This window comes from Camellia sinensis, chromosome 11 (genome assembly GCF_055761805.1).
Source record: "Camellia sinensis isolate YWXY chromosome 11, ASM5576180v1, whole genome shotgun sequence".
Lineage (NCBI taxonomy): Eukaryota > Viridiplantae > Streptophyta > Magnoliopsida > Ericales > Theaceae > Camellia > Camellia sinensis.
The window spans coordinates 177,093,812-177,162,405 of record NC_138971.1 but is presented as its reverse complement, the minus strand read 5'-3'; the positions used below and the strand labels follow the sequence as shown (position 1 = coordinate 177,162,405).

The following is a 68,594-nucleotide window of genomic DNA, read 5'->3' as shown; positions in this document are numbered from 1 at the left end:
GCTTTGAATGCCTTTAAGTGTTGTGCATTATTGCCTAGTTTATGGCTTAGCTTGTATGCTTACATGCCTAGGTATTTGAGCCATCATCTCAGCATGTTTGGGTCCTTATTTTGACCTACTTGAGCTCTGTCTATGCTTAGTTCATGCATTTGTGCCCTGCATAGCATGCCTCCTTTGCAGTCTTCTTTGCTAGCTTTCATGCCTTAGGGTCCTAACATGTCATACTTATGTTGTTTGAATGATTTAGCATCATTTCTTACTTCATTTCAGTGCACTTAGCATTGTTACACTTCCACTTTTATCACTCCTTGAGCACTCTTGAGAGTTGTGCTCTTTGGCTTACTTGATTGGCCAATGCATTGTGCATGCATGCTTTGCATTTCGGTGCTTTTATCTTGGTGTTATGGCCACTGATTTGGACATGGCTGGGGCCTATCCATTTTGGTTTAAGTCCATTGTGCATTGTTGTCACGACCCAAACCCGCCCCTATGGGTTTAGCACCGTAACCGGCCAGTAATCCGTGGATTACCAAAGGTCTCTGAACAGATTAACAAATAATAAGGGGCTGCGGAAGCAATAATACAAAATAAACAAGGTCCAATGAGCTGTGATAACGTACATGGGACAGAACATCTCAAAACTTATTTATATATATAAACATGCCAGTCCAGGTACACAATATTTACAAAGTATTACATCCCAAGACCTGTCTGTATAGAACAAACACAAGGACTAGCATGAAAACAAAAACAGCCATGGCTTTAGGCTTCGTTCGGAACCTCGTCGGGAGGCACAACAGTTGGCTGACAAAACAAAACAAAAGGCCGTCAACTCTGGCCTTGGTCATGTGCCGGCTCACCTACATACATAATATAAACTGTGAGCGAAAGCCCAGTGAATAATAATAGAGTAAAGGGTTTCAATGAATGAGTTCGTATAGATTTAGAAATCATAACTCAGTTCATATCAAAATCATAGTTTATCCAGATCATATACAGACAGAAATCATAAGTCATGAGTTTACATGATACATCCATTAGCATTAACAGAACAGAACGTATACACGTGGGGTTACGAATAACCAGTTCCATAAAGGAACCTCCGGATCCGGGTAACATAACAGAACAGAAGCTGAGCCCCCGTGACAGGGCCTCCGGTACGGGTAACAGAGTGCAGACAGAAATAAGTTCCATAAAGGAACCTCCGATACCGGGTAACAGCTAACAGATATCACATGATGCTAAGGATGTCACGAATACATATCAGAAATTGAACAATCATTCATTGTACAGAACATATCATTTCGGAAAACAGATCTTGTTTTATCGCATAGAAAGTAGATATAGTTTGAACATAACTTTACTAAATTATTACTCACAGTTGGCCTTGAAACAGACAGACGGAGCAGATTGATCACACGATACGCGACACGTGACCTACATAACACATAACGGACACACACTTGAAACACATATTCTAATTGCACAAAACTTACGTCGTTGGTTCTTAGTGTGCTTCTAACCTTAAATCCTCACTATAGAGTCTTAAACATGGCCTAGGAATACCTAGGATGGAATGAGAATGCAAAGATGTCTTGGAAAACATTTTTCAAAACTTGCTAAAAGCAGGGGTCTCGCTCGAGCGTAGCTTCTTTCGCTCAAGCGAGCTTGTCAAAACAGAGGGGTCGCTTGAGCGTAGACTCCTTCGCTCGAGCGGTCTGTAAAAATGCAAAAGTACTGGTTGTTGAAATTTTACGCTCGATACCCGCTCGATGCTCGCTCGAGGGTGAGACACAGCCCTTCGCTCGAGCGTAGGTCTCGTCGCTCGAACGTGCGTCTCCGTGCACCAAAAACCTGAGAGCTTGCAATTTACGCTCGAGCCACCATTCCTTCGCTCGAGCGGAGCTCCTCGAACGAGGAAGCCAAATTCTGGAATTTCCAGATTTGTCTCCCAAGCTCAAACCAAGCATTCAACACCTCAAAACTCGACCTCTTGGGACCATTTTCTGGAAAACACTTGTAAACTCATAGTATAAGATGTTTCAAAGATCAATTTGTAAAATCAAAGCCCAAAGGTGAGTCAATTAAACACAATTTCAAATAAAATTTCAAGAACAAAACAAGAGCTTACATGCAAGTGTTTATTTTAAATCCAATGCTCTAAAACATGACCAAATGTAAGATTGAGCCCAAAATCATGATAAATTCATGGACTAAGGCTAGAATATGGGCTTGCATGCAAGAACTACCACGAAAACACTTCAAAATGCTAAGATATGAACATGCATGCATGATTTCACTCTCAAATCCAACTCTTAAAACCAATTCTAGACTTTAAACTCTAATCTTTCAAGAACCATGCAAAAGCCAACTTAATTCACAATTGGAAGGATGAATTCCTTACCTAGGTTCCCCAATTACAAGAATGGAAGCTCAAATACGAAATCAACCTTCAATTTCTCCAAGTCTCCAAGTTAAGCTTGATGAACTCAAGTCTATCCTCCTACTCTCTCTCTCTCAATCGGTTTTGCCTTCAAAATGGCTAAGGAAATGTTGTATGATCAAGTGTAATAAGGCTTCAACATAGTCTTAGGTAGTGGCCCACTAAGTGGCAAAATGGTAGATATGCCCAACTAATATAATTTAACTTTAATTAATCATACCCAATCAAATTTAAATTAAATCTACCATAAAGTCACATAAATTCTAATTATCACATAGCACTAATCAATTTCGAAATCGGGCGCCGATAAGGCTTTCAATTTGCAGTTCAAAACATAAAACATAAACAGATCGTTTTATGGCAAATAGATAAAAACACTAAGATAATGCAATACATATGCAATTTAATTCCGGATTCCTTCTAAATTACTGTTAGGCATAACTAATCATGGTTTAGCATTAATCGGAGGTCGGGGTTATTACAATTGTGTATGCCATGTAGTTCATAGCATTGAGTATGCCATGTTGTCGCATGATTGATCATTGCATTGTGCATGCCTTGTTCATCTCATTGTGTATGTTAGTTTCTATGTGCATTGTGTATGCTAAGTGTCATGTGCATTGAGTATGCCATTTTTAGTTCATAGCACTGTGTATGCTAGTTGCATGTTTGCATGTTATCCTTTGCATGTTTGCATGACTTAGTTGCATTGCATTGAGATTACATGTTAGAGTCGCATTGGTGCATGTCATGTTATGTGTTGTATTGTGTTTGGAATAGGAGTTAGTCCGAACACGGTAAGCGAGGGACGTTTCATACTTGAAGTGATGAAACGCGCCTCAATTCCCAGTCGCCGACACTCTTGACTACCCATGACGGAGTTGTTGGCTTTAGGTGCTTGTGTGTGCATTCATTTCACATTGAGTCGTGCAATTTGGCTCCTCGGCCATCATGCATCAAAATGCGTGATTGGTGGCCCGAGGGTCGAGGACTACACTCCTTTGAGCTTATGCAATGATGAGGAGAGTGGTCGTGCACACATGTGTTGCAAATACTTTGCCGTGCATCTCTCTTTCCCTTTGTTGCAAAAAACCAGAAACCAGGAGAGGAAACTGGTCGGCCGACCAGATTTACTGGCAGGCCGACCACTTTTTTGGTTTCCACAACAAAAGGTGGTCGGTAGGTGGTCTTCCATGCCCATAAGCTGGTCGGCAGCCTTCCTACATATTCCTAGGGTGGAGTTTCATCTCTCTAGAGCTTTGTGAAAGTTTCTGAGATCAATTGCAAACAAAGGCGAGTTGGGGCGTCGCGAAGGATTTCCGAACGAGGCAACTCGAGCATGCATGCATCCTTTGTCATCCAAAGCAGAGCTGAGGCAGCCTATTTCATTTGGTTTACATGCTTATTTAAATTGCTTACTTAGTTAATTAGTTGATTAATTAGAGTTGTGTAATAATTAGCTGTAGCTTGTTACTCATTTCGTGTGTAATAACTAGTTTAATTAGATTAGCTTAGGTTAGCTAGTTGGTTTTGTGTTATTTATTCGAACCCTCCATCGAGAGGGCGAATTTTGTAATAAGTGTGCGTGTGTGTGCTGCATGTCTTCCAACCCCACGTCTTTCTCCATTTTATTTACCAGCTTAAGATGGTTAGTTTTAGGGCATGTTTCAATTAGCATCCTTATGTTTCGCATGTTTGCATTCATTCATCTGTCTTGCATGCACCGGGCTCGGCGCATCATACTAACTGCATTGTATTTCAATTCCTGTTTGAATACATGTATCAAATTGTATTTCACATTACATTTTAGAATAGCCGAGCCTATCTTAGTTGCATTTTGCATGTGTTGCATTAGGCATTCTCGACATAGCTAGGATCATGCATTGATTTCTAACATAGCTTTTGTTTTGGCTCGGAGTACTCGGTAAGTGTTTATGCTTTAGCATCCTGGCATGTGTGTGAGTGACTGTCATGATAGCATGCTTGCCATGAGGCTAACTGCTTATGTGATATACCTGCCTGAATGCCTGTGGGTGAAGGTTGGATTATTTAAATTGTAACAATTCATCGATTGCGAGTTTTAAGCCCACTTGAGAGTGGCAAATCACCATGTTTTCTAAGCCCACTTGAGGGTGGCAAAATCGACATTTTAGCTTACTTGCGAGTAGCAAACCGCTTTAAAAAACAAACATGAGATGATTTGTTCCAACTTAGGCGATCTAGTCTATACTTGTGTGTTGTGCGCATCATATAGTAATTCTAGGCTAATAACCGGAATAAGAACGCATGTGTTTTCAAAAACAATATATCATATTTAGTAGTGGCCGATCTTTGATTGGGCAAGCGGGGGTGCTCATTAAATGACCTTCCCCAATCGTACCCAAGTTCCCGAGCCAAGGCAACTTTGGTGATGACGAACACGTGGCCTTAGGCACGAGTTAGGGTTTCTTCAATTCCCCAAAATAAAATATTTAGGCGGCGACTCTGTATCTGGTAAAGCAGTCCATGTTTGGCACTTCTTTCTAAAAATCAGTTTTTCGAAATGATTTGTCGGATTTGGACTCTTTGGTGATTTATCAATCTCGTATTGCACTTTGCAAGATCAGATTAAGAACCGTGACATTGAGTCTAAACTGTAGTGAGCCCAATGAACAAAATGGGATTTTCCCGGGACGTTCGGGGACGTCTACAGTTTCTGGCGACTCTGCTGGGGATTTAGAAAACTTGACTCGAACTCATGATATCTTGTTTTGACTATACTTATGTGTTTCTTTGCATTGCATGTGCATTGGTGCGCCTAGGACACCGTGTTTGCCATCTACTATTCCTGAACGGTCTGCCGGAGGCTCATTTTGGGAAGCGTGCCATAAGGCTGACCGGTTACAGGCTTTGCCACAATGGGAATACAAACCCCAGTTTTTACTAGGGCACCCTTTTTGACCATTCGACGTAGTGCATATTCAGATTCCATAGTGACCATCCCAAATTAGGACAGGTTGCTTACCCGATTACATGTTGTTTGAAACCGCTGCGTGCGTAGTGAAACCCTAGCTCCTGACAAAATAGGATAGGGAAACCCTACCCCTCCATAGGGGTGTTTTTGGTTCTCACTTGCTTGCTATGTGCTGTTAGAGTGTGTTTCTACAAGTTGCACATATCAGTTTGCAAGTCTGGGTATCAGGCCTACGGGCATCGATATTTGAGAATCAGTTATATCTGCGAGTATCAGATTCAGTTTTGGGACAGTAATTTGGGGAGCAGTGATCAGTGATCGAATACAGTTATTCAGTTATGCTTATATCTGTTCTGGTGAAATTGGGTTGAGATGCTACATGTTTTCTCTTTCAGTTCAGAGATTCAATTAAGGGCAGCCAGTATTTTCCTTCGCTGAGGCAAGTTAAAGAAAGGCCAATCAAGGCTTACTGGTTCATCTGATCCGTCAGTCACCAGTCGCATCACCTTCATCCAAACTTAGCAGACCGTGATGGCACAGAGTTCGGAAGAAGTTGTGGCCATGATAGCAGCGTTAAACTAGGGAATCGCCATGCAGGGTGAGACTGATGTCGAAATGCAACACCCATTTGGGGCACCTACCACACATCCAGTCTCGGAATCCCAATCATCTCAAACCCGTGAACCCACCACTTCTGAGCTGATGAGGATGATTGAAGATCTTCAGAGAATAGTGGCGGATTTAGCCTGTGGAGTTTTGGCTCCATCATCAACCACATCGCCTACCAGGGATTTCACACCAAAGGGCTCCCCAATCTTGGGACTAGCTGCATTGGAAGAAGGCCAGTCTCCTGGCAAAGTGGAGGCTAGTGGTAAGAACAAGGTTGGGGCGGACATTGGTCCCCATGAACACCTTCGGCGGGCTATTGAGGCTTTGAAAGCCGAGGGGATGAACAAACAGCAAGCGATCGCAGTTATTGCACAGATTGTGGATGGCACTTTTGCCACTCAGAATGAAAGCAGTCTGAGTCAAGGGAAAAACTGGGAGAAGGGCCGTCGTACCAGAAACGATCTTGTTAGCTCTAATCCTGCACCCGAAAAAGATCAGAAAACCAAGTCAGCACCCGTCGACTCCTTTGCTAGTTCGCCCAGCAAAAATCCACAAACCTCGAAGTATCAACCCCAAGGTCGCAGGGTCTTCCATGCCCTCTATATGCCTTTGTCCAAGGCTCTTCAAATCCTTGCTGAAAAGGGGAATCTTATACCCCTCGAGCCTCAACCTCTCCATGCTCGTCTTCCACCCAGCGATGATACTACCCAGTACTGTGCGTACCATCAACAAACCGGTCATAGCGCCGACAATTGCTTCCGTCTTCGCCACGAAGTACAGGATTTGTTTGACAACGGGGTCGTCCTCCCACCAAGCTTAGCGAAGTCTATCGTCACTGGATCAGTGAACTTGGAGGATAGTATGAGTATGTGATCGGGGGATGAACCACCTGCGGGCGGCGCTCAGTTTACTCCAGATGTGGTGTATGGCACGCACTGTTTTGAGCATTTGTGAATGCTAGTTTTGTACTTTCTGACTCAGGTATTAGGGACAGTCTTGTTGTGTTATCTGTAGTTAGTCTTTTTGTGCTAAGTCCGTTGGGTCCGTCTTGTTATATCGAGTCAGTCTTGTTGTATAGGAGTCGAGTGATTCCGGGGGTGTTATCTCGGATATCACTATTTTGTTTTGTGTTTGTCTTTTCACTTTCTTTTGAGTCTGTTTCTGTCGTGGAGCCAGTTACACCAGAAGATCTGAATGAAATAGCAGTAATTTTCACACTCTTATGTTTGCTTCTGCCTTGCGCCAGTTGTGCCAACAGATTCTGAATGAAACGGCAGTGCTTTTCACCTGCTCTTCTGTGCCTTGAAATCATTGCATTGACCTAAGTTTTTCAAAACTTTTTAAACATTGTGAGGAAAACAAAGAGGAAGGAATTCCTCGGGTTTTGTAAAAATTTGATCAATTGAGAGAAAGAGAGGCATGCTAAGCCCTTAATGAATGAGATCATGTTTGTTAATGTGAGTACTGAGAAGGATCCTAGCTTGATCCAGATTGGTTCTACATTGTCTTCAGCGTGAGCGACTAGTCGTTTTCTTAAAAGATTTCAAAAAAATGCTTTGCGCCGTCCTGCGAAGACCTGTGTAGATTCGCTCTTGAGATTATGCAGCCTAGGATCGCTCTCAGCCTCGAGGCTCGACCTCTTACTTTCAAACCTTGAATTTAAATTCAGAGTGTTCAATGGTCAACCATCAAAGGAGGCCTGTGTGGCCTGATTTGAAGCAACCCATGAATTAGCGGCAAGAAAGTCAGATCAAGAAGGTCAGATATGATCAAAAGGAAGCTTGCGAAGATAGATCGGAAGCACCCCTCGAACTAGGGGCAAAAATGTCAGATGTGCTCGAAGAATGAAAGATGAGTCATTTCTCAAGATAACGAAGATCGGCAAGAATGCCAAATCCCTGAATGGAGGAAAGAAGAAAGTATTCTTGAAAGACGATCGAGTTCCTATCCACAACACTAGAGGAAAATTCAGCCCCCCATTGGATGAACTTCTACATCATCAGCGAACAACAGCCACTCTCCTGGATTCAGATGGCTTCGAGACCTCAAAACCATTTGACATAGAAAAAGCTACACTTTTACCCTTAAGAGGCTCGCTGGGCCGAAAACCCGGAAGGGCGACCCAGACAAAAGTTAGAGCAAGAAAAAGAAAAAAAAAAAAAAAAAGAAAAAAAAAAAAAGAAGAGAATGAAGAAAAGATGAAAAGATGAAAAGAAAATGAAAAAAATGAAAGATGAAAAAAAATAAGAAAAGAAATGGAAAGAAAAGAAAAACAGAGCTCACAAGGTTGAAAACCCAGGAAGGGCGGCCTTGGCAAAAGTTAGAGCGCAAAAGGAGAGGTTAAATACCCAAGTGTGCCTTACCCCGAACTACGTAAGGCTTGATTCCCATGTTTCGGATACGTAGGCAACTTCATTCTGAAGTCTAGCCATAAAACACTTCAAATTCAACTGTCCTGTCTATGAGATTGAACGGGTCATCTTTGTCATTTAGGTATCCAAGAGTTCGGTTGTGACCTTCACCATGAGAATTGGTCACAGTGCGCTGCAGTACAATTCAAACAAGGGGCAACTTTCCATTACCATACAGTGTGCTGCGGTGTTATTCAAACAAGGGGTCGCAAACAAGGGGCAACTTTCCGTTGCCATATAGTGTGCTGCGGTGCTATTCAAACAAGGGGCAACTTTCTATTGCCGTGCAATGTCCTTCAGACAAGGGGCAATTTTCCATTGTTTTTGGATCTGAGGTTGTGTATCTCAAGATTCAATTCTATCTTGGTCAAGTAGTGGCCATATTTGCAAAAATATTTTTTGAGAATTTTTACTGAGGTTGAATAATTCTCTCGAAAATTATTCTATTTTTCTAAAACTGGACCATTTTCTTGGACCCAAAAAGGAAAATTTTCAGTGCTCATAACCTAACTTGCATGATTTTAAATCAGAAAATCGAACAAGCATGTTAATCTAACTCTCATGTCAGTCAAAATTGTTTTAGTAGAAAACCAAAACAAAAAAAATGGTCAAAATAATGAACTAGGGGCATAATTGAGTCAGGTGTTCTGTCTTTTTCTTGTTGTCAACATACTTGCCAGAAAAGGGCACTTTACCTGCCAGAAAAGGGCATAACTGAAGCTAACAACAAAGGGCTGAAAGCTCTCAACATCCTTCAAGCAACAAGGTATCAAGCCAAGTGCGAAGCATGAACTGGAATGGATCAAGATATTCTACTCCCTCGTCTAGACACATTTGATCATGTCCAAACTCCCTAGCAGAACATCGTCAATCGATGTCAACTGTAGATTTGCTACACACCCAGTTGTAGCACAACCCCTTTGCGGGAAAGTTCACTGTTGTGAGCAGAAGAAGAGAATCTAGCAGAGTGCTAGGGGCAAGAGCCCGTAACTTCCTGTTTATTAATCAACCACCCTGGGGAGGGATGAAAAATGAGAGATTAAATAATAGAGAGATGTGCGCTGAGAGGAAAAGCGAGCAAAGGGTTTTGAGAGAAAAACTGAGCTTGAGGGTCGAGTGATGTGAGAATCACAAATAAGAAAGGGTAAGGAATAATACCCGAAGAAACTGGCTCCTCGCGAACTTAGAGGTCTCTCGCCTTTGTAACACGTCTGAGTGTTGTGTCTTTTGTTTTGTTTGTCTCGATTCTCGTTTTTGGGTCTTTTCAAGTGTGTCTCGATGTGTTTAGGTTGTTTGCCCTTTTCTTTTCCTTTATTGAGTCATGGTGCACTGTGTTCAGTCATTGGCTCAATACCCGGTTGAGAATCCTTTTCTCATTACAATTTCAAAAAAAAAAAATCGTTTTATACTCAGAGTGCCGTGCCGTTCTCCACATTTGTGCGAAACAAGATTTTGTTCTTTCAAAAACCGCAAGGTTCAACCCGGGTCATATGGGAACAGTAAAACCAGGACCTATCTGAAGCTATATAGGTTCCAGACTTCGAAGCAAAAGAAAAAAGGGAAAATGTCGGGCATCTGAGTTTGTTTCAACTTCTGCAAGTTCTGTCATCGCATCCTGTATGTTCAGAATGAGCTGTGTGTTCAAAATTAAAAGAATACTGTGTTAAGAGTCGTGTGTTCAGATCGAGCAGTGTTGTGTTATGAGCTGCGTGTTCAAAATTGAAATGTGTGAGCTGCGTGTTCAAAGTGGAATGAGTGAGTTTCGTGTTCAAAATGAAGTGAATGAGCTGTGTGTTCAGAAATGAAAATTTATAAGCTGCGTGTTCAGAATTAAAAATGAGCTACGTGCAAATGAAAATGTATGAGTTGCGTGTTCAGAATTGAAATGTGTGAGCTGCGTGTTCAAAATGAAGTGAATGAGCTGTGTGTTCAGAAATGAAAATTTATGAGCTGCGCGTTCAGAATTAAGAATGAGTTGCGTGCAAATGAAAATGTATGAGCTGCGTGTTCAGAATTGAAATGTGTGAGCTGCGTGTTCAAAATGAAGTGAATGAGCTGTGTGTTCAGAAATGAAAATTTATGAGCTGCGTGTTCAGAATTAAGAATGAGCTGCATGTAAATGAAAATGTATGAGTTACGTGTTCAAAATTGAAATGTGTGAGCTGTGTGTTCAAAGTGAAGTGAATGAGCTGTGTGTTCAGAATGAAAAAAAAAAAAAAAAAAACGCTGAGCTGGGTGTTCAAAATTGAAAAATGAGTTGTGTGCCCCAAAAATGAGTTGTGGGCCTGAAGAATGAGCTGCGTGCCCAAAAATGAGCTGTGTGCCCGAAGAATGAGCTGTGTGCCCCCGAAAAAATGAGCTGTGTGCCCCCAAGATAAGCTGTGTGCCCAAGATTTGCTGTGTGCCCCAAATGAGTTGTGTGCCCGAGATTTGCTGTGTGCCTGAAATGTGCTGCGTGCCCGAAATGTGCTGTGTGCTCGAAATAAGCTGTGTGCCCAAAATGAGCTGCTTGCCCGAAATGAGCTGTGTGGCCGAATAAGCTGTGTGCCCAGATAAATAGAGTGTTGTGTTTCGAGCTGCGTGTCGAATGAACAGAATATTATTTTGTGAGCCGCGTGCCAAACAAACAAATTGTTGTATTGTGAATTGTGTGCCAAATGAATGGAATGCTATGTCGTAAGCTGTGTGCCAAGTCTTGCATGGTGCATGCATTTTCTCACGCTTTCTTGTGTATCGCACTATTTTGTGTAGTTGACACTCGCGCTCTCTTGCGCATCGCACTGTTTTGTGCAGTTTACACTTACGCTCTCTTGCGCATCGCACTGTTTTGTGCAGTTTACATTCGCGCTTTCTTACGCATCGCACTGTTTTGTGCAGCTCTACACTCGCGCCTTCTTATGCATCGCACTGTTTTGTGCAGCTTTACACTCGCGCTTTCTTGCGCATTGCACTGTTTTGTGCAGTTTACACTCGCGCTTTCTTGCGCATCGCACTATCTTGTGCATTTCATTACATGCTCTCATCTTGCATAGAAAATGTTTGTATCTTTTGCATTGAACTTGCATCGTGCTATCTTGCACACCTTACCTGCACTTATTAGTGCATTGCATTGTTCGCGCTTTCGTGCGCATCTTACCTGCACTTGTTAGTGCATTGCTCGCACTTTCTTGCGCACTTTACCTGTACTTGTTAGTGCATTGCATCGCACTGTTCTGTGCATTTAATCCACATCGCACTGTCTTGTGCACCTATACAGCACTGTTTTGTGCATTCACTCTTGCTCACGCTGTCTTGCGCATCCTTTGTCTTAGCGCTGTCTTGTGCACACACTTAGATCGCACTGTCTTGTGCATTCACCCTGCATCGCACTGTCTTGTGCACCTATATAGCACTATTTTGCACATTCCTTCTACATCTGTCTTGTGCACTCTCTGGTCTAGGAGACCTTAAATCCTCTAAAGGTGCAATTCCTTTGGTGTTTGTCGTGCCCGAACGAGTTCCGGTGGTCTGATATAGCCACCTGCCTGTGTTTGCGGTGAGTTCCTAGGAGACCAACTGAGACGGTGGAAACTAGAGTTCGAATGGCTCATGCCTAGAACGCAAAGTTTTAGAATTTTCAAGACTAAAGTCTGGTTTAAATACCCAGGGGTATATCCTCAGCTTGAAATCTGTATGGCAGCCCCATAGATTGAGATAACATGTGTATGCACCTCAATTTTGGATACTGAACCAACCTAGTCTGTCACCCTGTTGGAGAATAGGGAAAGCTGCGACCATAGTCAAGGAGAAAAGTAGTACCTGTGGTTCAACCGAGAAGAAGGGAAAGGTCCCCAGTAGCATGAGGTAGGTCATTGCCAATTGCCCCTGTAAGGTACCTTCGCTTCTTAACTACTACATCATCTAGTATGTCTATTGCATTGCATATAGAATATGTTGCATGCCTGTACTGCATATCCATTGTATCGCCTGCATCCTTTCCATGTTAAACTTAGTCTGGCATGTGCCCATACTTTTCTCGTTAAAGCATGGTTCTGTGATTATGTGTACGAGCCTATTCCACTAAGAGAATTGTGGTTTGAGGGTGTCGGCACCTTTTCTGTGTTAGACGTAGTCTGTTTTGTGTCTATTCCTTTTCTAGGCAAAATGTGGTTTGGCCGCGCGCCTTATTCACTCCATCCATTGCATCCATTGCATTGTAGTTTGTCGCATTTAGCATGTAGGATCACAATCTTTCCTTAGTAGATCATTCCTCACTTATATCATGCCACCCAATTACCTGTATTCTTTCTACGAAATGCATAGTTCTGTTTGTGCATGTACCTATTCCACTAAGAGAGTTGTGGTTAGAGCGCTCTGGCACCTTTTCTATGTTACACGTAGTTTGATTTTGCATCTCCATCCCTTTATGATATTTGTGTGGTTTTGCACTGCTTGTGGTTTGATTATTTCGATACATTACATATCATTTGCATTGTTTCATTACAATGCATTGCATAAATCCTGAATTTTCAAATTGGCTTCGCGTAGCGTATAAGTCCAATTATCAAACCGGCTTCGCATCGCGTATAAGTCCAATTTTCAAACCGGCTTCGCGTAGCGTGTAAGTCCAATTTTCAAATCGGCTTCGCGTAGCGTATAAGTCCAATTATCAAAATCTTCCTGCATAACATTTTGCATCCTGCCCTTAAACTACGCTGGTTTGATTCATTCTAAAGGGATACGTAGGCAGCCTGCGGGCGTAACCATTTATTTATCTATACTTTTTTTGTTTGTCCAAGTCTTTGGCCTTGTCAAAAATGGGTCGTCTCTGGGCTTTGACATTCACTCCCGTCACTTCTTGACTTCTGAGTTCTGCCAAAGAGGGGCAACTGTAGACACCCCATTATGACCGACCTTAAGACTCAGACGTCATCGATTGAGCGCTCGGGGATTGCGCATGTTGTGCTCGTTTCGAGGTTTCGGAGTTCTTGGCTGAGAGCCTCACCTCCGAACCTCGGGACCCTTTGTGCTTTGACTCGGTCTGCGGACTAAGTCTTGTTTTCTCTTTCCGGAGGGAGGGAGAGGTCTTGTAGACCATCTCTCAGTGGTCATAGACTACTTTTCGTGGTCGTACGCCACTGTTCCCGTTTGGAGACTGGTTTTTGGTTTTTAGAGCCGTCGGTCGTGCGCCTCGGCTCGGGACCGCTTAACATTCTCCGTTTGGCACGATTTTTGGAACACACCTTATTTTCTCTGTCTAGAGGGACACTGTGGTCCGGGAGGCCACTTTTGTGGTCATACGCCACCTTTTGTACTCAACAGCTAGTTTTCGAGGCCCCCGGCTGCGCGCTTTGCCTCCCGAACTCTTGTTTTGCATCCGTGTTGGTTCATTTTTGGCATGAACCTTGTTTTCCTTGCTTGGGAGGTGGTACAAGGGTGAGAGACCACCTTTTCTCCTTGGAGACCACTTTTTCCCGCCAGCCGATTTTCTTGTCGGGAAACTGGTTTTCTTAATCTTTGGGCCACATTTTCCGGTTTTCCACCCCACCACTGGCTTGCTTTCAGTGTGGAGGCCACCAATTTCCCCTGCAAACTAGCTTTTATCCTTGGGGACCACTTCTCTTCCCGCCAGCCAGTTTTCTGGTCGAGAAACTGGTTTTCTTGGTCTTTGGGCCACATTTGCTGGTTTCCCACCACACCACTGGCTTGCTTTCAGTGTGGAGGCCACCAATTTCCCTTACAAACCAGCTTTTATCCTTGGGGACCACTTCTCTCCCCGCCAGCCGATTTTCTGGTCGGGAAACTGGTTTTCTTGGTCTTTGAGCCACATTTGTTGGTTTCCCACCACACCACTGGCTTTCTTTCAGTGTGGAGACCACCAATTACCCTGGCCGACCACTTTTTTTTTTGGAAAATCAGAAAAAGTGGTCGGCCGACCAGAAAAAGTAGCAGGCCGACCACTTTATCTGATCGGCGATCTTCCTGCAGATTTTGCAAAGTCTGTGGATGCCAGTTGTGCCAGCTGGAAGGCACAGACTGTATCCTCCATACGTGTATGGAGGGATTTAAACAAGCTTTTAGCTTGTCCAAGAAGCTTGAGAGTTGTTTCTCTACAAGAGGGGAGGCCTCTCTCCCTTCTTAGGGTTCCGAATTTTGGGCTTTAGCTATACATATCATCTATATCTATAATCCTTCATTTCCCTCTTGTTTTGTACCTTAATGTGACCATTCTTCACACTTTTGTGCACACAACCTCCTATCCAAACATCATCATTTTGTTGCTGAGGCACCTAGGAGTTGTTTCTGGAGTTTTTGGACTGGTTTGGGTTCAAAGAGGTTGCTGGAGTTACAACTTTTAAGAGGGTCGTCAAGGGTGAGTTTTCAACCCTTAAATCCCCGTTTTTGCTTAAGCTTTTAGCCTTATTTTCATATTGTTTTAAGCTTAGCTCTTAACTGGAAAAAGTTCTATTTTTGCATCCTTAAAAAGTTTGTTTAAGGTCACTTTTCGTTTGGGGTTGTTTACCCCCTTTTGGGCCTTGTTTGGCCTTGTTTTTGTGCCTCTTTTGTGAGCTTCGGGACCACCTTGTATTGGCCTTCTCACCACTGGTGGGGATGGTGTTTTAAGGTCCTAAGAAAGAGAGGGCCATCCCCTCTCCTTTGTGTCTTCAATACATGCTTTATTTGCCTCATGTTTGAGCACCTTTGGTAAGTATGTGTTGGCCATGTCTTAGCTTGTATTTATGGTTATTTTGCTGAGGCATGCCACTGTTTTTGCTTAATTTGGTCACCCCTTGCATGGTTAATACACTTGTAGTGTAAATCACACAATCTAGTCTTGTATGCCTCATGTTTGAGCATGTGTTTCTAGCTTGTTTTTGGGCCATCTTAGTAGATTTTTGGTGTAGTTTTAACATGCCTTAGATCTTTTTTTGCTTGGTTTGTTTGGCTTTTGCATGCCTTATACACTTGTAGTGTAAATCACACACACTAGCCTTGTATGCTCCTTGAAGTGGCATGTCATTTTAGCCTATGTTATGTCCATTTCAGTATGTTCTTGGGCTTATTTTATCATGTCATACCTCTTTTTAGGTTTGGTTTGGTTAGCCTTTGCATGCCCCATACACTTGCCATGCAATCCCATAAAATAGCCTAACATGCGTCATGTTGTGACATGTCTTTTTAGCATGATTTTGGCTTGACTTCAAGAAGCTTTTATCCATGTTTTGGTATGCTTGAGGTCTAATTTTAGTTGTCTTGGCCATCCATGACTTGTTTTGCATAACTTTGGTTCAATCTTGCTTGTAAGCTTTGTGTATTGAGTCATCTAGCATCCTCTACTTGGCTTATTTCAATGATTTGGCATCATTCATAATGTGATTTCAGTCCGTTTTTCATGGCCATACATTCACATTTGTCACTCAATCAATGTGTTGGAGGGTTGGTCCTTTATGCCTTAACGTGAGCCATTGTGTATGCATTCATGCCATAGCTTGCGAGCCATCATTTCAGTGATTATTTGGGGTTATTTTTCCATAATATAACTCTGATTTTTGGTGCTTAAGTCATATCATGTTTGGTCCTAATAGGTGTAGTGTAATTCACCTTATTTGCCTTACATGCACAATGCCTTATTCCCTTCATGCTAGCACATTTTGGCTTCCATCCATACATGTTTTAGACTCATTTTAACATGTTCTAGGACTGTTTTAGGTTGCCTTTGTCATATGCCTCATGCTTTGTATGGCTATAGTGCAATTGGCCTTGCTAGCCTTGTGTTTCGATGCTTCACGCATGCTATCTTTGAGCTTTTTAGATGATTTGGCATCATTTAATACTTGATTTCAGAGCATATAGACTTGCCATGTCCTCACTTCATTCATGCTTTGAATGCCTTTAAGTGTTGTGCATTATTGCCTAGTTTATGGCTTAGCTTGTATGCTTGCATGCCTAAGTATTTAAGCCATCATCTCAGCATGTTTGGGTCCTTATTTTGACCTACTTGAGCTCTGTCCATGCTTAGTTCATGCATTTGTGCCCTGCATTGCATGCCTCCTTTACAGTCCTTTTTGCTAGCTTCCACGCCTTAGGGTCCTAACATGTCATACTTGTGTTGTTTGAATGATTTAGCATCATTTCTTACTTTATTTCAATGCACTTAGTGTTGTTACACTTCCACTTTATCACTCATTGAGCACTCTTGAGAGTTGTGCTCTTTGGCTTACTTGATTGGCCAATGCATTGTGCACGCATGCTTTGCATTTCGGTGCTTTTATCTTGGTGTTATGGCCACTAATTTGGACATGGCTGGGGCCTATCCATTTTGGTTTAAGTCCATTGTGCATTGTGTATGCCATGTAGTTCATAGCATTGAGTATGCCATGTTGTCGCATGATTGATCATTGCATTGTGCATGCCTTGTTCATCTCATTGTGTATGTTAGTTTCTATGTGCATTGTGTATGCTAAGTGTCATGTGCATTGAGTATGTCATTTTTAGTTCATAGCACTGTGTATGCTAGTTGCATGTTTGCATGTTATCCCTTGCATGTTTGCATGACTTAGTTGCATTGCATTGAGATTACATGCTAGAGTCACATTGGTGCATGCCATGTTATGTGTTGCATTGTGTTTGGAATAGGAGTTAGTCCGAACACGGGAAGCGAGGGATGTTTCATACTTGAAGTGATGAAACGTGCCTCAATTCCCAGTCGCCGACACTCTTGACTACCCATAACGGAGTTATTGGCTTTAGGTGCTTGTGTGTGCATTCATTTCACATTGAGTCGTGCAATTTGGCTCCTCGGCCATCATGCATCAAAATGCGTGATTGGTGGCCCGAGGGTCGAGGACTACACTCCCTTCAACTTATGCAATAATGAGGAGAGTGGTCGTGCACACATGTGTTGCAAATACTTTGCCGTGCATCTCTCTTTCCCTTTGTTGTAGAAAACCAGAAACCAGGAGAGGAAACTGGTCGGCCGACCAGATTTATTGGCAGGCCGACCACTTTTTTGGTTTCCACAACAAAAGGTGGTCGGTAGGTGGTCTCCCATGCCCATAAGCTGATCGGCAGCCTTCCTACATATTCCTAGGGTGGAGTTTCATCTCTCTGGAGCTTTGTGAAAGTTTCTGAGATCAATTGCAAACAAAGGCGAGTTGGGGCGTCGCGAAGGATTTCCGAACGAGGCAACTCGAGCATGCATGCATCCTTTGCCATCCAAAGCAGAGCTGAGGCAGCCTATTTCATTTGGTTTACATGCTTATTTAAATTGTTTACTTAGTTAATTGGTTGATTAATTAGAGTTGTATAATAATTAGTTGTAGCTTGTTACTCATTTCCTGTGTAATAACTAGTTTAATTAAATTAGCTTAGGTTAGCTAGTTGGTTTTGTGTTATTTATTCGGACCCTCCGTCGAGAGGGTGAATTTTGTAATAAGTGTACGTGTGTGTGCTGCATGTCTTCCAACCCCACGTCTTTCTTCCTTTTATTTACCAACTTACAATAATTAGTTTTAGGGCATGTTTCAATTAGCATCCTTATGCTTCGCACGTTTGCATTCATTCATCTGTCTTGCATGCACCGGACTCGGCGCATCATACTAACTGCATTGTATTTCAATTCCTGTTTGAATACATGTATCAAATTGCACATGACATTTTAGAATAGCCGAACCTATCTTAGTTGCATTTTGCATGTGTTGCATTAGGCATTCTCGACATAGCTAGGATCATGCATTGATTTCTAACATAGCTTTTGTTTTGGCTCGGAGTACTCGGTAAGTGTTTATGCTTTAGCATCCTTGCATGTGTGTGAGTGACTGCCATGATAGCATACTTGCCATGAGGCTAACTGCTTATGTGATATACCTGCCTGAATGCCTGTGGTGAAGGTTGGATTATTTAAATTGGAACAATTCATCGATTGCAAGTTTTAAGCCCACTTGAGAGTGGCAAATCACCATGTTTTCTAAGCCCACTTGAGGGTGGCAGCATCCGCATTTTAGCCTACTTGCGAGTAGCAAACCGCTTTAAAAAACAAACATGAGATGATTTGTTCCAACTTAAGCGATCTAGTCTATACTTGTGTGTTGTGCGCATCACATAGTAATTCTAGGCTAATAACCGGAATAAGAACGCATGTGTTTTCAAAAACAAGATATCATGTTTAGTAGTGGCCGATCTTTGATCGGGCGAGCGGGGGTGCTCATTAAATGACCTTTCCCAATCGTACCAAAGTTCCCGAGCCGAGGCAACTTTGGTGATGACGGACACGTGGCCTTAGGCACGAGTCAGGGTTTCCTAAATTTCCCAAAATAAAATATTTAGATGGTGACTCTGTATCTGGCAAAGTAGTCCATGTTTGGCACTTCTTTCTAAAAATTAGTTTTTTGAAACGATTTGCCGGATTTGGACTCTTTGGTGATTTATTAATCTCGTATTGCACTTTGCAAGATCAGATTAAGAACCGTGACATTGAGTCCGAACTATAGTGAGCCCAATGAACAAAACGAGATTTTTCCAGGATGTTCGAGGATGTCTACAGTAGTACATATCATCCTCAGACCGATGGCCAGTCAGAAAGAACAATCCAAACACTAGAAGACATGTTACGTATGTGTGTGCTGGATTTTCAAGGGAATTGGGAAACTCACTTGCCACTAGCTGAATTTGCCTACAATAATAGCTTTCATTCGAGCATTGATATAGCGCCTTTTGAGGCATTATATGGTAGGAAATGTCGGTCACCTATTTGCTGGGCAGAAGTTGGAGACGGGTCTTTACTTGGGCCTGAGATTGTGCATGAAACAACAGAAAAGGTGAAATCAATTCAACAAAGATTGAAAACTGCACAAAATCGACAGAAAAGCTATGCAGATGTACGAAGACGAGACAGAGAATATGAAGTGGGTGATCATGTTTTCATTAAAGTGACACCAATGAAAGGACAGACTCGTTTTGGAACCAAGGGCAAGCTAGCACCGAGGTATGTTGGGCCGTATGAAATCATTGAAAAGATTAACCGAGTGGCATATCAAGTAGCACTCCTTCCTGAGATGGAACATATACATAATGTCTTTCATGTTTTGATGTTGCGGGACTATCTCCGGGATCCTTTTCATGTTATTGAGCCTATCTATGTGGTATTGAGTGACGACTACACTTATGAAGAACGGCCTATTCAGATTGTAAACCGACGAATCAAGAAGTTGAGAAATAAAGAAATCCCGTTAGTGAAGGTGGATTGGCAAAATCATGGTAGTGTTTACGTAACTTGGGAAATGGAAGAAGACATGATGAAAAGATATCCTGAGTTGTTCCCTTTGAATCCTTTGTTCTTCCAAAATGAAGGTAATTCGAGTTTGGAGGACCAAACTCTTTTAAGGGGGGGAGACTGTGACAACCCCGACCCATGATTAATGCTAATTCCTGATTAAGCATGTTAAGTAAATGATTAAGATGAAATTCTAAATTAATTACATGAGTGTGTTGCTTTAAATGCATTTTTATCTGTTTGATGTAGAAAGACCTGTTCATGTTTTAGTTTCGATTTGCAAATTGAAGGCTTTATCGCCATCCGATTCAGAAATTGACTTGATTTATATGTTAATTAGGATTTATAGAATTTTATGATAAGTTTGATTAAAATTCGATTCGGAACGAATAAATTAGAATAATTAGTGCCAATGTGATTAACACAAGTCAATTTAATTAAGTCACCCTAATTAAGCCTATATAAGGCTACTTTGACTCCTTTACTTGGCTTTACACTCTCATTTCCTACTCTTTAATGCTCAAAAATGTGAGAAAGGGAGAGAGTAGGGATATTTAGTCTTAGGCATTTGAATTGAATTCAATTGAAAGGAATTTCTAGAATAAAATAAGAGACCTTGGAGATTGATCATCTAGCTCAAGAATTTGGCATCTAGGACCCAATTGAACATCTAAGGTAAGAAGTCAAGTCTCTAGTCTTGAAATTAAGTTGATTCATCTATAAATCCAAGTGAATTGAGCTATGAGATGTAAGAATTAAGCTGCTTAAGAAGTAGGAAGGAAGATCAATCCGTGCATGCATGTTCATTCATTACATTTGGAGCATGTTCGCTAAGAATCCTCTCATGCATATCATAGATTGAACTTAATTGTAGAAAATCATCATGTTTTCTATCAATTTGCCAAGTTTGATTATGTTTTGAAGTGGTGGAGTTCAAGAGAACTCATGCATGTTATATTCTTGAAACATTCATAAAGTTTAAGTTGAATTTGTGTACAATTGGCATGCTTTTGGGCTTTGCTTTTATGAAATGAACTTTAAATCATGATGTGTTGTGAATTTCTAAGTTTTTTCCAGAATTTTGGCCGAAAAGGATGAGTTTTGGAGTGTTGAATTCATGTTTTGAACTTTGGGAGCAAATCTGGAAAATCCAGAATTTTACTTCCATGCTCGAGCGAAGGGTTCCACGCTCGAGCGACCACCTTTATTTTCACACTTCCGCTCGAGTGACGAAAGGTTGGCTCGAGCGTAAATTGCATGCTCTCAGAAGTTTGCGTGTTTGGAAGCACGCTCGAGCGACAAGGATTGTGCTCGAGCGAGGACCTGTGTCTCAGGCTCGAGCGAGCGTCGAGCGAAAATTGCACGCAATTAGAACTTTTTCACATTTTGCAGACCGCTTGAGCGAGGGAGTGTGCGCTCGAGCGACCGCTTACATTCGGTATGTCCACTCGAGCGAAGAAAGCTATGCTCGAGCGAGACCCCTATTTTCAGCAAGTCTTGAAAAACATATTCAAGTACATTTTTACATCTTCATTCTATCCTAGGCATTCCTAGGCCATGATTAAGACATCATAACAAGGATAATGAAGTAGAACCATACCAAAACAAGCAGAAAAGACTAGGTTATCTATTTTGGGTGTGTAATTTAGTATATGTTAGTTCTGTAACTATGTAGGTTACGCACCTCAAGGAAGCTGAATAGCCTGCTTACAGCCCTATTATTTGTGAGTAACAATGTTGTAAAGATATGTTCAATTATAATTATTTTCTGAACGATTGACTGTATTGTTTTCTGAAATGACATTGTTTACTGAATGAATGTTTGTCCTATTTTATGAACTGTACTCGTGGCATCCATAGCAACTGACTGTTACTATTACTGCTACTGTTACTGTTACTGCTACTGTTACAGAGATCTCTGTCAGTTCCTATCCATGGAACTACTATTACTATATTGATGGCCATCAACTGACTGTTTGGTCTATTAAGACCTACTGTACTGTTCTACTATTGGATGTACCACGTATGACTGCTATGATTTCTAAATGAATGATATGACTTGAAATATGAAACATTGAATGAATAATTGATCTAAAGATACAAATGACTGTTTTAGGCTCTGAAAGAACATTCATTCTTAACCCTTTTACACATTCGTTATTCACTGGGCTTTCGCTCAAAGTTTATTGTATATATGTAGATGGCCAGGCACCGGATCAAAACTAGAGGTGTCAACTCGAGCTAACGTTTTGTCAAGCCAGCCGTTGTACCTCATAACGAGGTTCCAAACTTGCACGAGTCAAGGCTTTTTAGGTGACTCAAATTCGCCCTTTTGTCTTTGCTAATGTAAAGAATGTTTAAGACTCCTGGTTATACAGCTTTTGATGATGGGATCACGTCCCTAAGTGACATAATGTCTTACATATGTATTTTTGGTATAAGTGGTTCTGAATACGGCAGTGTGCATGAAAGTTTACTTCTATTCAGGTCCCCATAGCTCATTGGACATCATTTTATTATTGATTGGCTTCCACCAGCCCCCTTTATACTGTATTATTGTCATTACTGGTAAGCAGGCCTTTAGTAATCACGGATTACTGGCCGGTCACGATGCTAAACCCTTAGGGGCTAGTTTGGGTCGTGACACCACAGCTAGTAACTCTTTCTCGGTGGTAGTGTAATTTAATTGTGCATCTGAGAGAGTGCGACTAGCATAGTATATAGCATATGATGCCCTATTGATCCTTTGGCCCAACACAGCCCCGACAGCATAATCTGAGGCATCACACATGATTTCAAAAGGAAGCGACCAATCTGATGATTTCATGATGGGAAAGGTGGTAAAGGCCACTCTCAGTGTTTCAAAGGCTTTCAAATATGCCTCATCAAAGGTAAAAGGTGCGTCCTTAGCAAGTAAACTACACAAAGGACGGGATATTTTAACTAAAGTCTTTGATAAACCTACGGTAAAAACCTGCATGCCCTAAAAAAGAATGGACTTGACGCACAGAAGTGGATGGAGGAAGGCCTGCAAAGAGATCAACCTTAGCTTTGTCAACCTCTATGCCTCGAGGGAATACAATGTATCCCAACACTATACCCTCACGAACCATAAAATGGCTCTTTTTCCAACTCAAAATCAAGTTTGTCTCCACACAACGAATAAGGACTTTGGTTAAGTTTTGGAGACATTTCTCAAAAGACGGCCCAAACATGGAGAAGTCATCCATGAAAGCCTCCAAAAATTTCTCCACCATGTTAGAGAAAATGGCCATCATAAACTGTTGAAAAGTCGCCGGTGCATTACATAGCACAAAGGGCATGCCCCTGTAAGCAAAAGTGCCAAAAGGGCAAGTGAACGTGGTCTTTTCTTGGTCAGCGGGGTACATCGGGACTTGATTATACCCCGAATAGCCATCAAGAAAATAATAAAAACCCTATCTCGCTAACCTCTCAAGAATTTGATCAATAAACGGCAAACGAAAATGATCCTTTCTAGTCATGGAATTCAATCTCCTATAATCAATACACACTCGCCACCCAATAGTGGTTCGTGTGGGAACTGACTCTCCTTGCTCATTCTCTACAACAGTGATGCCCGATTTCTTGAGCACCACTTGCGCGGGACTCACCTACTTGCTATCCGAGATGGGGTATATAATACCCGTATCCAACAATTTTAACACATCATTTTTCACAACCTCCTTCATGTTGGGATTAAGTCTCCGTTGTATTTCACAAGAAGGTTTGACATCCTCCTTTAAATGTATATGATGCATGCACATGGAGGGATCTATTCCTTTCAAATCGGCCACCGACCACCCTATAGCACTCCAATGTACCACAAGAACACTCATTAATTAACTTTCCTACTCTACAGTTAAGTCAGATGCAATGATGACAGGTAAAGTATCCTGAGGCCCTAAAAATACATACTTAAGTGTGATCGGGAGTGGTTCTAACTTAAGTGTAGGTGGTGTGACTAACGATGGTATGGCAGGCTCTTTAGACAGAGGAGGAAAGGGCTCAAATCGGGCTTTCCCAGGAGGAAAATCCAGTGTAGAAGAAGAATTAAGTAAGGTATTCACCTCCTCAACCGACCTGTCAATATCAAAATTTTCAAACCCAAAATGAGCTAGAAAAGCTTTTAGAGGGTCCTCTACAAGAATGGAGGGTAAAGCTTCCTCCACAATCCTATCCACAACATCCATAAATAAGCACTCCTCTCTCTCACGGGGTTGTTGGGATGCTTGGAAAACATTAAGTTTCACTTGCATATTCCCAAATGAAACTTTCATAACCCCTGTACGACAATTTATGCACGCATTGGCTGTAGCCAAGAAAGGTCGACCTAAGATCACCAGGATTTGTTTTCTAGAACTGGCTATCGGTTCCATAACTAAAACCAAAAAGTCAACATGAGAGTAAAACCTATCGACCTTCACTAGCACATCCTCAATCATGCCATGTGGCACTTTGAGGGACCGATTAGCCAACTGGAGAGTAATAGTAGTGGGCTTCAACTCACTAAGCCCAAATTCTTCGTACACAGAGTACGACAACAAATTAACACTAGCCCCTAAATCTAACAAGGCCCTATCAATGAAATGGTCCCCTATAATGTATGCAATGGTTGGGGCACCCGAGTCTTTAAGCTTAGGGGGTGTGTCATTCAACAAGATGGAGCTTACTTGCTCCGTGAGTACAACCTTTTAGGACACGTGTGTCCTACATTTACGTTTTTGCGTACAAAGGTCCTTTAAAAATCTAGCATAAGAAGGTACTTGCTTAATCGCCACCAACACAGGGAGGTTGATTTTAACTTGTTTAAAAACCTCTATCATTGTTTCCATGGATGCCATCTTCTTATTAATAGAGGACGGTGTATCAAGGCATTGGAGAAAGGGTACCTTAGGCTCATGTGAAGTGCTAGGGACTAAGTCATCCCTCTTTGGTGTTTCTCCCTCACCCTTTCTCTCATTGGGTGTACCACCGTGGTCACTATTCTTAGCCCTAGTTACATCAGACACAACTGGCTGAGGCTCTAACTCCCTCTCACTTCTCAAGGTAATTACCGCTTGCACCTGCTCATGGTGCTTTCCATCCCCACCCGACCCCTCTGCCTCGTATTGACCCTTATAGTTGGCCACAGTCTGACTCGGTAATTTTCCCTCATCTCTCTTATTCATGTTGTTAGCCATTTGACTCAATTGGGCCTCTAGCTTGGCAATAGAGTGAGTATGGAAGTGAACTACTGGTGCTAACCCCTTAAGTTCTGAGAGAACTTCTAACACCTGAGTCTCAAAGGCCGAGTTGCCTTGAGGAACAGGCAGGGGTTGTGGTTGTCGGTAAGGTTGTGGGGGTCGGTAGGAAGATTGGTTGGCAAAATTATTAAAATTCTGCCTTGGTGGTGGAGGGTTGTAAAAAGTACCTTGTGAAAGAGATCTCCATGAAAAATTAGGGTGATTTCTTCATCCCGGATTATATGTGTTGGAATATGGGTCATTACCCCGGTTAGAGAATCCTTAAGCCGCATTCACATGCTCTTGGACTAATTCCGAAAATTGTGATGCCGAAAGGCACTCACTCAAGTCATGAGTAGGGCTCGCACAAATAGCACATGCCTCGTGAAATTGAGGCTAATCTTGCTGTGTAGGGGCATGTCCCGCAGCTAATAATTAGTCCATTTTGTGGGACAATGCCTCTACTTGTTGGGCTAACTCTAGGTTTTGCCTGACCTCATAAATGCCCCCTCTTTTCGGGGCTCCAACTACTGGTTGCCAAACTTGCTGGGCTGCGGAGGCACGGTCAAGGGAATTATCACTTAAGTTCGCAAATAATCGCCATGCCTCAGCATCATTTTTGGACATGAATGTCCCACCACAAGAATAATCCACCATTTGGTGGTGAGGCTCAGTTAAGCCATAGTAAAAGGTCTGCACAAGTTGTTAATCAGGCACTTGGTGGTGGGGACACTGTTGGAGAAGGTCACGAAGTCTCTTCCATATCTTATGAAATTGCTCGCCATCAATTTGAGCAAAATTAGTGATGGCTCGCTTGAGTTGGTTGGTCTTACCAATGGGAAAGTACTTCTCCAAAAACCTCTGTTGTAATTGGTCCCAAGTTATGATTGAATTAGCAGGTAAGGAGTTTAGCCAGTGTCTGGCTTTGTCCTTTAATGAAAATGGAAACAAACGCAACATAAGGATCTCATTGGTGAAATTCTGGATCCTCATTGTAGAGAAAATTTCCAGAAATTCATTCAAATGTTTGTAAGGGTCATTATGAGCTAGTCCATGGAATGATGGAAGCATTTGGATGGTGTTAGACTTAATCTCATAATAAGCAGCAGTGGTGTCGGTAACCGAATGTATAATGGTGATTATGTATATGCAGTGGGTGTGAAGTAATCCTTAAGGGTCCGGTTAGGCCCATTTAGGCCTTCTGGGTTTTCCATCTCTATTGGTTCAAAGTATGGATATGAATATTCAAGCCTAAAAACACAGGGCAGAGCCTCTAAGTTTCCTAAGATTCCTTTCTAGTTCAAGGTCCAAACTCCACAATTCAGGGCCACAAGAACGGCACCTATGCATACACTACTCATACACATACTCACTAAGTTCCGACTCTGTGTACTAAGTTATGAAAGCAAAAATACCAAAGAAGAGAATACTCACAGCGATTTAACGAAAACGCGTTACTCGTCTTACAGGTGCTTGATGTGTAGACGTTGTCTCCAACCTCTAACTGGGCTTTGTCTTTCTTTTTAACAATTTGGTGCTTTGCTTCCTAGTGTTTGCCCTTTTTTTTAGCACTTTAGTGCTATGGTTTTTTTTTTTTTTTTTTTAAAGCTCAGTTGCGCTCCACTTGCACTTCGGTGATAGCTCCACTTTCAAACGCACTGCACACTTAGTAATAGGAAAACATAAAATTCTAAATTAAAAATTAAAATAAGAATGTAATTTTAAATTAACTAATTTTGCCAAAAGTCCCCGTCAACGGCGCCAAAATTTGATGGGTTGTTACACACACCAAATATAAATACTAAACTATACCAAATTCTTTTAGAATAATGGCAAGTTCAGGTATCGATCCACAGAGACAATTGTGAAATTAAACTAATTTAATTACAAAATTCCTGTATTAATTTTGATTAAAAAGATTGATGGATAATATGACTAAACAAGAATTAAATGAAATTGAATAATTAAATTGAAAATTAAAATTAGGGTTTGAGATATAAATTTTTGGAAAAAATCCTAGGGCAAAGAATTCACTACTAACCACATGAATGAGATTTAACATCGGCCAATAATTGCAATCCGGTTTGAAATATCCAATATTTTACAACTACAAGTTTGAAATATTGATCAAAAGGGTTGTTGCATTCAACGTACATGCACGAATCATCCCGAGTAGCACGAGGCGTTTGCTCTAAACTATGGTAACAACACGACCCGTCTCTCGTAGCATGACTCGTCTCGTACTTTGAACACAAACACAAAGAAAATTAATGTATGGAAAACATTAGACAATCACAGATAATAAAATACTTGAAGAGATGAAAGGAACAATTATTAAAAACTTTTGAATCATCCATACTTTGATTCAAACAGATTCACAATCAAAACTTATGAAAAATCTTATTACATGGCTAGGGCTTTATCAAAATCTTAGAAAGGAAAAACCTAACCACTCATAGAGGAGTGAGGAGAGATGGAAGACCTCATGGAAGTTGGATTGAAAGCTTGAGAAACCTTTCCTCCAAACCCTAGCCTCTCTCTTTAAAAAAATATCAGAACCCTAATCCAGCCTCTTTCTTGCCTTTTTATATCTCTGCTATCTTTTAAAGAGGTTTAAAACGTCATGCCCGTTTTTCGAGGTACGGCCACACGTGTTGAAAAAGTCAACGCACGTACGGGAAAACCCTCCTCACGTGCAGGAAGCTCTTTTCTTTCCAAATTCTGTATTTTTGCCCATTTAATACTCTGACTATGTATAACTTAATTGACATTAAACAGACATAAAATATATAATTTGACAAGCAAGTAAAGTTAAGAAATTCTAATTAACAGCCTCAATGTTGCACATTTCAACCTTAATTAGTAACCTCACTCTATCGTCGCTTCTCTCTATCACCGTGGTCACTCTTTGTTTCCAGTAGGTCATCCCCTTCTTGTTGGTCAGAGTTAACGTCTCATGTCCAATAGTTTAACATAAACAACCGTGATCCATACACCCAGCGGGGGTCGCGCCCCCAGTGACGTGGCGCGCCCCCACTGGCTGAAAACTTAAAAAAAAAAAAAAAATAATAGTTTTTTTTTTTGGACCAATCCGGAGCCGACACCTCACTGGGGGTTGACCCCCAGTGGGGGTATGAAGCTTTTTTCTTAACATAAAATATGAAGCCCAACGCACCTATATTATTCATTTATTCAAGCATAATTCTTGCGAGAACCAACTTTCAATATGATGAAAGAAAAGCAACTCATATAAACACCATAATTTGAGGAAGAGTTCATCAATGAAAGGGAAAAATAAAAGGCATTACCAGAGACGATTTTTGTAAAATTGTATAATTTAACGGCTCAATCTTACTCGTCAAGAAACGGAACCAAAAAAAAAAAATTTTGAAATCAAATTATTTACAAAATTTTCTGAGAAATACCTAATTTGAAATTACACAATTTACCCACGAAGCGCAGAGACAATGTTTACCTTCTGGTGGAATACCCATTATCATATCAGCAAAATGCTCATCAACAAAGGAATAGACCCCAGGACTGCACGGCACACCAATGAAAACCTTGATCCTAATCTAAGGAAAAAATTAATAAAGGCCCTCTTGGGTTTTAGTTTTTTTTTTTTTTTAATTAAAATTTACAAAATATATGATAGACTAAAATAATCAATAAAATAAAATATATCATCAAATCCATAATCATTATATATTTTTTTTTACAAATATCACATCTAATTATAAAAAAAAATCTAACTATATTTTTAAACATAAAAATTTTAACTTACTAAAATAACCAAAAATTAAAATACTTTACTGAAATAGTCAATTTCTAAAACGAATTCAAAATCTAAAATTTTAATTTTTTTGTTTTATTTACAGACATGCATCACATTTATTGTGGGCCCACCTACATCACGTGTCAAGCCACGTCTACTTCGGTGGATGAATCTGTTTGTGAAGCTTGGTGCCTGTAGCATTATCAAGAAAAAAATTGGCCCGTGCTAAAATAATACATGTAATTTTAACTTATTATTATATTTGGTCATAATTATTTTATTTGAATCATATTAATTGTCTATTATATTATTTTAAACTCAATTCATATTTTATGCTTATTATTATATTTCGTCATAATTATTTTATTTGAATCATATCAACTGTCTATTATATTATTTTAAACTCAATTCATATTTTATGTTTTAGATTATTCCAACCACTCTCTAACTACTTTAAATTCAGGTGAAATGACAACAAAAAAAATGGATGTGTTGGGCTCACTGAAAATCCAATCAGTTGGGGGAATGATATAGGTGCGTGCTTTTCATGAAATGCACTTTTTTTGGGTAGGTTAAACTATCTTAAAGTGGTCCAATAAGGCCCAGTTTCGGAATTATTTTTTGGCCTTTTTGTTCAGTTTGTTTTGGGTCTATTTCTACGGATTTTGTATAACATTTCCCAAAGAAATTTGGGCCTTCTGTTCAGTTTTTTGGGCTCCCTTCTTGAAAACAATCACCCTGATGGGTTTTGATTTCCAAAATTTACTTTTCAGATAATTCTAATTTTCTGTTTTTTCGTATTTTTTTTTATTTTTAATAAATTTTTTTAAACACACCTAACATAAATATACTAAAAAAATATAATTTTCGATTTTTTAAAAAAAAATTCACTAAATACCATAATTATAAAAAAATATAAAAATTCAATATATTTTTGGTATTTTTATATATTTATTATTTTTTTAAATATTTTTTCACAAATATTTTACTTTTTAAATACATCTAAGTAAGGTATATCTAAAAAAGTAAAAAAATTATTTAAAATTTTAAAAATACTTACTAAAAACAAAAAAATACAAAAAATAAAAAACTTAATTTCTAAAAAATTAAATTTAGAAAATTAAAACCAAACATACTGATTAATATGTTTTTTGGAAATTATTAAAAAAGTAAATGAATATATGATCCTACAATTAAAATATTAGTGTAGACAAACTATAAAATATCATTAGACTGGTATACGAACAGGTAATCTTTTGAATTTATTAGATAATTCGACAATGCTACGTAGCTCAAATTTTGTGGCTCAAAAGTGGCTCAAATGGCCAAAACGACGTCGTTTTGAGTACAGAACAACATAAAAATGGCCAAAACGACGTCGTTTTGGCCATTTGAGCCACTTTTGAGCCACAAAATTTGAGCTACGAGACATTTTCCTAGATAATTTAAGCTCTTTCTTTACATTTTGTAGAAGATTAATTATTAAATGTTTGTATAAATTATTAAAATGAACTCATGATCTTTTGAATTCACTAGATAATCTATGCTGTTTCTTTACATTTTGTAGAAGATTAATTTTTAAATGTTTATACTATAAATTATCAAAATGAACTCGTAGTACGGTAGTACATTACTTTTCGAAAACAAAAGTAAAGCCACACACAAGAAAAGCCAACAGAGCAGAGTTGGAGCAGGCACTGTAGTGTTGTTCCGGACTCATTTTAAAAATTATTTTAATAATTTAAACAATTTATATTTTAAAATGAATAATGCTTGGGACCCCCTTTTGGGAGTCACCCCCTCACCCCCCTTTGCCATGTGGCAGGTGGTAATTGGAGGAGCAGGAAAAAAAAGAAAAAGAAAAAGAAAAGGTGACCAATGAGAGAGAGAGGGGGTCAAAGGGGGTGGAAGAAAAAGGGGGATGAATCATTGTTGTTTTAAAATATATGAAATAGAATACATCTTAAAAAAAAGAGAGCTTTTTTGATAAATCCATTTTCTAAGAGGTTTATTCCATCCAACCCATATTCTTTTTGAGTATTCCATTAGGTCCAATTTGAGATAAGAAGACCAAAATACCCTTTTCATCTACTTATGTTCCATTTAGTTCACATTATTTTCTTATGTTTCAATAAGTTCTATGGGTGACATAATTACCAAAATATCCTTAATGTGAATGTTCACACCGTCAATATAAATGTTTATATCGTCAATGTGTAGGGGCTCGGCTCATGTCGATCATCGTGGGTGCCGGGAAAAATTTGAGTCGGGCCGGACCGGCCCACAAGCCAAAAAAATAGGCCCGACCCGGCCCGTTGATAGTATGAATATTTACATTGATAAGTTAATATTCACATTGATAGGAGTGTAAAATTGGCCTGCGGCCCGTGGGCGGCCCGAAACCAGCCCGTCGCCCGGGGCGGGCCCAGGCCGGCCCGTTCACAATATGAATATTCACATTGACATATTAACATTAACATTAACATTGACAAGAGTATAAAATTGGCCCATGACCCGTGGGCAGCCCGAAGCCCGGGCCCGGGCCCGGGTCGGGGCGGGCCTGGCCCGGCCCGTTGACAATGTGAATATTCACATTGACATGTTAACATTTACATTGATAGGAGTGTAAAATTAGCCCGCGGCCTGTGGCCGGTCCGAAACCCGCCTACGGCTCGTGGGCTGCCCTGGGCGGGCCCGGCTAGCCCACGGCATGTGGGCGGCCCGGGGCGGGCCCGACCCGGCCTGTTGACAATGTGAATATTCACATTGACATATTAACATTCACATTGATAAGAGTGTAAAATTGACTCGCGTCCCATGGGCGGCCCGGGGCGAGCCCGGTCCGGCCCGTTGACAATGTGAATATTCACATTGACATATTAACATTCACATTTATAGGAATATAAAATTGGCCCGTTGCCCGTGGGCGACCTGAAGCCCGCACGCTGCCCAGGGCGGGCGCAGCCCGGCTCGTTGACAATGTAAATATTTACATTGACATATTAACATTAACATTGATAAGAGTGTAAAATTAGCCCGTGACCCGTGGGCAGCCTGAAGCCCGGCCCCGAGCCAACGCGGGCCCGGCCCGTTGACAACGTGAATATTCACATTGACATGTTAACATTCACATTGATAAGAGTGTAACATTAGCCCGTCTCCCGTGGCTGCCCGAAACACGCCCACGGCCCGTGGGCGGCCCGAGGAGGGCCCGGCCCGGCCTGTTGACAATGTGAATATTCACATTGACATGTTAACATTCACATTGATAAGAGTTTAAAATTGACTCGCGTCCCATGGGCGGCCTAGGGTGGCTCGGGTTTGGGTCCGGGCCTACCCCGAGCTGCTGGCGAGCTTTGGGCAGCGGACAAGTTTTACACTCCTATCAATGTTAATGTTAACATGTCAATGTGAATATTCACATTGTCACGGGTCGGGCCAAGCCCGCCTCGGGCTGCGATCGGGTTTCGGGCTGCCCATGGGCTGCGGGCTAATTTTACACTCCTATCAATGTGAATGTCGACATGTCAATGTGAATATTCACATTGCCAACGGGCCGGGCCCGCCCTGGCCCGAGGTCGGACTTCGGGCTGCCCACGGGTCACGGGCCAATTGTACACTCTTATTATTGTGAATGTTAACATGTCAATGTGAATATTCACATTGTCAATAGGCCGGGCCGGGCCCGCCCCGGGCCGTCCACGGGCCGTGGACGGGTTTCGGGCAGCCACGGGGCGCGGGCTAATTTTACACTCCTATCAATGTGCATGTTAACATGTTAATGTGAATATTCACATTGTCACGGGTCGGGCCAAGCCCGCCTCGGGCTGCGGTCGGGCTTCGGGCCGCCCACGGGCTGCGGGCCAATTTTACACTCTTATCAATGTTAATGTTAACATGTCAATGTGAATATTCACATTGTTAACGGGCCGGGCCGGGCCCACCCCGGGCAGCGGGCGGGCTTTTGAACGTCCATGGGCCGCGGGTCAATTTTATACTCTTATCAATGTGAATGTTAACATGCCAATGTGAATATTCACATTGTCAACGGGTCGGACTGGGACCGCCCCGGGCCGCCCATGGGCCGCGGGCGGGTTTCGCGCCGCCACGGGACGGGGGCCAATTTTACACTCCTATTAATGTGAATGTTAACATGTCAATGTGAATATTCACATTGTCAACGGGCTGGGCCGGGCTGAGTCGGGCCCGCCCTGGGCTGCTGTCTAGTTTTATACTCTTATCAATGTGAATGTTAACATGTCAATGTGAACATTCACATTGTCAACAGGCCGGGCCGGGCCCGCCCACGGGCCGTGGGTGGGTTTCGGGCAGCTACGAGGCGCGGACTAATTTTACACTCCTATCAATGTGAATGTTAACATGTCAATGTGAATATTCACATTGTCAACGGGCCGGGCCGGGATTTTGGCCGCCCATGGGCCGCGGCCCAATTTTATACTCTTATCAATGTGAATGTTAACATGTCAATGTGAATATTCACATTGTCAACGGGCCAGACCGGGCCCGCCCCGGGCTGCCCATGGACCGCGGGCGGGTTTCGCGCTGCCACGGGACGGGGGCCAATTTTACACTCCTATTAATGTGAATTTTAACATGTCAATGTGAATATTCACATTGTCAACGGGCCGGGCCCGCCTTGGCTCGCGGGCGGGTTTCGGGCCGCCCACGGGCCAATTTATATTTCTACAAATGTGAAATTTAAAAAATGAATTTTCACATCATTAAATTGCTAATCGTTGAAAAAATATTTATAAGGGTATCAAAATTAAATATAAGGGCATAAGTGTCCAAGAAAATAGTGTAAATCAAGAAAATGGACTTTATGGAATAAAACTATACATACATGGGACTAAATGGGTTAAAAAATTCCTTCATGGACTTCTTGGGTTAAAACACTTCTAAATTGGACTTATCAATAAAAATCCCTAAAAAGAATATCAAATTAAACTCAAAAGAAAATATAAGAAAATAGAAGAGAGAGGGCATTTCGTAATTTAAGGTGAAAAGCGGTCCCCAATTTTGCCGACGGGGTTCTTAAAATGCGACTTGTCATCTTTCTAAGGAGAGGGAGGGAGAGAGAGAGAGAGAGAGAGAGAAGCCACCAAACCAAACTTCGACTCAAACTCAACTGAACCATAATCATAAAATAAGCAAATCGTAAACCCTACCCTACCCCATCTCTCTCACTGAATTCACCTTCAACACAACCATGAAACAATGCCCAGGTTCGTGCTCAGAGATCCCATAATTCTCAATCAAACAATTAATAATGGTATTTCTTGCTATGTACACACATAATAATATGGAATTTTTTTATTTTTAAATTGTTTCACTTCCAGCTACTTTCAATTACTGGGTTCACTTCTTTCTGGCTCTTGATCTTGAAAGTTTCAATTTTTTTCTTTCTTGGTTGTGTTGTGTTGTTTACTCTGTGTACCGACTCTGTCTCAGTCAGTCGCTTTTTTTAATCTCTTTCATTTTTTAATTTTTTCTCTTCAATCATCACTGAATTTCATTTAATTACTACGTTAATCTAATAGTTACATTTAACATTGTCCTGTTTTGTCTATTCACAGTAGATTTCTGGCCAAAGAACGCTTAACAAGATATATATTATATATTATATATATATATATATATATGATACTCTTTCTTGGCAATATAGGTACAGTTTCTCATTCCCTTTTAATATGTGTATCATTTCTATATGTATACATGTAAATATATTATTCCTGTGTATTTTGATTATTGTGTTGTGAAACTATGTCTGGTTTCTTGTCCTTTGTTAGTGAATTGGTGTTCGTATTGATCACAGATGGCGGAGGTAATTGGGCCAAGCTTGTACAGTTGCTGTAATTGTCGAAACCATGTTGCGCTTCACGATGATGTTATTTCTAAAGCCTTTCAGGTGAAGATTTTTTTTTTTTTTTTCTTCTAATTTTCTTGAACTTGTAACTATGGTGGTAACTTGTATATTGTGTAATTGATCATCCAGACAAGGAGGACCTCATTTGCATTCCACCAATAGGAGTGTTAATGTATTATATGTTATTAGCTGTTATTAGCTGTAAAGTGTCCAAGCTGTAATCATGATGTCTTTATTGATTTACATAAATCAATTGAATACATACAATTTAAGAACACACAGGTTCTTAACCCAGCTCTGATACCATGAAAGATAAATTGATATAAAAGACATCATGATTACAGCTTGGACACTTTACAGCTAATAACAGCTAATAACATATAATACATTAACAAGGAGTTTGGTTTTTGGGAAAGATAGGAAAAGGAAACAAATTGAAGAATTTATCCTTGATTTTTCAATCAATCAGGAGCTGAGAAATCAAGACTAGACTCAATTGTGATATCCTGGTTTGGAATCATAGTAAATAAAGCAAAGAAAGAAAGAAAATAAATGCAAAAGAGAAATATTTGTCATTAAAGTGATTTACTTGGGAAATGAAATTTTGTTAAACACAACAACTTGATCTGTATATATATATTATATTTATTTGTGGTAAAATTGATCTTCTTGTGCCTTCGCTAAAAGGTTGTTCAAGAGGCTTATAAATCCCAAAATTTTGTGATTTTGATCTCAGGGAAAGAATAGTCGGGCATTCTTGTTCTCCCATGCAATGAACATTGTTGTTGGGCCCAAAGAGGATAGGCAGCTCAGGACTGGTCTCCACGCAGTTGCTGATGTCTACTGCAGCGACTGCCGTGAGGTGTTGGGTTGGAAATATGTGCGAGCTTATGAGGAGACTCAGAAGTACAAGGAAGGGAAGTTTGTACTTGAGAAATCAAAAATTGCCAAGGAAAACTGGTAGTCCACCATAAAGTGCCCGTTTAGCTGTCACTCCCATTTGTTGGTTAAAGTGTATCAGTGCTCCCACATGTTTGATGTTGTCCATGTTATCTGAAAATTCAAAATTGTTCAGTGATTGTTTCTTGCTGTGCAATCCTGCTGTGTTGTTGTGTGGAAATTGTATTGGAGAATTATTATTGATTTTGTGCATATCTTTTTGGTTTATTCTTTGATTCTTTATGTCTTGGATTAAGAATGTTAATTTGACAGGCTACTTGTCTAATTTAAGTCTTTCACTAGATAAAAATTTGGAGTTGTGAGAAACTCTGTGATGAGAAGTAATTTTGTCTATTCAAGTTGAGTTGATTTCTTCTGTCAACATGGTGGTCAATTGTGTGATCAAACCTAGTTTCTGGGTGTCATTTGATTGCAGTTTTGTCATGTTTGATTCTTGAAATTATAGTTATAAGCTCAACGCTTGTTTTTGTTTTCATTAGTGTAGTGTGGTTTGAATAGGCATATCTCATAAAAAGTTTGGAATATTTACTAAAGACTTTTGCTTCTACTATTCAATGTGGAAGCTAAAAAAGATTAGTGTAAAGAATATATTGTACTTGTACATGTAGATGATTTTAAAAATTAATACATTTGAAAAATATTTCTCAATGCATTGTTTGCTCTTCACAATCTCCAGTATGCAAGAGTTGATGTATATTGATCTTGCTCTCTTGCAATGTTGGTTCTATAGATCAGTCCTTAGAGGAGGTTTGGTCTCACAAAATTAGCACCGTTACATTGTAAATACTAATTAGTAGTCACCAAAGAGGGGAGAGCCAAACCTGGACGATTTTTGCACAGAAGAAGGGTTTTGATGTTGTGGAGTATTGATGAATCACTTAAAACTCAAAGATGAATATATATGACTTGCCTCAGTTCTGGGGTTCTATTACCTTTTTGGCTCTTTCTAACCATGTGTGGTTTTCTTTAATCCCATCGTGAGACAGGCTATTGTTTTTGTTGTTTTGTTTGTTTTTTCCTTTGTAGAAAGTCCTACTGTTGTGTTGTCTGTGTGATATATTATCAGTTATGGTGTATGATGAGCCTGGAAGAAATCCGTGTTGGACATCGAAATGTTTCTGTTTTGGAATTTTTTGTTTCAAAAAAAAAAAAAAAAGTACTGCACCAATAAACATCAGGATGAGCAGAGGATAGGTTTGGTGCATTAATGGTTCTCAAGAGAACCTACTAATGGAATTCAATTCACCTTCATGTATCTAAGCTCTCACACATTTTCAATGTTTTCTTTGCAATGAATTTGGATTTTTTTTTTTTTTTTTTTTTTGGTTCTTTGTTTCAAGTGTAAGACGCAGAAGTCCAATGGTGTTATTATTGTTCATGGAGTGGAAAGAGCCTCTAAAGCAAATGTATGTTATTATATTAACCAGTTTTGTTGATATAGGTTGGGTGTAAGACATGCCTTGCTATGTTATTCAAGAAAACATATATTGCCTGATGTGAAATTTTTATTGTTGTATAGTATATTTTTTTACACAGAATTCATGATCCATGTAGGGTGTTTTCTCAATATACTTCAAGCTTCTAGGGAAAATGAAGAGTAAGAAAACCCAACCAACTGTTGAGGGTGGAATTAAAATCAATCATGTTTAATAATATATATAGTTAAACAAACACATATATATCCAATCCAGGAGCAGAATTAAAAACTGTTAAGTGTTGTCCAATCCTGGAGCAGAATTAAAAATTCTGCGTGTTCATAAGTGCATGTATAATATAATATCGAAATAGTAATATGAAAAATAAAAATGCGTGTTTGTTATGCTTCAAAAAAACAATATTAATTCTAATTATACATTTTCTTCTTAGGCTTAATGAGTTAATGAAATTCAAATCAACTTCCATGCCATGATTATTCTTTTGGAACTCAAGTTTTAAAAATGTCCTATCTAAAAAATAAAAAATTAAATGTAATAAATATTAAATATTTTCTGAGAGGGTAATTTTTGGGAAAAATTGGGCCGAGCTGCAAGTTGGGCTTTGAGGCCCAAAACGCGAAGGACTAAGTAAGAAGGCCGTAAAGGATACTCCGGCCCGGAGAGCAATGTTACTCCAGCTGGGAGAAGTAAATGTTACTTCGGCTCATGGATGTAAAGCTACTCCGGCCTTGGGAAGACAAAGTTACTTCGGCCCAAGAAAGAGTAAAATTACTCCGGTCTGAAGGCAATTCACAGTTAGGCCGGTCTCAGAGTTAGTCCGGTCGCAGTATGTTCTAAGAAGGCCGGTGTCGGAATTAGTCCGGTCATGACTTATATTGGTTAGGTCGGTCCGAACTTGTTACTTGGAAGTTTGATCTAAGCGCATCAAGGTCGAACAGTGCAGCCGAAGTAAAGAGTTGGAGGAGAAGACCGAGCTAAGGATAGTTCGGCCTTCTGTGGCTCGGTATAGCCAAGTTTACTTCGGTCAAAAGGAAGTTCGGCCGTAAAGAAAACCATCCCACTTGGTTTGAGCAGTGGGGGAGGGTGTAAAAGGATAAGCATTATCCTTAGGAGAATGAATCCTAGGAGGACTCTGCATGGAGAAGTGCAAGTCCTACTAGGATTGTGCCATATGAAACTTATAAAAGCTCACAAGCATCACCTTGGAGGAGGTAATTGAACATAATTCTTTCTGAGAACCTATAGCATTGTCTATTTGTCAAGTTTTCTGACTTAGGCATCGGAGAGGTTTCCGGCACACACCCGCCGGCTAGCTCACGTTTGTGTTTTCAGGTGACAAAGCGACGTCGTACGGAGGAGCGTGGACTTGGTCAACAGGATTATACGAGGAGAATTATTTCCTCCCCGTACAATTGGCGCCGTCTGTGGGAAGAACAGACAAGAACAAAAACCTCTTGACTAAGCTTCTCCTTTTCTCATTCGATGGCACACATTGAAGACTTGCCGCAGTCCGCCGTCGACGGACAAACTCCAGAAGGGGGCGCAAGGCGTGAAGGATTACCTACCGTCCCTCCCATGGCGGACTTGGAGCCCCAACAACATAATTCCAGGAGGAGTGGCAGGGGAAGGCGGAATGGCAGCCCTCGTCACTCTCAAAGTCCCGACAGGCAAAGGAGGAGGATTGATCCTCAAGCCCTGGAAGATCGCGTAAAGGAACAGGATGAACTAATTCGAAGGATGGCGGCGGACATGGAGACTTTAAAACGCCAGATAAAGACTAAAGATGTGGCGACAGGAGAGGGGCGCAAGCATAAAACGCCCCCTCGCCACTCAGAGAATCGTAGTAGGAATACTACGCCCTCCCAAGGAGAGAGCAGAAGCCTCAGGACAGGCGACACTCACTCCTTATCTTCAAGAACTCGTCACTCCAGGTCTGAGAGGACGAGATCCGAAAGATCATATACTGAAGGAAGCACGTATTGGCCTTCACATTCACACCAAACCAGATCCAGACAAACCGAGCTACCCAGGTCATCCGACTTACGAACCGTGCTAGAAGAAAAAGCACGATGCAAGGAGGATGCCAGGGCAAGGGATCCACACCGAATTTCGGCCCTACAACGGTTGGCTCCTCGAACGCATGGAAGCGTCGAGGTTGGAATGCCAATACCGCGACCGGCCTACGAACCAGCGGACAAAGCATTGGCAAGACTACAGACTTCGCCGTTTGTCCCAGCGATCGAAAACGCTCCCCTACCATCAGGCTTCCTTCAGCCGAAGTTCAATACATATGAAGGAAAGACGGACCCGTATTCACACTTGAGCCACTTTCGCCAAGTCATGGCCGTGTACAGGCGAAACGAGGCCTTAATGTGCATACTTTTCCCATCAAGTCTGGGCGACCTGGGCTTGACTTGGTTCGAAAAGCTCCCAGAAGGTAGCATAGCCTCCTGGGCCCAATTGGCAGAAGCATTCGTAACAAGGTTTCGGACAAATACTAAAACACCGGTGGAGATAGACCAGCTACTCTCCATCGACATGGGTGAGAAAGAAACCCTCAGATCTTACAACAGTCGCTACTGGGAGACATTCAACCAGATTGGAGACTGCCCCACCAATCTAGCCATTGCGCAATATAAAAGAGGCCTACCAGTAGGGAACCGACTAAGGGATTCAATTACCATGACGCCACCCCTCACCATGGAAGCCCTGATGGAGAGAGTGCATCAGCACATCAGGGTAGAAGAAGATGGCGCACGTTCCAAAGCCAAAACAAGTACGACCGCAGCACCAGAAAAGAAAACCCCTGCCAAGGTCAACACGGTTGACCGAAGTAACAAGAACGGGCGTGGCAGACGAGATAACGGAGAAGATCCAGATAAAAAATGGTTGAGAATCCGCACTGCCATAACAACGGTGTTCAAGAAACCAATATATCGGATTCTGAGCGAAATAAGAGATGAGCCTTTCGTCAAGTGGCCAGCCAAGCTAGGAGAAGCCCAGAAAGACTACGACGACAGATCACGGTGCACCTTCCACCAAGAAAAAGGGCACCGAACTGAGAATTGCACGCCACTGAGACAGCACTTGGAAGAATTGGTGGCAGCAGGACACTTGGATAAGTACATTGAAGGAGGGACGCAGCCAGCCCCCCAAGACCATAATAACCACCCCAATGGAATGCCAATAGACGCCCCGCCTCAAGGCGTCATCAATGTCATACATGGAGTCTTTGAACCTGAGCGTGTATGCGAGCTCAGGGGATCGATCAAAAAGGCAGAACACTTTAGAGAAGTACTAAGTGCCCAACCAGCCATCAAGAAAGGGAAGACGGAGGCAACAAACGTCATGACTTTTTCTGACAAAGACTTGGAACGAATTTACTGCCCCCACAATGATGCCCTGGTCGTCACTCTCCGAGTCAAGGATTTTGACGTCAAGCGGATTCTGATTGACCAGGGTAGTTCATGTGAAATCATGTACTACGAGACATTCAAGCAATTGAAGCTGCAAGACAAAGACTTGGCACCTGCCGTATCTCCCCTAATTGGGTTCAACTCCATGCCAGAATGGCCCGTCGGCAAAATCATTCTTTCAGTCAGAGCAGGAACCGTGACAAAACAAGTGGAGTTCTGGGTATTGAAGGTCCCCTCCACTTACAACATCATCTTAGGCAGAACATGGCTGCATGCCATGCGATCAGTGGCGTCATCCTACCACCAAGTAATGCGGTTCCCCAACAACACCGGCATAATTGAAGAAGTCTATGGAGATCAGATCATGTCAAAGCAATGCTTCGTCACGGCGAATGGCAGTCGCGCCGCCAAAGGATATGTTCATTCGGTGGAAGAACCGGAGAGTAATGAGCTATTCGCAGATGTCGGAAAAGCGGCGGATCGGAAAGCAGTGGAGGACCAGGAGATGGCAAGTTAAGGCCAAACTGGGACGGTCCTTACAAAGTGGTTTGGTTAACAGACAAAGGGGCATACCACCAAGACAAGGACGGCAAAGCAATCCCTAGGCCATGGAACACGGCCAATCTCAAGTTATTTTATTCTTTCTTTTTCAAAGACGTGTAATTTTTTCTTTCTTCAATAAAACAAGCGATTCTTTTCAGCATGAGTTGTTCTCTGTAAAAGTTAGCTTTAGTGAAGATTAGGTACATAGTAAGCATTTTATTCTAAGTTGGCTGGAAAAACTAACTTAGAGGTTGGCTGGAATAAACCAACACCCCTCCTAAGCCCAGGATAAGGATCCAGGCTGCAGGACGTTTGGTCGGAATAACCAAACTTTATTCTAAGTTAGCTGGAAAAACTAACTTAGAGGTTGGCTGGAATAAACCAACACCCCTCCTAAGCCCAGGATAAAGATCCAGGCTGCAGGACGTTTGGTCGGAATAACCAAACTTTATTCTAAGTTAGCTGGAAAAACTAACTTAGAGGTTGGCTGGAATAAACCAACACCCCTCCTAAGCCCAGGATAAGGATCCAGGCTGCAGGACGTTTAGTCGGAATAACCAAACTTTATTATAAGTTAGCTGGAAAAACTAACTTAGAGGTTGGCTGGAATAAACCAACACCCCTCCTAAGCCCAGGATAAGGATCCAGGCTGCAGGACGTTTGGTCGGAATAACCAAACTTTATTCTAAGTTAGCTGGAAAAACTAACTTAGAGGTTGGCTGGAATAAACCAACTCTTTGTACTCTTCAGCCGAAGTAAGTGTAAGGCTGAAGAGTGGTTGGCTGGAATAAACCAACTCTTTGTACTCTTCAGCCGAAGCAAGTGCAAGGCTGAAGAGTGGTTGGCTGGAATAAACCAACACTTGTTACTCTTCAGCCGAAGTAAGTGTAAGGCTGAAGGGTGGTTGGCTGGAATAAACCAACTGTTGTTACTCTTCAGCCGAAGTAAGTGTATGGCTGAAGAGTGGTTGGCTGGAATAAACCAACTCTTGTTACTCTTCAGCCGAAGTAAGTGTATGGCTGAAGAGTGGTTGGCTGGAATAAACCAACTCTTGTTACTCTTCAGCCGAAGTAAGTGTATGGCTGAAGAGTGGTTGGCTGGAATAAACCAACACTTTGTACTCCTTAGCCGAAGTAAATACATGACTAAGGAGTGGTTGGCTGGAATAAACCAACACTTGTTACTCTTCAGCCGAAGTAAGTGTATGGCTGAAGAGTGGTTGGCTGGATTAAACCAACACTTGTTACTCTTCAGCCGAAGTACGTGAATGGCTGAAGAGTGGTTGGCTGGATTAAACCAACACTTGTTACTCTTCAGCCGAAGTAAGTGTATGGCTGAAGAGTGGTTGGCTGGATTAAACCAACACTTGTTACTCTTCAGCCGAAGTAAGTGTATGGCTGAAGAGTGGTTGGCTGAAATGAACCAACACTGTACTCCTCAGCCGAAGTAATTATGTCGGCTAAGGAGTGGTTGGCTGGTAAGTATAGTTTAACCAACCAAAAACCGAAATAACACTTGGAGTAATAGAAGACATTACAAACGCAAGCATACACACAATAACCGGAATAAGAGAAGTGAAATTTTTATTCAAACAGAAGTCATTACAAGGGGGCTTAGTTCGGTTACAAAGAAGAAAAAGTAAAAAACTAAGAGAAAAGTTCATCAATTTCAGCATCGAAAACCGCATCGGCATCTACTGGAAGACCGGTCTCTGGCGGCAGCACTCCTTCAGTCACAACGGTGGCATCAACCGGAGCCACAGTTTCATTCGGCTGTTCAATAGTCAGATCTTCCACTCTGGACTCCGGCCGATCTGTCTGATCCACGTTTTCAACTGGAGTACCCCCAGAAGCAGAATCTTCGTCAGTATCTGAACCTTCAAGGAATTGCTGCTGCATGGCATCCGCGTACCCCGCAAGGGACTTCGGTATAAAGTACTCTGGAGGGTTGAAGACCTCGGTCTGTTGATCATGACCGAGCTTCTCCACAGCCGCCCTCCAGCCGCACTTGAAGAAAAGCTCCTTGGCGGCATCGCATTGCTTGACGTAGGCCTCCTCGGCCTCCTTGAAACCTCGCTTGTACCCCCCCTTGTCGACCGCCTCCATATTCTTTTTCAGTTCGCTTATTTCGGCGTCCTTTCTCTTCTCTAGCTTCAACAACTCCCGCAAATACTTGTCCTTCATAACAATGGCAGCTTTCTGCTTCTCCGCTTCCGCCGAATTAACTAGATCGGCAAGACGGCCGTTCTCCGCTTCCAGCTCGGCCATTCTCTTTTCGGCTTGTTGTAGTTCGGCCGACTTTGCTTCGGCTTCCGCCATCGCCTGCCTTGTGGTTTTGCGGAGCTCTTGGACTTTCCGGTAAGTGACATTGTTCTTTTGCAAGGCCTGGCAAAGCAAAGATATCTTTAGAACCGAAGTAAGAGTTAGAAAAATTTAGACAGGAAAAAGCAGACAGCTACTTACCAAGACCATGGACTTGGAAACAGACCGAATTGATTTCATTTCGGTATTCAGTTGCTTCAAGTGGTGCTCCATGTCCTTAGGGAGGCACACACTTTTGGCCAGGTTAAAGGCCAGTTGGTGGTCTTTTTCACCCACGACCGAATCAGTGACTTTGATGTTTCGGTCATTGAAGATCAAAGGCGGAGCCCACTTCGGAGATCGGGCTCGGTCAGTTTGTTCTGGTTGGGAGGCAGGTTGAGGACTTTGAGGGACGGTTTCGACTTCGTCAACAAGTTGTTGTTCGGCTGACGTAGATCGGGCGCGTTTTGAAGGGCGAGACGAAGAGGGCCGTTGTGAAGGAAGGGCCACGACGGCAGGCTGCACCTCAGTAGTTGGTGTTACTTCGGCTCTAGTTGTTGAAGTTAGAAGGGCCCTGACTCTGCTCTTCTTTGCCATTTCTTCCTCAGCGGTTAATGGAACAAGTCTTATCTCGGGCAAAGTGGGGTCCGGCTCCGGTGCTTCCTCGAGAAGAAAATCGGTTACTTTTGCCTTCCGTCGACCGCTGTAACGGTAGGTCGGTTCGAAATTTAGAAGCTTGGCCCAATCTCTTTCTTTAACCCGAAATGCGGCTCGCAAAACGCCGAGGTTAGGATAGCTATACAAGGAGTGGAGATGGGCGAAATCTGCAAAAAAAAGACAAGTGTTAGTTCGGCTAGCAGATTAAACAACCGAGATAACATACAAAGCAGAAGACCGAAGTAAAATTACCAGGCTCTCCCATTTTCCAATTTATAGGTCGGCCAGGAATTTGAGCTTGAAAATCCTCAAAGTTCCCAGAGACCCAAAAGAAATCATCATCATTGAGATCTTTGTCCGGAGTATGCTTAATTATCTTCTCTCGGCGGCGGCGAATTCTAAGGTAATATACCCACCCAGCATTCTTTGAACCGATGGAATACTGATGGAATATTTCGGCCAGACCAAGATTCAGTCCGGTTTGGTGGTTTAATGCGGCTATCCCCATTATAATACGATATGTGTTGGTGGATAGTTGGGTGGGACATAGCCTAGTCTGCCTAAGGAATTCGCAGATTAGCGGTTGGACAGGAAACCGTAGTCCGGTTTCAATTATTGATTGAAGGGTGAAAGGGACGAAGCCTTCATTGTCCCAGGGAGTAGCATCTTTCTTGGCCAACTCCAGTTGAACATCATCAGGAATCTGGTAGTCCTGCCTGAATTCGGCCATGCCACCAGGGGTTTCGACTAAATATCTATACTTACCCATTTGTTGTATAAATTACGGATAAGTTATTTCGGTACGAAAATTTGGCTCAGTAGCTCGGTTGAGCACACGCAGGAGGGCCTGGGCAACCTAAGTCTGCAAAGTAGAAAGCAAGGGGGTTAAGCACAGATCGTTGGACCGCGCTACAAATTATAAGCAAGATATACAAATCCTACTTCGGCTTAGTTGGCTGGTTCTACCTTGGCTCATCAGAAGGTTTCTTAGCTCGGTTTTTGAGCAGTTTAGACCGGTTTAACGTCTAGGGGCAGCTTTCCTGAGTTCGGTCTAAGAAACTAAGAAAGCTGGTTTAGTCCCAAGGCCTAAAACGGTTACAGTATAATTACTTCGGTTGAGCTCTTAGGGGCGGCTTTCTGAGTTCGGTTTGAGAACTAAGAAAGCCGGCTTGGCCCCAAAATCTTAGCTCGGTTATAGACCGAAGTACCGAGTTCGGTATGAGCAAGCTTGTTCGGTGATCTTATCTTGGCTAGAGTGGGTCAGAAGAAACTACTGATATTCCTACAAGTTCTAGTTCGGTTATGTTCAGAATCTATCCACATACATAACACAAACAGTTTTCTAGTCCGGTTGCTAGGTGATTTTGGATCTAAGATTCCTACAAAATAGTTCATACACATACAAGTTCTACTGGTTTCTTCATAGAAAGTACAAAAGCAGAGCAGATAAATGGAGAAAATGTTTGCAAAAAGCATACGAAAACTAGATATACAGTTGCACAAAACGAATGTAAAAGCAAAAACATGAAGGGAAAATGGATTTGCTTACCAGAATTAAATAAGGAAGGACTGAAGATGAAGACTGTCGCAGTAAAGAAAGAGCACGAGCAGCAAGAACACAGAGAGAGAAGATGGAGAAATGGCAAAAGTGAAGGGACCCTAGCCTCAGGGATTGATTTTGTTAGAAAGCCCAAAATTTGGGCGGGACTGTTCAAATTTCACGAAGTACGAAAGACGGCGTGACAGCCGTCCTTAGCCAACCAAAACATGCCACGTGTCATAAGAATGGGAAGCGTTACAGACATTATGATTGAAGAGACGTTTTTGACCGGACAAAACATGGCCAGGAGTAAAATTAGCTCGGCTTAAAACTCGAGAGTTTTTAGCTCGGCTGGAGAGGCTAAAGTATTTTTTAGCTCGGCTGGAAAAGCTTAAAACGACACTAGCTCGGCCAGTGGACTGGTAATCCCAATCATGCTATGCAGATGGAATTAAGGGGCAATTGAGAGGGTAATTTTTGGGAAAAATTGGGCCGAGCTGCAAGTTGGGCTTTGAGGCCCAAAACGCGAAGGACTAAGTAAGAAGGCCGTAAAGGATACTCCGGCCCGGAGAGCAATGTTACTCCGGCTGGGAGAAGTAAATGTTACTTCGGCTCATGGATGTAAAGCTACTCCGGCCTTGGGAAGACAAAGTTACTTCGGCCCAAGAAAGAGTAAAATTACTCCGGTCTGAAGGCAATTCACAGTTAGGCCGGTCTCAGAGTTAGTCCGGTCGCAGTATGTTCTAAGAAGGCCGGTGTCGGAATTAGTCCGGTCATGACTTATATTGGTTAGGTCGGTCCGAACTTGTTACTTGGAAGTTTGATCTAAGCGCATCAAGGTCGAACAGTGCAGCCGAAGTAAAGAGTTGGAGGAGAAGACCGAGCTAAGGATAGTTCGGCCTTCTGTGGCTCGGTATAGCCAAGTTTACTTCGGTCAAAAGGAAGTTCGGCCGTAAAGAAAACCATCCCACTTGGTTTGAGCAGTGGGGGAGGGTGTAAAAGGATAAGCATTATCCTTAGGAGAATGAATCCTAGGAGGACTCTGCATGGAGAAGTGCAAGTCCTACTAGGATTGTGCCATATGAAACTTATAAAAGCTCACAAGCATCACCTTGGAGGAGGTAATTGAACATAATTCTTTCTGAGAACCTATAGCATTGTCTATTTGTCAAGTTTTCTGACTTAGGCATCGGAGAGGTTTCCAGCACACACCCGCCGGCTAGCTCACGTTTGTGTTTTCAGGTGACAAAGCGACGTCGTACGGAGGAGCGTGGACTTGGTCAACAGGATTATACGAGGAGAATTATTTCCTTTTCAAACAAATATTTCAATTCTCGAAGTAAAAATATGGTGTTAGTTGAAAATAATATCACCAATTTCTTTTGGAAAGAGGGAGTGAAGAAAAGAATAGATGATAAAAAAATCATTTTGGATTAGTGTTTGTTCTTACATAAAATTCCTTCAATTGTACACTAAATACTCAATTATTATTAGCATTAATAAAAACAACACATGATGAAGAACAAGAAGAGCGTGTCTAGTTGGTCATCACGCCATTTTATAACGAGATCATTGGTGAGATAATTTTAGAGATTTTGATATGATATAATTTTAGAGATTTTAAATTTTTATAATTTGTATTATGAGTAAGATCATAGTATTGAAGTGATATGTTAATATAATAATTAATATATTAAGGGACAATTTGAAAAGATTAATTTTTTAACTCTTTTAAATCACATCTCTCTAATTTTTTTTTTTTTAAGAAAAAAAAAAACCCAAAAAAGTCAAGTTTTTACTATCTGATAGCACTTACGCGCATATACTACTTGTATACCGTAGACGACATTCGGTTATAAAAGCAGATTCAGAATCAAAAGTCAGATGGGGAAGACTGACCAAGTGACTGATCACGGACACAGAGAGAGAGAGAGAGAGAGATGGGATTGCTTAGCCATAGAGTTGAAAGAAGCGCGATTGTAGCAGGGGACCATATCTACTCTTGGAGGGCTGTCTTTGCTTACTCTCATCACGGTCTGTTTATATTCTTTTCCATTCTCTCTCTCTCTCTCTCTCTCTCGCTCTCTCTCTCGCTCTATGCTTGCTGATACTCTCTGGATTTGTGTTATTGTATTGGCTTTTTTGAATTGTTCCGAATCTAGGCTGTTCCTCGATTGTTCAATTACGACACCCCTAATCAAAATCCTAGGTTTTGGAAATGTTGTTGTTATTTAATTTCCATCTTCTTCTACTTCCCCAAATAATTGGGAATCATTTATTTGCCGCTAAATCATCGCATTTGTTCATTTGTTTGCTATATTAACTATCTCAATGTTCTATTTGCAGACATGGGCACATAACAACTCTGTGCTCTCCTTTTTTTGTGTGGGTGTTCTTACTTTTTTTTATTCCTGTAACTATTAAAACATGATCAGCCTATTATAATAGGTCATCATCATCTCTGGCAAATCATGTTGTTTCAATTGTGCCAATACTATATATCTTATCAAGTAGTATCAAAGTGCTATATTTTACAGACCCATTCTAGCAGTGTATATACTATTTTTTAGCACAATCATTATATGACGTGATTGTGTATACCTAATGATATGTTACATGTATCTTCCCATGAACGTGTAAATCATGCTTTGAGAATCTCCCTCCAAATGATCAATGAGAAGCCCGACTCACCCTTCTCTAGCTGCAAGCACCACAATCATCAGAGGCATCGCCTCCCACAATGCCTAATAGGAACTGATCGGGCTACTACAAAACTACCACTACTGTCCCTCACAACAACCCCAATGCTTATTTGGACGCTTACAGAAGCTGTCTACTCAAAATAGCTTGGTATTGTACTCTCATGTGCAGTGAGTGGAGTCCTAATGAAATACTTAAAAAGAACTAAGAATTGTTGTCATGCCTTTGTCACTTGCAGTTGCAATGAGATGCAACTTATATACATTTGTATGCAACTAGGTTTATTTCAAACTGGAATTCAGCTTTGTGGAAGAAATTTGATCATCATTAGACTTACCTAGATACTGGGCTGTCTGTTTCTGGATTGCTAAAGAGTCATTACTCCATTGTGCATAATGACATGCATTGCTCCTGCCATTCATCTGAGGTGATTTTAATTTTGGAATCAAACAAAAAGTCCACATGGGCTGGTGCCACATTGCATATCATAGCATTCATTTAGGTAGAAACTAAAGACTTTCTCTCATATAGTTGTGCACTGAAACATCAACAGCTTCTTGTATGTTCCAATTTGTTCGACAATGTTTATGGACTTCAGGGTGATGAGTTAAGCACCTTGTACATATACATGTTTTTTGATATAATGTTTCTCAACTTTCTTTTATGTTCTTCACTGTTTATGTGAATTGTGTGGTTGAACTAAATTTAATTTGCAGCATTGCATTTTAAGGCATGTCTTGTCATTTCCCTAGCCATTTTATACTAATATTTTGGCACCCGATTCCCATTCATTGTCATCTATTCTTCATGAATATATAATCTGGACAAAACATTTTGCAGGCATCTATGTTGGTGGAAGCAAAGTTGTTCATTTTACGCGTGAACAAAATATGGGTTCAAGTGATGATTCCTTCACGAGTATCTCTGCTCCAAGTTCAACAGTTCCATCAGCCTGTTCAACCTTCCCTGATTGCGGATTTCGACAACCCCGGAGGGCGGTAGTCCTCTCTTGCTTGGATTGCTTCCTCGATGGAGGATCCTTGTATCGTTTTGAATATGGAGTCACGCCATCAGCTTTCCTCACCAAACTCCGAGGTGGCACCTGCACAACTGCAGAATCAGACCCACCAGAAGCAGTAATCCACAGAGCCATGTATCTGCTTCGCTATGGATTTGGAAACTATGATGTGTTTAAGAATAACTGTGAGGATTTTGCTATGTACTGCAAAACAGGTCTTTTGATTCTTGATACAACAGCTCTGGGAAGGAGTGGTCAAGCAGCGAGTGCCATTAGTGCTCCGTTGGTAGCCCTTCTTTCGTCTTCCCTCAATCTGTTTGGGTCGAGTCCAGTTGGTATGGTTACAGCAACTGCAGGGATGTATTGTGTGAGTAGGTATGCCGCTGACATTGGCGTTCGAACTGATGTTATTAAGTTGCCAGTGGAGGACATGGCTTTGTTCAATGGTTGGGAAGGACCAAATGAGTTTGCTGATGAAGACAATGATAGCTTTGAGAGACCGAATGAACTTGTTAGAAATGACAATCCACCTGCTAAGAGACAAAGACGTTGATGTGAATCATAAAGTATCTCTTGCTTGTCACTGATACACATGTTTTCTTTTTGTGTATGGATAAACACATCATTCAATGACCCAAGATGTTGATGTGAATCATTGAGTATCTCTTGCTTGTCACTGATACACATGTTTTCTTTGTGTATGGATAAACACATCATTCAATGACCCCTAAAAGAACTTCCTCTTATTGAATTCTGTAATGTTTTAATTGTTTGTTTATAGATTAGTTTATGTTAAAAAGTTTGAATTGGAATTTGGTGTTATTTGTTGGAGGTTAGTGAAATGTTTAGTGGTGTGCTGCATTTTCATGCGTGTACTTTGAAAGGTTTTTGACAGGATATCCATCTTACCAAGCTTAATGAAGAGTTCTTTTGACAGGATATCCATCTTACCAAGCTTAATGAAGAGTTCGGTTTCTCTCTAATCGGGGCATGGGCTAGAGAGTCCAGTATGGGCTCCCAGATTGTGCCGCATTGACTTTTTGTTTTTTATAAATTAAAAGGATCTGTAGCTTCCTCAATAGATAATCATAAAGGAATTCGGAAGAAAAAAAAAAACACCCAAAGGCTACCCCATGCAAAATGATCTTGCACGGATGGATTTGCAGCTCCTCCAAATCCCCTTGAGTATTCAAAACGACAAATTATTTGATCATTCAATGAAATTCGAAGATCTAAGTAAAGGAAGAAATTGTTGAAGATGAATCCCCTTGCATCAAAAGAAATGATCACATTTGCCAATTTAATTCTGATATTCAACAAATATATCAAATGGAAACTGCCATTGCTGGCAATTTATCTGAATCTATTGAATGCTATTGCTAGAAGAAATTAAATCCCATTGTCGCATATAGATCAATAAAAGAACAACAAAATATCCTATTAGTGGGGTTCTTCTTGGACTACTCAGAAAATTTCAAGTTTGTGTAACGGTATGTTGCTCTCATGAGTTCAGCTCCACAAAAAGGCTGGCCTGTGGATGTAATCCTGCTTCTTTCAGGGTCAAAGACAGCTTCTCTGGGCAATAGACAATTCGAGGAAAGTTGGAGACAAGACTGTAACTCTCAACTTGTAAGCAACCCAAAGAATCAACATAGTCATAGAGAGACTGGATTTTTTCAGTACTATGGAACCTCCTTTCCTTGCGCTCACCGGTTGGGAACCGCACCAAAACCTAGATGATCCACAACATCACAAACAAATATATCAGGTTAAGAAAACAAATTTCAATCCAAGCAGTTCAAACCCTTCATCTAAATTATTATTTTTTTGATAAATTCAAACCCTCCATCCAAATCTGTCCGTGAATTTTATAAACTCAGAAAAATGAATTTTAAAGTTGACCATTTTACGATGTGACATAATTTTACTCATTCAAAAAGTTATGACAAGTGTGAAACAAAGTTAAAAATAAAAGCGGCATTACTTGTGTTACATCGGGTCCTTTTTCTGGCTCAGCGCCCAGTGACAGGGCTTTCTCCTCCCGAATTCTAGCTAATGCAGCTTCTTTCTCAGCAGCTTCACGTGCTGCTCTTTCACGAGCCTCTTCTTCTTCCTTTTGCTTCCTCACAGCTTCAGCAGCTTCCCTTGCCAGCTGCTCTTGCTCTTCTTTCCTCTGGTGTTCTCTAGCCTGATGGGGTACAAAAACCTCATCAAAATCACATAGAAGAGTAATAAGGTATATTTATTTATAAAACATAAGCTTGTGTATCGGAGAAAAGGGAGAAAGCAAGGACCAAGTGAAAAGGAAACATACTTGATCAGCTTCAAGTGCTGCTCGATATGCAGCATCTTGTTCCTCCCTCAAACGCATGTTGCTCCTTCGTTCTTCTGCATCAAGCCTGGCAGCAACAAGAACAGGGGCAGTTTCCTCAAGGACTCTCTGCAACATTGTCAGCATCTCCTCGGGAGATTTGGGCCCCTCAACCTGAAAGATCAGAGGAAGAAAATAATTAAACAAGAAAACAAACGACTTTGAGCCTTCAAAATGACATACAGAGCAAGCTTGTGATCGTACTATTGTCTGTAAGAGAGTGCGTGTGTGAGAGAGAGAAATTTGCACACATTAAAGATTGGCGGTCAATTTAGTGGGAAGGCAGTCATAGAATACAACAATGAATTGCTTAAAATGGATAATTGTCAGGCCTACTTACAACAGCCCCCTTTTTTCGTAGTAAAGTACTGTTTACAACAGCAAAATACTAGATTGCTTTCTGTTTGAGATGGGGTTTTCAAAAATACTTGATAGATAACATGATACAAACTACACAAAATGAATATTTTAGCAGCCAGAAAACATTTGTGGTAATAAACAAAAGCAGCCCAAGCAAAATAAGAGACACGAAATTAACAATTGTTGCCTTATATGTAGACATTTTTACGGATGAAAATGCCCCAGATGTCAAGTCACAATAGAAAGTAGCCACACAGTTGTTCTTCCTTATGCCATAATTAACAAATTTAAAGGTCGCATTCAACCATTCAATGCTGCAAAAGGGATCTACATCACACAATGTCCATTAAACTCCTTTTTCCAGGATATGTTTATGGTGCTGAAAACAAATGCAAACAACCTAAACTCCTATCAAATAATCAGCAAGAAATAGTTATTTTTTACTAAATTTGGCCCCACAACAAAACAATATTACACTACATATCCCTCATCACAGCTCTTGTTTGCTCAAGGGGATGATCTTCCAACAGAACAACAGTATTTAAAGCTGCCCAGAAAACATAGAATTTCTTGCGGAAAATGTGTACGAGCTAGTAATAACTACTTGAACATGAAATGCTAGATTGTGTGTGTGTGTGTGTGTGTGTGTGTGTGTGAGAGAGAGAGAGAGAGGGGGGGGGGGGGGGGGGAGGGGGGGCTATGCAGCATACTTGAGGCTATTATAACACTTTACTTTTTTCTCAACAGTTCATGATTTTGTGGGATTAACCTATTCTGTTTACTTTCGACTTCAGGAAATCTACTCCACTCTTCAACTCTAGTAACATCATCATTGCTTAAAAGGCCTAATAGAAATTAAACTGCTAATTTCAAAAGTGAAATATGAAAAAGGGTATAGTAGCACAAGGATAACCTAAAGTACCCTTCCCTAAAAAACTACAATGCCGCAGATGGATCCATTAAAAAACCAAAACTACAATAAGTTGTAACGAAGGCCTACACTTCACTACCAAATAAACTTGAAAGACAGAAAAGATAGAAAACTGGGCTTGTGCACAATAGAGAACAAAGGGCCACAAAGGTAAAAATTATGTAAATAGACTAAATAAAGCCTCTGACAGACAGAACTAGTCTGGATGCTATCAAAACCTAAATGAGTGTGCGCAGGTGTGCATGTGTTTGAGAGAGAGAGACAGAGAGAGAGAGTATTGAATTATTCAATAATACAAGCAATTGCGTTTAGATGGACATCTTCAACGAAAAGACAGTTCGATATTCTTGAGTTGAAACTCAAATGTTGTATAAGCTCAAGTTGCAAATTACAAAAATGGAATTAGACCAAACAACACAAAGTACAGATAGAAAGGCACAAGAAATTGCAGCAACATAACATAAAGCACCCACACAATATAGATAGGAACGCAATAAGACAGTGCTAAAGTATCCAAAAATTTCAAAATCATTCAATATCCATTGTTCATTGCAAAAAAAATAAAATAAATCCCCCATAGTTTACATCAAATGTCTGAAAACATTAAAAAAGATAAAAATGAATGTTCCTATGTTAATGACATAAAACTCTAGGTTAGTCCAACAAACATCCATATTAACAGAAAAGATCCCAACTTCCATGCACCTCACAAACTAATTAAGCTTTAATTAGACTAAAAAGGAGTTTTAACAAAGAGAAAATGATAAAAATTAATACCTGCTGAAGTAAGGCAATCCTCTGATTCGTGGCTGCCATAACCACAGCACAAAACGGATACCTAGATGCCTTTAAGCTGTTACTCATCTTGAACCCCTCGCTAGCGCGAATACTCCCTCCCCAGGAAACGAAATTCTCGTTCACAAACGCGGCCAAGACTTCAGAACACAGAGTCCTCTCGCAAAACAAAGGCGTATCGGGATGATCAGGCGAATGCAAGTACACAAACAACAACTTAAACGCATGCCGAGACCGTTGCAGAGCATCCATAAACCCTTCGGCAACAAAATTCGGGCCAGTAGTGCCATAAACCCTCTCGAAATGAGATACGAAATCCATCGCCTCTGATGCAGAGGCCGATGTTGGAACCAATCGAGACGACGAGGAGTCACCATTACGGCTCGAATTCAATCCGATCATGCTCAGAGAATACGAGAGGACACCACCGGCGGCCCACATACCGAGGCCAATTGCGCCGGAAATTAACCCTAGGCTACTGGAAATGATGGAAAACGGAAGCGTGATGAGCTTCCATGCAAGACCTGGAGGCGGAGGACCGCGGGCGATGAGTCCGGATCCTTCGTCTGACTGATGCGGATCGGCGGCGGAGGAGGAGGGGTCGTCGGAGTGAGTGGAGGTGAAAGTGGAGATGGCTTGCTCAAGGTCCCACCCATGGGTGTAAAGGATCTCGGTGCACAAATCGGGGTCTTCAAGGCCTGTGATTGCTTGAAATGAAGCTAATTTGTCTGCATCATCAACCATATCTCTATGCATCTATATCTATCTATCTATCTATCTATCTATATTGATTTGATGGTATAATATAAATTCAAGAAAATTGTAGAGAGAGAATTGGGGAAGAACAATTTCAAAAGTTGTTTGTAGTGATTTGATTTGGTTGGGGTTTATAGCATACGAGTGACGACGACGACGATCATCCCCATCATCATTTGGAGTGGTCGATTTGGAATTCCCACAAATGTCCATAACTAATCCTCATAATAACCGACATTGCCATGCTTCGTTTTGCTTCTTTTTGCCCTAATTACTCAGGGTGTTCGGTTTGCCGTTTAATCTTATTGGTATATATATATATATATATAGTTTGGAAAAAATTGAAATTTTAGTTACTTGTGTTGTGGGTTGTAATTTGTGCGAATAGGATTCGCAAATGCACTCATGGTTGTAGAGGGTCGTAAATTAAATTTTTTATTTTAAAAAAATTATTTTTGAGTCTCTTTTTTATTTTATAAATATTTATTTTGACCTCTTTTTCTCTATTTTTTAAAATACTCAACATTAATAATTAATGAATTAAAATTTATAAAATTAAAAACACAGCAAAATTAATTCTTAACACAAGCAAATTATTTAAAATCTTAAACTTTTAAATAAAATCATAAATTAATCCAAACACATCTTTCAAAATCTTAAATTAAATTATCAAAATTATTTACTATTTAACAATACAATTAAAGTAAAATCATTCAAAATCTTAAACTTATCCAAAAGTAATTTTTCATTAACTTTTTTATTCATCTAAAATGTAATAATAAAATAACAACAAATTGTTGTCAAACTTCATCCAATTCAAACTTATTAAATAAAATAAAAACATTTGTAAACTTGCAAATTCCATCATACAAATAAAAAAAAATCTAAGCACAAGTAAGTTCTTGCAAGTACCAGTAACACTTTACAACTCGTAATAATGTCATATTCTAAATTGTATCCATCCCCATTATGTCTTACATGCAAATTGGTTCGAATTGGACGATTTATGCCATTAGCTTATGCCCAACCCAACTAATTATGGCCTTAAAACGACAACTTAACCGTCACAAAACGGCGTCATGGGGGTTTGGCATCTAATGAACCAACGTCGTCGTTTTTTCCAGTGGCAAAATGAACAAATGTTTTCCATGTGGTCGGTCAGTCGGGCCCTCTCACTTTTGGAGCAAAATAGTAGCGCACTAATGCTATGTTTGGTTGAGGGATTTGATGAGAGATTTAGAAAGAGAAATGAAAAACGTAAGTGAAATGTGAAAAAAATATACTTACATTTCACATAATTTCACACACATTTTTCCTTTTCCTTTCCAAATCCCTCCCCAAAACTCCCAATCAAACACAGCGTAAATTGCATATTAAGTGCCTGCCGATTTTCTGTTTTCACTTTCAAAGAAAACTGGTTCAAAAAAAAATTGATAATGTCTTTTAAAAAATTCCCAAAAACAATCACTTTTGAAGGAACAATATAAAAAAGTAGTTTTAGGAACTCTAAAATTTATTTTTACACAAAAATAAAAATAACAGATATTTTCAAACTGTTCACTATTTTTACTTGGGAAAGCATAAAAAACAAAAGCAATATACCAAACCAAAAGAGGCCGATCGTTATATGGATTTGCATAGCCTGTTAACATAATGTACAACGTGTTTACATGTACTCTGAAACAGATTCAACATAACCCCCTTTCCAATGAGGATCAAAAAAATGGAAAGAAGAGATGGTATGGTAGCTCACTGAACCTCCTCAATCAGAGCCTTACCCCTAGTTTCTACTTTACTCTCCATTCTCAAATTCACTCCTTTGCTGCCTCCAAATTCCATAGTTGAACTCTTCTCTGCAATGGCTGCCAACGAAGACCAAGCTTCTCCAGGCTGCTCATGGACCCAACACAAAATAAAGAAGACCTTTCTCTCTGCAAGCTTCAGCTTACCCCTCATTTCAGACTTTTTTGATTTCCGGGGTTTCTCTGATTTCAGCTCCCCCTCTGCAGCTTGAATCAGCCTCTGTAGATCGCAAAGCAAACAGACTAAAGCAGAGCCTCCAAGAGAAAGTAGGCTTATCACATCATCTAGAACACCCAATCCAAATTGCAAACCACCCATGTGTCTGAAAGCCGGAGAGCAAGTTTGCTCCAAGCAATGAGACACAGCTTCCAACACAGTCTCTGGCTGCCCACCTTGACCCAGAACAGAAGATACACTTAGAACAACTGTGGCTGATCCTATGGGATCTGATTGCCAATCCCCGTTGTAGAGGCGAAGAGTGAAACAATAACTATATATGATGTCTACAAGGTGAACAGCTAATAGTGGGGATGGTTCAGTTGAGCTGAGCTTGCTGATTGGAGGTAATGGTGTTTCAGGGCCAGGTGGAATTTCATATGATTGATCACTTCCCAGATCATCTGGTGGTGAGGCCACTGTTTCTTGCTTAGCAAGTGGTTGGACAAGTCGTGTCCCTTCCCGGCTTAGAGATATTGTTCTAGCAGAAGGTTTCAACCACCATGGTTCCCATGGCTCAATCAACTTGCTGAGCTCTCCAGAAGCCACAGCTCTCTGAAAATGTTTCTTTTCCTCAGCAGATAAATCGTCAACACTGATTTCATATCCTGTAGGGAGGAAAATAGCTCAAATTAGCATTAAACCCAAAGGCCATGTTTGATTCACAACACTAATAGTGAAGTATTAATAATCCCATCAAATTAGTGTGGTATTAACTATCCCATCCCTACCCCATTACTAATAATCCTACAAATTTGTTGGATTAATTATCCATTGGATTAATAATCCTAAACCAAAATGTCAAAACAAACATAGGATGATTGGGCCCACGGATTAATAATCCTAATCCCATGCTTTAATCCTTCCAATCAAACATGCCAAAAGAGTCCTGGGAAAACATCATATAGTACATAAATAAGTGCCAGCATTTGAAAATTGAAGAAAAATGGAACAGGGACCATACCAGACAGAATCTTTTGAATGGTCTCCTCTGACAAAGTTGAATCTGACAAGATTTAAAAAAAGAAATTATTCTAATAAGAACCCTGTTTACTCAATTGGGACAAGAAGCATAAAATTGAAGGCTACAATTGCAATAGGTGGAACAAAAGATCGTCAGTTGCATGTAAAAAATAACAGAAAGACTATGTACCAAAAAAAGGGAAAAAACACCAAAACAGGACCAGACCCTCAAAATGAAAGTTTAAGAAGGAAAATAATTATATTCAAACAATGAAAACTCCTTTAGGTACTTGCTACATAGTCAAACAAGGAACAGAATGATAACAATTGAACTGAACCAAAAGAGATGATTCCAAGGTCCCATAGCAGTTAGAGCGGGTACAAGGCCATCCATCATCAAAATACCAACAGTAGGCCATGCTCTCCAATCTCCTCTCATGCCCCTCAAGCAAATGGAAGCAGAGATAACTGCTATGAAACCCATTTTATAAGCAGCAATGGTTAATTTACAATACACAAGATATTGAATGCACTAATTCAGATACATGAGAGTTTCAACTTAACCAAACACCAAACTCTCTCAGACTCTGATGCAGTTATGTATTATATGCACCATCACTATTACTGTAAATAATCAAAGAATATTTTTAACTTGAAGTGAACACCCTCTGGTTTTAATCGTACCATACCAGTTTAATCTGGTTATCTACTAAATAACACTCATCACTAACAACTAAGCAAAATTGGAAATATTCTTCCCTTCCATCTCTAGTTGGGAAGTTTCTCAATTCACTTCTTGGAACCAACTATGCATTGACTCTTACATTAGTTAAACAGAATGTCAAAACATTCGTGTTGGATTTGTCATGCAAGTGAGACTATTTTGTATACATATATATATTGCAGATGAGACTTATGCAAAAACTAACTTGTAGTGCCTATGCCATCAATCACCAAATGAAATTTTTTTTCTATTTGGTAATCTTCCTTCCAGAGGCCACCATTCAATACTGATCTAATAAAGCAAGGCATCATTTTTTTCTCTGGCAGAATGCCTTAAATTTTGCCGAAATTTAATTTTGCTATCAGAAACCAATCATAGGGCAACTGACAAGTACCCTTTATAACCAGCATGAGCAAACTAAGAGACTACCACAAAAAAATTTCCCTGGTGTTCCACAAAATTAATGATGGCCTGATTTATCAACATATCAAAGAGAAGTAAAATTCTTCAATGCAAAGAGTACTAACTTACCATCCTCATCCATGTTATCCATCTCTTCTTCTGAATGGAATCGTTTGAGTATGTCTAGCATTTTTTGTTTATTTTCATCATCAGGTTGCAATTGCCGCATCTCTTCCACTACGTTTTCTCTCATGAAAGATTCAGTACAGCGTAGACAATGAGACTGCAAAAATTGACAAATGAGGTCAACATCCACTGAATTATTTGACCAAATTATGACCCAAAAAAAAATACTGTATGGCATACATTTATGATCTATGAAGCACAGGTACGGGTACGAGTACGATACGGGTACGAGTGCGGGTACGTCGATACGTCAAAATTCAAAAAAGTATGATACGGGTACGACTGCGGTACGCCAATAAATATATATATTTTTATTATATATGATAAAAATTATAATTTATAAAATTTATTATATATATTATATATGATCAATTATATTATATATTATACATGATCAATTACATTATATATAAAAATTTATTATATTATTATATATTATATGTATCACCAATTATATTATATATCTTATATTATATATATTATATTATATATCTTATATTATTTATATATTATATGTATCACCAATTATATTATATACCTTATATTATATATACTATATTATATATCTGAGAAGAGTCAAAGACGAAGAGGAGCAGAGGCGAGAGAGCAAAGGCTATCGAGAGACGAAGAGAGAGAACAAGAGAACAGAGGCGATCGAGAGACGGAGAGAGAGAGAAAGGAGAGCGACGAAGACGATCGATCAATAGTGAGCAGAAGATCGGTCAAAGAGAGAGACGATTGATCGATCGATCAAAGAGAAAACCCTAGAATCTTTCATTGCCCTAGCACACAAAGGCGACGCCTCTCTACACTATCAAGTTCGATCTCTTCCATCTCCTCTGCCTCTCTCTCGATTCCCTCTATAGATGTGTTTATGGTATGTTTAAAGCACGAGGTTATCTCTCTCTCTCTCTTTCTCTCTATGTATGTATACATGTAGTTTTTGAGTATTTTTTGCCCCGGAACGTACCCATGGCGTACCCCCTCCGCACCCATGCCATACCCAAATGTCCAAACGTACCAAACCCCTTTTGGCCCTACCCGGTACGCGTGCAGCCGTACCGGTACACGTACCCGTACCAGGTACGTAGCCGGTACTCGTACGGCAACATTTTAGGAGTACCGGTGCTTCATAGTTTATGATTAATAAAATAGCAAGCAACATGGAACTTGCCAACAATGTAAGATCATCAAAAAAACCTCAAATGTTCAAAATACTCACCTTGTAGCATTGAAGGGAGCAATACCGGGTATTGCATCGAGGACAAGTATATTGTGAGAATTGCTTTTGGCATCTGCACACAAAAGTTCAAACGCATTAAGGACACATATGAGGCTCATGTTACAGAGAGATTCTTGATGCAAGAAACCCATGATCACAAAGTTCAAACTCATTAAAATTTGGGGAATTTCAGATAAACAGAAAATGAGAAAACTAGCAAGTTAACGAAGAGCATGTGAAACATGTGTCCCTCGGCACAATTTTCACTTTCACCTCCCTGAATTTGTAATTAGTTTCCCCATTTCCCATTTATCTACTGTTTTCTCTTAAAATTTCCCATAGAAGTATAGTTATCAAATGATGAGTTCTTTATTCCTTTAAAATCCAAAGTTTGAACTTTGAAGTACATAAAAGAAGTTAAAACTACTACCAACAGTATTCTATGAATGCCGACAAAGTTTGAAGTATCGAAACCCAGTTAAACCTATCATTTGCAGTTCCACCATTACTATTTCTATGAAAAATTGAAATGAATACGCATTGGAATTGCCTACAATAAAAGCATATATACACAGACACACAGAATTGAATTGGAAAAGACGTACACTCGGCAGACTATGCGAGCCTGTGGATTCAATTGAGACGAAGTAGATGGTGTCTCGGAAGTAAGTATTGTCTCCTCCATTCACCAAAGTTATCGCAAAAGCTCAGAGATTGCGAAGCCAAGCCTAGTGAATAACTAGCCAAGAGAATAGTTGCTTGCCATGGTGGGCAGTGATTGGAGCCCTAGAAAATTTTGAGAGGGAGGGAGGAAAGCCCTAGAAAACACGTGAAAACCCGGGAAACCATGGTACATATGGGCCGGGCTACGTTGGTCATAGTTTGGACTGGTTATTGCTTGGGCAGGCTCCACCTCCACCGCTTTCAATCATGGGCTATGTATTTGTTTGTGTTTTCTTCTTGTGTCATTGTTAGCTTTGAACTTTGTTACATGTTTTAGTTATTAAAAAAAAACGTAATACAAATTAAATAAACTTTATAATTTTTTTTTTATTTTTTTCCATTTTATAGTTCGTTTGGATTGTGAGAGTTGATAAGAAAGAAAATAAATGGAGAAGAAGAAATATCTCATTATTTATTTGGTTGACTAAAGAGATGAGAAATTGTGAAAAAGAAATGGCAAAATTTTTTTTTTCTCAAAGCTTACGTTGTTTTATTTCTCACTAAAAGTGACAATATTTAGTAAGAAATAAAAATTGTTTTTTATTAAAAATATTATAATGCCTAAATTACATATAAATGAAAGCAAATAAAATTAAAAATAGTTGTGTATTTTTTATAGTAAAGAAATAAAGTTTAAGACTCTTAAAATATCATCCTCAAATTTATTTATAATGACACGAATTTTGTCATTTGTTGATTTATGCAAGAATCAAACACCGACGATATAACTTTTGTCACATCTTTTGTTGATTTACATAGACAAATTTAGGAATCAAACACCTACAATGCAACTTTTGTTGATTTATGTAGACAAATTCAGAGAAACCATAACCTTTTCATTTCATTTCTTGCCTGCTATAGTATGTTTGCTCAAATACCAAAATTTTACCATTACGTGTCACATTTGCTGCTGGTTGGCTTGAATTAATGTTATTTATTTATTTATTCAGCAAGTGAAATGAAATGAATGACTTCCACGAGAGGAACTCTGGCCGCCCCTGGTGGCGGCAGCAGCGGCTGTTGCAGCATATGTAAACCAGGAAGGGATTTATAAAATATTAAAAAAAAAAAATTCATTTTGGAGATCTCCCACTGCACAGTCCATTTCTACAACTAAGAGATCTATATAGTTTGTAGGACTTTTTCCTCATTAACTTTCTTAGTAGTTACGAGTTTGTTTAAGAGTTTGTGCAAGCTGATTGGATTACAGACCGATCAGAAAGATTGCAAAAGATTTGATAGTGGGTCTTTCATCATTTGAACAGATTAACTCCTTCATCTGTCACTCACGGATAACAAAATTAGGCAAGGGCACAATCTCAAGATAAAACATATCCCAATTTCTTATGTTTGTGTTAGTGTTTTGTGATGTGGGCACATAAATAAAATATTGATCTATCAATGCAGTAGTAGTACATTATCAACGGTATTTAGTACCTACCATCATGTACCATCTTAGCTTTGTCAAATCTTGTGCAATCTTGGTAACCTTGTGCATTATTGTGGAGGATTGCAGCACTAAGTCCATTGGCTTCTGCCAACCCAATTGATAACATCATCTACTTATCTTTGTCTTCTGACAGAAAAAAAACAACCAAACTTAATTAAACAATTAAACATTTCTGTACAGTAATTAGTTAACACAAGAAAAGACAACCATCATCTTCAAGAGGTCTCCATCTGCATAGAGATGCAACTGATCACTCTCTTTAAAAAGTAATATCTTATTTCATGTAGTCCCCACTTTTCCATGGCAAATTAGGTTATGAATTTTTTATTTTTATTTCAAGAGAAAGAAAGGAAATAGGGAAGGGAAACTACATTCGCAATGATAAAACTGAAACACAAATATCACTTTTGGCAAGGAAACATCTCAACAATCAGACCACTTCTTGGTCTTCAATTAAGGTCATGAATAGAAACCTCTGGTATCCTATTCCCCATATAAAGAAGTGGGCATTTCGGTTTTAACAGGTTTTGGTTTGTTTGTACTGATTTCACTTGAATGGTAAGAGCACTTACCTCTCTATGTTGAAGCCTTTCCACAGCTGTGCTATATATATTGAAAGGCTAACTATCAAAAAGTAGCCTACACCACAAGTCCTTTTTTGTTTTCAACAATGTCTTTATCACATGCTAATTAGTACTTAAGTTACAATTACTCTTAGCCCAAAGCAAATAATGTATAACCTCATTTAGGTCTCAACCTATGATTGTTAGTACTTAAGTTACCATTACTCTTAGCCCAAAGCAAATAATGTATAACCTCATTTAGGTCTCAACCTATGATTGTTAGCTGTATCAAGTCTTTTTCAAATTTTCATACCAGAAGAAATTAACACAACACTGAGTAATGAATTCTTATGAGGCCTGCAACATGTAAACTGAAGAAATCCATACATTATGAGAGAGAGAGAGAGAGAGAGAGAGAGAGAGAGAGAGAACACATGTATCATTATCATATTAGTAAAATGATGACAGAAAAGCTCAGACACAGAGGTTAGAAGTTAGCATTTTACTGGTTTATCAGCTTAATCTATGAACAAGTCAAGGGAAGATCAAAGGACCAATAAAGGAAAACGAAAAAAAAACAAACAAAAAAAACTTTCTACTTCCCCATTGCCTTTTCCCACATTTCTAATCAAACAAAGACCACAGAAATTGAATGGTTTAGCCTATAGCAGTTGCCACACTTACATTACTTATTCACTTTATGTTTTCAAGGTTTTCTTGTCTTTATCTTTCGATCCTTTGTCATGGCTCTTCAAGTTCAATTTCCATTGGAACCAAATCATAGCAGGCATACTCAGCACTTTGTGGCTTCTTTATAATCTCAATCCATCACAAAAGTCTCTCAGCCAAGCAGGTGGGAAGTGGCCCTAGAGATTTGATGGTAATTGATGAATAGCGTAGTCTATCCCGTTCAAAATATTAGCAAGCTGATTAGTTGCATTGATCTCACTTGTGGCTTTCTGATATAGAAACTGATGGAGTGACACATATATTTCCTGTTTCGTTACATGCCTGTTTGCCTGTAAGACATTTAAGATCAGTTTCAAAAGAATGAATTTGCAGAAGGAGAGACAAAAGGCGACAAAATTGATTTTTTTTCACTTTCTATCTTTTAATTCAAAGTTTACCTCAGCCTCGACAAAAAAGCATGCCCATATCTTATTCCCTCGAACTTCCATCACTCCCTTCAAGATAGTCAAGCCAAAACCTTGAATTATATCTATTATTTCAAGGAAAAATCCCTTTTCTTCACAAAGCATCTGCAGCAGAAAAGTAAAACTACATTGAGTGGTTCAAATTTGTATTGTTACGTAATTCTCCCTCAAAAAATAGGTCAAGTAATTAGGTTTGATCGCCCATCTAAAAATATATACATATACATATATTTTCCTTTTCTATACCTGTACTAGCTTTTGGCCAGGGAGACTGAGGTCCTTGACATCCACTGGATCAACCATTGTCTGAGCCCCAACTGCACATGCCCACGTGGCATTAAAACCACCACTGCTTGAGCAGTCTTGCAGAACCACTTCATTCTCCTGAACAATCGCACAAATCTATTACTATGCGACAGCAAGCAATGGTTGAAACTGAAAATCATTTTTCTTGAATTTTATAGGTAAAAACAACATGCCTAAGCAGACCAATGTATTACCTTTCGCTCCTCCGCATGTTTTAGTTTTTCTGCATGTTTTGTCACACTTTGCAAGAAAAGCATGTGATTGATGGTTTGAGCCAACAAAGAATCAATGCTCATCTGTTACATCAACCAAATAGACATTAGCTAACAATTCAAACAGTAATCTTAGCCAATACACCAATAAAAAAGCTGCCTCTGGTATCACTGCATGAAAGAAAATTTGATTTGAGAAAGAGTTTCCAATTTCCAATAATTTCATGATTAAAGTGCCAAATTCATTTGCAGGAAGCCCATCTCAGATGTAGCGATAGAGAGTTTTCAAAATTTTATTTGCCATTACAATGAAGAAAAACAAGTACCTTCATGCCGTTAGGGATGAGTTTCCTCAACTCTGCAATACATTCTTGGATCTGCTGGCGGTCCTTGGGCTTTGGTCGAGACCCAGGTTTGGCACTTTTTTTGGCAACCTTTATAGATCCTTTAGACTTTTTAGGTTGTGATACGACACTGCTTCCACAAGTGAAGCTATAACTGTCACCAATCCATGAACCTCCCTCTGATTTTGGGATGGCCTCTTTTTTTGGTTCAAGGGTACGTGACCTGTCCAGATTATGTATGGGCTGCAATGAGTTCATGTTCTCGCCAAAGTAGGGAGGGCTTGTCGACTGCATTTGATCACCACTAACTGAGCAATTTCCCAATTTTCTTTTACTTTCTGAGGATAATTCATCCTCCAAACCAGAGCTGGCACTGGAATTAGAACTACCACCAATACCATCCAAAAACTTCTGAAGTCCTAATTTGGAGAATAACATTTCCTGGGGGCCAACCATGGAACCAACACGACGCTCTGAGATGCTTTCTGAAGCATCAGTTGTACTAAAATCCAGGTGGCCACCACTTACTGCTGGCATCAGAATGTCATCCAAAAAATTCTCTGCCTGTCCATTCTCAAAATCTACTCCCAAACCATCAAACATGTCATTTCCAAGACTATAATCATTTAAAAAATTATTGTCTCCATCGGAATTAAATATATTTGTGATGGAACTTTGTATAGAATAAGATGGATGATTTACTGGGATTTTGACAAGAACCTCAGCTCCATTCAGACCTGATGATACTGGTGAAGCTTCCAGAAATCTTGTTTGAGATGGAAGTTGTTGCCCAATTGAAGTCAGAGAAGAGTGTCCACTACTCCATGTACTAATGCAAGGCGATTGCGCAGCCGAGTGATCAAAATAAGTGGTTGACTGTGAAAGTGGCTGCTGTAACCGAAAACTAGACTTATTAGATAACTTGAATGGAATTTCTGCGCTAGCCATTTGCAATTGGTTTCCAAGATGAGATGAGTTCTTCCTTGTATGGTCTGAAGTGAATGGGGATAATCGTGGAAGATCAGTTGAAGAACAAATTGTTCCCATATAATTTTCAGAGCTTGCACCTATAGGTTTCAGCCCAGTAAACGAATTTCCAGATGATATTAAGGAAGCAAACAACCCACTCCGGCCATAAACTTCACCATTTGAAGATGAAGGAATATTTTCTGGTAAAATAAAAGTATTTCCGTTTTCTATCTCTCGAAACAGTCTTCTTGTCTGATCCACAAATTCCATCCTCTCTGGAATCTACAGCAGCAAGAAGCAGTACCGTTAAAAGGAATTCAAATGTAACTGGTTGATCTAATGTCTTATAGTACTAGTCTTCCTTGCCATAATTTTGGAAGGAAATCATGCAATAATAAACAAACCATTTAGCCAAAGACAATTGATATGCACAAGGGACTTTAAAAAACAGTGACTTTTATGCTCTCTGTACAAAAACCAAATTGGTGATCCATGTCAATCAGCATGGAAGTCAGCATACATAGCATTGCTTGTTACCAAAAATGGATTTTACTTGGCAGAAATGGATCATGGGGGTAACACTGGCTGCTGAGACTTGCTCCTTCAAAACAAAGCTAAGAATTTAATACTAGTGCAAATCATGCTGGAGTTCAAAATTGCATAAAGAAGAACAATTGTTGCTCATGTAAACCAAGTACTGACCTTCCGGGTAGAACCAAACTGTACCACCCCACGTGGATCCACAGATATTACAGTAATTGTCTGCAAAATGAGATTAAATGATCATTTCGTATCGCTTGTCCCTTGTATCGTGATGATGACTAGATAAACACAGCGTATCATAAATCTAAAATTCAACTGTGTCAAAAGTGCTCAAGTCACATGCTAGTATCCTTCAAATCACATATGCCCAGCAAACTAAAAGAAGGAAAAGGGTACCTCTATTCCAGAGGCAAATTGGCAATGAATCTCAGAATCATCCTGCAAAAGAAAATGTAACTACCAAGTAAGTGGACAAAAACATGCCAACATCCTGTTTAACCAACTGATTTTCCTAAGCAGATACGAGGGCAGTTGAACAAAGATGGATAGTTTATTTCAACTTAAAAGGCAGTAAAACAACGAAGACGAAGAAATGGAAGCTACTGATATGTAGTAATCGAGTTGATTACCCAAACACGAGAATAATTCTTCTTCATGATGGAGGGAAAAAAAAAAGGCTACTAAACTAGTTTTCAAGTGAAAAATCAGCAATACCTGGAACATATCCCAATTTTCTGTAGAACCTACGCGATTCTGTCCTCCACAATGAGCATCTAAGAACATCCATCGGTGTCTCTTAGTGAAAGCAGTTTGGCCAACAACACTACGTGACGAAATAATAACAGGATCAGCCTTATAAAAGAAATCCACCGCAGAAAATTCTTTAGAGAAGCTGAAAATTTTGATACAATTTATAAATTCTATAATGAAAAAAATATACACTACATCAAAGCATACCCGTTGCCGAGCATGTGGACTTGCAGAAGCATATTGTCAATGACAATCCCCATTTTCTCTTCATAATAAGCATCTTCCATAGTCAACAATCTGGTGTTCATATCATTTCAATTAAGCATTAAGAATGAGCCCCAATACAAGAAACCTAAAACCCTTATACATCTAAACCAATCTAGACCTCAAAAGCTTTGAAATTGTATTCACACTCCATATTCATATGCTACTCTTATTGGTCCCTAGAATTCATGTAAACGAAAAAATCACAAGAAACAACATAAATAAGCAATTAAATTCAAAATTCTTACAAATCAAACTAATACAGACACAAATTCTTATGCATAAACATACACTTACAAGGAATTTCGCTGATCAAAGCACCAAAAAACACCATAAGACCATCCATAATTGCGGCAGAGACTCTTAAGCGCGTTCTGAACCATCGAATCACTTTCCTCTGTTTTCATCTTTGCTAATCAAATTGAGAAATGCAATGTCTTCTCATGAACAAAAACCCAAATCAAGCAACGATTCAACACCCAGAACGTTTCGATAAAAAGCAAAGCAGTTTCCCGAGAGCTAAGATCAAAAGCGCTCTCTGTTCTGCAGAAAGCACTTCAAAGAGTGGGTCTGGTTGGCTCAAGTTAGGAAGCTTGAATTGTCAAAATAGAAAAAGCAAAAAAACAGTTGTGTTTTCTAAAGAGAATGAGCGGTCCTGAGCTCTTCTTAAGCTTTTGAACAGTGAAGCATGACGGTTGGATGTCTGAACAGGACACCCAAAAAGCAGTTTTTGCAAAACACTGTGAAACAAGAAAACAAAATAAACAAAGTGATCCTGATCAAGAGAGAAAGAGACACAGGCGATTTAAAGAACGATTAATATATAGATACAGAGCATGTTTATATATGTATATATAGTTGGAGAGAGAGAGAGAGAGAGAGAGAGAATTGTGGGTGGGGGGGCAAGTTGGGTTTGCCTTGGCTACAGAGATCTTCGCCATTCATTACTCATTCTCTCTCTGTCTCTTAGCTATAATCACCTTAATTTTCAATTTTATTTTTATTTTTTTTAAGTCTAAAAACTAGTATGAATAAATACATAAATAAAACATTTTTATATGATTTTTTTTTTTTTTTTGGGAATGAAAATTGTTTTTAGAAAATTTTAAAATAATAATTTTTGTGTTTGTTTGGGTTATCTAGTTTTTATTTTTAAACAAAGTTTGAAAACAAAATCAAACGTATAGAATAACTTTGTCAAATATTTAATTGGTGATAGCCTGGTTTTTTAAAGATTTTTTTAGTAATAAACTATAACTATTATTTATTTATTCATTTATTTATTAGTTTTTCGTTGAGAAGAAGAGTTTTAGCTTGTTGATTACAAATTTATAACCAATAATAACAATAATTATAAGACTATGATAATTGAAGTAATGATAATAACAACACTATTTTCAATTTTGTGTTGCAATTCAGAAAATATAATTTTGTTTCAATCAATT

General features: G+C 40.1%; 6 protein-coding genes across 18 annotated transcripts; 2 read left to right on the top strand and 4 right to left on the bottom strand.

Moving 5' to 3' along the window:
- The first annotated feature begins 33,730 nt into the window (after positions 1–33,730).
- Positions 33,731–35,739, top strand: LOC114263700 (protein yippee-like At4g27745). Of its 10 annotated transcripts, none has more exons than XM_028204283.2 (4): positions 33,731–33,931; positions 34,283–34,371; positions 34,496–34,614; positions 35,309–35,739. In XM_028204283.2, the coding sequence occupies exons 3-4, from the start codon at positions 34,522–34,524 to the stop codon at positions 35,534–35,536; spliced, it is 321 nt and encodes a 106-aa protein (XP_028060084.2). In that variant the 5' UTR covers positions 33,731–33,931; positions 34,283–34,371; positions 34,496–34,521; the 3' UTR covers positions 35,537–35,739. The 10 variants fall into 10 exon arrangements, with proteins under 10 accessions (XP_028060084.2, XP_028060085.2, XP_028060087.2 ...); XM_028204284.2 differs by having other exon boundaries at positions 33,734–33,931; positions 34,286–34,371; XM_028204286.2 differs by having other exon boundaries at positions 33,734–33,931; positions 34,522–34,614.
- A 6,754-nt stretch (positions 35,740–42,493) lies between these two features.
- LOC145803023 (uncharacterized) lies at positions 42,494–44,048 on the bottom strand. Its single transcript, XM_082896209.1, has 2 exons — positions 43,390–44,048; positions 42,494–43,311 (listed from the first exon to the last, which is right to left on the bottom strand). The coding sequence occupies exons 1-2, from the start codon at positions 43,822–43,824 to the stop codon at positions 42,574–42,576; spliced, it is 1,173 nt and encodes a 390-aa protein (XP_082752335.1). The 5' UTR covers positions 43,825–44,048; the 3' UTR covers positions 42,494–42,573.
- A 3,160-nt stretch (positions 44,049–47,208) lies between these two features.
- On the top strand, positions 47,209–49,893 carry LOC114263684 (protein LEAD-SENSITIVE 1). Of its 2 annotated transcripts, XM_028204267.2 has the most exons (3): positions 47,453–47,633; positions 47,771–47,809; positions 48,965–49,893. In XM_028204267.2, the coding sequence occupies exon 3, from the start codon at positions 49,015–49,017 to the stop codon at positions 49,693–49,695; it is 681 nt and encodes a 226-aa protein (XP_028060068.2). In that variant the 5' UTR covers positions 47,453–47,633; positions 47,771–47,809; positions 48,965–49,014; the 3' UTR covers positions 49,696–49,893. The 2 variants fall into 2 exon arrangements, with proteins under 2 accessions (XP_028060067.2, XP_028060068.2); XM_028204266.2 differs by lacking the exon at positions 47,771–47,809 and having other exon boundaries at positions 47,209–47,458.
- Positions 49,894–50,410: 517 nt separating this feature from the next.
- LOC114263682 (plant UBX domain-containing protein 10) lies at positions 50,411–54,653 on the bottom strand. Its single transcript, XM_028204265.2, has 4 exons — positions 53,582–54,653; positions 51,457–51,627; positions 51,127–51,330; positions 50,411–50,874 (listed from the first exon to the last, which is right to left on the bottom strand). The coding sequence occupies exons 1-4, from the start codon at positions 54,353–54,355 to the stop codon at positions 50,644–50,646; spliced, it is 1,380 nt and encodes a 459-aa protein (XP_028060066.2). The 5' UTR covers positions 54,356–54,653; the 3' UTR covers positions 50,411–50,643.
- Positions 54,654–55,954: 1,301 nt separating this feature from the next.
- On the bottom strand, positions 55,955–62,054 carry LOC114263685 (HIT-type Zinc finger family protein). Of its 3 annotated transcripts, none has more exons than XM_082896208.1 (5): positions 62,036–62,054; positions 59,872–59,944; positions 58,593–58,746; positions 57,339–57,380; positions 55,955–56,982 (listed from the first exon to the last, which is right to left on the bottom strand). In XM_082896208.1, the coding sequence occupies exons 3-5, from the start codon at positions 58,714–58,716 to the stop codon at positions 56,105–56,107; spliced, it is 1,044 nt and encodes a 347-aa protein (XP_082752334.1). In that variant the 5' UTR covers positions 58,717–58,746; positions 59,872–59,944; positions 62,036–62,054; the 3' UTR covers positions 55,955–56,104. The 3 variants fall into 3 exon arrangements, with proteins under 3 accessions (XP_082752334.1, XP_082752332.1, XP_082752333.1); XM_082896206.1 differs by lacking the exon at positions 62,036–62,054 and adding an exon at positions 60,477–61,697; XM_082896207.1 differs by lacking the exons at positions 57,339–57,380; positions 62,036–62,054 and adding an exon at positions 60,477–60,810.
- A 975-nt stretch (positions 62,055–63,029) lies between these two features.
- LOC114263686 (transcription factor bHLH157) lies at positions 63,030–68,109 on the bottom strand. The gene is made up of 10 exons (XM_028204270.2): positions 67,447–68,109; positions 67,093–67,182; positions 66,850–66,958; positions 66,532–66,573; positions 66,295–66,354; positions 64,606–65,874; positions 64,262–64,363; positions 64,008–64,145; positions 63,735–63,866; positions 63,030–63,626 (listed from the first exon to the last, which is right to left on the bottom strand). Exons 1-10 carry the CDS (start codon positions 67,554–67,556, stop codon positions 63,474–63,476), a joined length of 2,205 nt encoding a protein of 734 aa, XP_028060071.2. The 5' UTR covers positions 67,557–68,109; the 3' UTR covers positions 63,030–63,473.
- Positions 68,110–68,594: the final 485 nt, after the last annotated feature.

Coding starts and splice junctions, on each gene's coding strand:
- LOC114263685 (XM_082896206.1), bottom strand. CDS start 60,556: ATGGAGGAGACAATACTTACTTCCGAGACACCATCTACTTCGTCTCAA. Junction 59,945..60,476: donor GCTCGCATAGTCTGCCGAGT/GTACGTCTTTTC, acceptor TTTTGTGTGCAG/ATGCCAAAAGCAATTCTCAC. Junction 56,983..57,338: donor CATTCAAAAGATTCTGTCTG/GTATGGTCCCTG, acceptor TCCTCCCTACAG/GATATGAAATCAGTGTTGAC.
- LOC114263686 (XM_028204270.2), bottom strand. CDS start 67,556: ATGAAAACAGAGGAAAGTGATTCGATGGTTCAGAACGCGCTTAAGAGT. Junction 65,875..66,294: donor AGTTTGGTTCTACCCGGAAG/GTCAGTACTTGG, acceptor TTGCTGCTGTAG/ATTCCAGAGAGGATGGAATT. Junction 63,867..64,007: donor CTGGCCAAAAGCTAGTACAG/GTATAGAAAAGG, acceptor TTTCTGCTGCAG/ATGCTTTGTGAAGAAAAGGG.
- LOC114263682 (XM_028204265.2), bottom strand. CDS start 54,355: ATGCATAGAGATATGGTTGATGATGCAGACAAATTAGCTTCATTTCAA. Junction 51,331..51,456: donor CAGCACTTGAAGCTGATCAA/GTATGTTTCCTT, acceptor GTACCCCATCAG/GCTAGAGAACACCAGAGGAA. Junction 50,875..51,126: donor AAGGACCCGATGTAACACAA/GTAATGCCGCTT, acceptor TGGATCATCTAG/GTTTTGGTGCGGTTCCCAAC.
- LOC114263684 (XM_028204266.2), top strand. CDS start 47,365: ATGGGATTGCTTAGCCATAGAGTTGAAAGAAGCGCGATTGTAGCAGGG. Junction 47,459..48,964: donor CTTTGCTTACTCTCATCACG/GTCTGTTTATAT, acceptor AACATTTTGCAG/GCATCTATGTTGGTGGAAGC.
- LOC114263700 (XM_028204283.2), top strand. CDS start 34,522: ATGGCGGAGGTAATTGGGCCAAGCTTGTACAGTTGCTGTAATTGTCGA. Junction 34,615..35,308: donor TTATTTCTAAAGCCTTTCAG/GTGAAGATTTTT, acceptor TTTTGATCTCAG/GGAAAGAATAGTCGGGCATT.
- LOC145803023 (XM_082896209.1), bottom strand. CDS start 43,824: ATGGCAAAGAAGAGCAGAGTCAGGGCCCTTCTAACTTCAACAACTAGA. Junction 43,312..43,389: donor TTTCCAAGTCCATGGTCTTG/GTAAGTAGCTGT, acceptor TTGCTTTGCCAG/GCCTTGCAAAAGAACAATGT.